Source organism: Ovis canadensis, chromosome 19 (genome assembly GCF_042477335.2).
Source record: "Ovis canadensis isolate MfBH-ARS-UI-01 breed Bighorn chromosome 19, ARS-UI_OviCan_v2, whole genome shotgun sequence".
Lineage (NCBI taxonomy): Eukaryota > Metazoa > Chordata > Mammalia > Artiodactyla > Bovidae > Ovis > Ovis canadensis.
Window position 1 is genome coordinate 13,922,208 of NC_091263.1, and position 70,929 is coordinate 13,993,136.

Sequence of the window (70,929 nt, forward strand, 5' to 3'; positions counted from 1 at the left end):
TCCGGGTGGGCCCACGTGATTTCCGCGTGGGGCCCACGTGATTTCCGGGTTGGGCCCACGTGATTTCCGGGTGGGGCCCACGTGATTTCCGGGTGGGGCCCACGTGATTTCCGGGTGGGGCCCACGTGATTTCCGGGTGGGGCCCACGTGATTTCCGGGTGGGGCCAAGTGATTTCCGGGTGGGGCCCACGTGATTTCCGGGTGGGGCCCACGTGATTTCCCCGTGGCTCCCACGTGATTTCCGGGTGGGGCCCACGTGATTTCCCCGTGGGGCCCACGTGATTTCCGGGTGGGGCCCACGTGATTTCCGGGTGGGGCCCACGTGATTTCCGGGTGGGGCCCACGTGATTTCCGGGTGGGGCCCACGTGATTTCCGGGTGGGGCCCACGTGATTTCCGGGTGGGGCCCACGTGATTTCCGGGTGGGGCCCACGTGATTTCCGGGTGGGGCCCACGTGATTTCCCCGTGGGGCCCACGTGATTTCCGGGTGGGGCCCACGTGATTTCCGGGTGGGGCCCACGTGATTTCCCCGTGGGGCCCACGTGATTTCCGGGTGGGGCCCACGTGATTTCCGGGTGGGGCCCACGTGATTTCCCCGTGGGGCCCACGTGATTTCCGGGTGGGGCCCACGTGATTTCCGGGTGGGGCCCACGTGATTTCCCCGTGGGGCCCACGTGATTTCCGGGTGGGGCCCACGTGATTTCCGGGTGGGGCCCTCGTGATTTCCGGGTGGGGCCCACGTGATTTCTGGGTGGGGCCCACGTGATTTCCGGGTGGGGCCCACGTGATTTCCGGGTGGGGCCCACGTGATTTCCCCGTGGGGCCCCCGTGATTTCCGGTTGGGGCCCACGTGATTTCCGGGTGGGGCCCACGTGATTTCCGGGTGGGGCCCACGTGATTTCCGGGTGGGGCCCACGTGATTTCCCCGTGGGGCCCACGTGATTTCCGGGTGGGGCCCACGTGATTTCCGGGTGGGGCCCACGTGATTTCCGGGTGGGGCCCACGTGATTTCCGGGTGGGGCCCACGTGATTTCCGGGTGGGGCCCAAGTGATTTCCAGGTGGGGCCCACGTGATTTCCGGGTGGGGCCCACGTGATTTCCCCGTGGCTCCCACGTGATTTCCGGGTGGGGCCCACGTGATTTCCGGGTGGGGCCCACGTGATTTCCGGGTGGGCCCCACGTGATTTCCGGGTGGGGCCCACGTGATTTCCGGGTGGGGCCCACGTGATTTCCGGGTGGGGCCCACGTGATTTCCGGGTGGGGCCCACGTGATTTCCGGGTGGGGCCCACGTGATTTCCGGGTGGGGCCCACGTGATTTCCCCGTGGGGCCCACGTGATTTCCGGGTGGGGCCCACGTGATTTCCGGGTGGGGCCCACGTGATTTCCGGGTGAGGCCCACGTGATTTCCGGGTGGGGCCCACGTGATTTCCCCGTGGGGCCCACGTGATTTCCGGGTGGGCCCCACGTGATTTCCGGGTGGGGCCCACGTGATTTCCCCGTGGAGCCCACGTGATTTCCGGGTGGGGCCCACGTGATTTCCGGGTGGGGCCCACTTGATTTCCCCGTGGGGCACACGTGATTTCCGGGTGGGGCCCACGTGATTTCCGGGTGGGGCCCACGTGATTTCCGGGTGTGGCCCACGTGATTTCCGGGTGGGGCCCACGTGATTTCCCCGTGGGGCCCTCATGATTTCCGGGTGGGCCCCACGTGATTTCCGGGTGGGCCCACGTGATTTCCGGGTGGGGCCCACGTGATTTCCGGGTTGGGCCCACGTGATTTCACCGTGGCTCCCACGTGATTTCCGGGTGGGGCCCACGTGATTTCCCCGTGGGGCCCACGTGATTTCCGGGTGGGGCCCACGTGATTTCCGGGTGGGGCCCACGTGATTTCCGGGTGGGGCCCACGTGATTTCCCCGTGGGGCCCACGTGATTTCCGGGTGGGGCCCACGTGATTTCCGGGTGGGGCCCACGTGATTTCCGGGTGGGGCCCACGTGATTTCCCCGTGGGGCCCACGTGATTTCCGGGTGGGGCCCACGTGATTTCCCCGTGGGGCCCACGTGATTTCCGGGTGGGGCCCACGTGATTTCCGGGTGGGGCCCACGTGATTTCCGGGTGGGGCCCACGTGATTTCCGGGTGGGGCCCACGTGATTTCCCCGTGGGGCCCACGTGATTTCCCCGTGGGGCCCACGTGATTTCCGGGTGGGGCCCACGTGATTTCCGGGTGGGGCCCACGTGATTTCGGGGTGGGGCCCACGTGATTTCCGGGTGGGGCCCACGTGATTTCCCCGTGGGGCCCACGTGATTTCCGGGTGGGGCCCACGTGATTTCCGGGTGGGGCCCACGTGATTTCCGGGTGGGGCCCACGTGATTTCCCCGTGGCTCCCACGTGATTTCCGGGTGGGGCCCACGTGATTTCCCCGTGGGGCCCACGTGATTTCCGGGTGGGGCCCACGTGATTTCCGGGTGGGGCCCACGTGATTTCCGGGTGGGGCCCACGAGATTTCCCCGTGGGGCCCACGTGATTTCCCCGTGGGGCCCACGTGATTTCCGGGTCGGGCCCACGTGATTTCCGGGTGGGGCCCACGCGATTTCCGGGTGGGGCCCACGTGATTTCCGGGTGGGGCCCACGCGATTTCCGGGTGGGGCCCACGTGATTTCCGGGTGGGGCCCACGTGATTTCCGGGTGGGGCCCACGTGATTTCCGGGTGGGGCCCACGTGATTTCCGGGTGGGGCCCACGTGATTTCCCCGTGGGGCCCACGTGATTTCCGGGTGGGGCCCACGTGATTTCCGGGTGGGGCCCACGTGATTTCCCCGTGGGGCCCACGTGATTTCCGGGTGGGGCCCACGTGATTTCCGGGTGGGGCCCACGTGATTTCCGGGTGGGGCCCACGTGATTTCCGGGTGGGGCCCACGTGATTTCCGGGTGGGGCCCACGTGATTTCCCCGTGGGGCCCACGTGATTTCCGGGTGGGGCCCACGTGATTTCCGGGTGGGGCCCACGTGATTTCCGGGTGGGGCCCACGTGATTTCCCCGTGGGGCCCCCGTGATTTCCGGGTGGGGCCCACGTGATTTCCCCGTGGGGCCCACGTGATTTCCGGGTGGGGCCCACGTGATTTCCGGGTGGGGCCCACGTGATTTCCGGGTGGGGCCCACGTGATTTCCGGGTGGGGCCCACGTGATTTCCCCGTGGGGCCCACGTGATTTCCCCGTGGGGCCCAGGTGATTTCCGGGTGGGGCCCACGTGATTTCCGGGTGGGGCCCACGTGATTTCCGGGTGAGGCCCACGTGATTTCCGGGTGGGGCCCACGTGATTTCCCCGTGGGGCCCACGTGATTTCCGGGTGGGCCCCACGTGATTTCCGGGTGGGGCCCACGTGATTTCCCCGTGGAGCCCACGTGATTTCCGGGTGGGGCCCACGTGATTTCCGGGTGGGGCCCACTTGATTTCCCCGTGGGGCACACGTGATTTCCGGGTGGGGCCCACGTGATTTCCGGGTGGGGCCCACGTGATTTCCGGGTGTGGCCCACGTGATTTCCGGGTGGGGCCCACGTGATTTCCCCGTGGGACCCTCATGATTTCCGGGTGGGCCCCACGTGATTTCCGGGTGGGCCCACGTGATTTCCGCGTGGGGCCCACGTGATTTCCGGGTTGGGCCCACGTGATTTCCGGGTGGGGCCCACGTGATTTCCGGGTGGGGCCCACGTGATTTCCGGGTGGGGCCCACGTGATTTCCGGGTGGGGCCCACGTGATTTCCGGGTGGGGCCAAGTGATTTCCGGGTGGGGCCCACGTGATTTCCGGGTGGGGCCCACGTGATTTCCCCGTGGCTCCCACGTGATTTCCGGGTGGGGCCCACGTGATTTCCCCGTGGGGCCCACGTGATTTCCGGGTGGGGCCCACGTGATTTCCGGGTGGGGCCCACGTGATTTCCGGGTGGGGCCCACGTGATTTCCGGGTGGGGCCCACGTGATTTCCGGGTGGGGCCCACGTGATTTCCGGGTGGGGCCCACGTGATTTCCGGGTGGGGCCCACGTGATTTCCGGGTGGGGCCCACGTGATTTCCCCGTGGGGCCCACGTGATTTCCGGGTGGGGCCCACGTGATTTCCGGGTGGGGCCCACGTGATTTCCCCGTGGGGCCCACGTGATTTCCGGGTGGGGCCCACGTGATTTCCGGGTGGGGCCCACGTGATTTCCGGGTGGGGCCCACGTGATTTCCGGGTGGGGCCCACGTGATTTCCGGGTGGGGCCCACGTGATTTCCCCGTGGGGCCCACGTGATTTCCGGGTGGGGCCCACGTGATTTCCGGGTGGGGCCCACGTGATTTCCGGGTGGGGCCCACATGATTTCCGGGTGGGGCCCACGTGATTTCCGGGTGGGGCCCACGTGATTTCCGGGTGGGGCCCACGTGATTTCCCCGTGGGGCCCCCGTGATTTCCGGTTGGGGCCCACGTGATTTCCGGGTGGGGCCCACGTGATTTCCGGGTGGGGCCCACGTGATTTCCGGGTGGGGCCCACGTGATTTCCCCGTGGGGCCCACGTGATTTCCGGGTGGGGCCCACGTGATTTCCGGGTGGGGCCCACGTGATTTCCGGGTGGGGCCCACGTGATTTCCGGGTGGGGCCCACGTGATTTCCGGGTGGGGCCCACGTGATTTCCGGGTGGGGCCCACGTGATTTCCCCGTGGGGCCCACGTGATTTCCCTGTGGGGCCCACGTGATTTCAGGGTGGGGCCCACGTGATTTCCGGGTGGGGCCCACGTGATTTCCGGGTGGGGCCCACGTGATTTCCGGGTGGGGCCCACGTGATTTCCCCGTGGGGCCCACGTGATTTCCGGGTGGGGCCCACGTGATTTCCGGGTGGGGCCCACGTGATTTCCGGGTGGGGCCCACGTGATTTCCGGGTGGGGCCCACGTGATTTCCCCGTGGGGCCCACGTGATTTCCGGGTGGGGCCCACGTGATTTCCGGGTGGGGCCCACGTGATTTCCGGGTGGGGCCCACGTGATTTCCGGGTGGGGCCCACGTGATTTCCGGGTGGGGCCCACGTGATTTCCCCGTGGGGCCCACGTGATTTCCGGGTGGGGCCCACGTGATTTCCGGGTGGGGCCCACGTGATTTCCGGGTGGGGCCCACGTGATTTCCGGGTGGGGCCCACGTGATTTCCGGGTGGGGCCCACGTGATTTCCGGGTGGGGCCCACGTGATTTCCGGGTGGGGCCCACGTGATTTCCGGGTGGGGCCCACGTGATTTCCGGGTGGGGCCCACGTGATTTCCGGGTGGGGCCCACGTGATTTCCGGGTGGGGCCCACGTGATTTCCGGGTGGGGCCCCCGTGATTTCCGGTTGGGGCCCACGTGATTTCCGGGTGGGGCCCACGTGATTTCCGGGTGGGGCCCACGTGATTTCCGGGTGGGGCCCACGTGATTTCCCCGTGGGGCCCACGTGATTTCCGGGTGGGGCCCACGTGATTTCCGGGTGGGGCCCACGTGATTTCCGGGTGGGGCCCACGTGATTTCCCCGTGGGGCCTACGTGATTTCCGGGTGGGGCCCACGTGATTTCCGGGTGGGGCCCACGTGATTTCCGGGTGGGGCCCACGTGATTTCCGGGTGGGGCCCACGTGATTTCCGGGTGGGGCCCACGTGATTTCCGGGTGGGGCCCACGTGATTTCCCCGTGGGGCCCACGTGATTTCCGGGTGGGGCCCACGTGATTTCCGGGTGGGGCCCACGTGATTTCCCCGTGGGGCCCACGTGATTTCCGGGTGGGGCCCACGTGATTTCCGGGTGGGGCCCACGTGATTTCCGGATGGGGCCCACGTGATTTCCGGGTGGGGCCCACGTGATTTCCGGGTGGGGCCCACGTGATTTCCGGGTGGCGCCCTCGTGATTTCCGGGTGGGGCCCACGTGATTTCCGGGTGGGGCCCACGTGATTTCCGGGTGGGGCCCACGTGATTTACCCGTGGGGCCCACGTGATTTCCCCGTGGGGCCCACGTGATTTCCGGGTGGGGCCCACGTGATTTCCGGGTGGGGCCCACGTGATTTCCGGGTGGGGCCCACGTGATTTCCGGGTGGGGCCCACGTGATTTCCGGGTGGGGCCCACGTGATTTCCGGGTGGGGCCCACGTGATTTCCGGGTGGGGCCCACGTGATTTCCGGGTGGGGCCCACGTGATTTCCCCGTGGGGCCCACGTGATTTCCGGGTGGGGCCCACGTGATTTCCGGGTGGGGCCCACGTGATTTCCGGGTGGGGCCCACGTGATTTCCGGGTGGGGCCCACGTGATATCCGGGTGGGGCCCACGTGATTTCCGGGTGGGGCCCACGTGATTTCCGGGTGGGGCCCACGTGATTTCCCCGTGGGGCCCACGTGATTTCCGGGTGGGGCCCACGTGATTTCCGGTTGGGGCCCACGTGATTTCCGGGTGGGGCCCACGTGATTTCCGGGTGGGGCCCACGTGATTTCCGGGTGGGGCCCACGTGATTTCCCCGTGGGGCCCACGTGATTTCCGGGTGGGGCCCACGTGATTTCCGGGTGGGGCCCACGTGATTTACCCGTGGGGCCCACGTGATTTCCCCGTGGGGCCCACGTGATTTCCGGGTGGGGCCCACGTGATTTCCGGGTGGGGCCCACGTGATTTCCGGGTGGGGCCCACGTGATTTCCGGGTGGGGCCCACGTGATTTCCGGGTGGGGCCCACGTGATTTCCGGGTGGGGCCCACGTGATTTCCGGGTGGGGCCCACGTGATTTCCGGGAGGGGCCCACGTGATTTCCGGGTGGGGCCCACGTGATTTCCCCGTGGGGCCCACGTGATTTTCGGGTGGGGCCCACGTGATTTCCGGGTGGGGCCCACGTGATTTCCGGGTGGGGCCCACGTGATTTCCGGGTGGGGCCCACGTGATATCCGGGTGGGGCCCACGTGATTTCCGGGTGGGGCCCACGTGATTTCCGGGTGGGGCCCACGTGATTTCCCCGTGGGGCCCACGTGATTTCCGGGTGGGGCCCACGTGATTTCCGGGTGGGGCCCACGTGATTTCCCCGTGGGGCCCACGTGATTTCCGGGTGGGGCCCACGTGATTTCTGGGTGGGGCCCACGTGATTTCGCCGTGGGGCCCACGTGATTTCCGGTTGGGGCCCACGTGATTTCCGGGTGGGGCCCACGTGATTTCCGGGTGGGGCCCACGTGATTTCCGGGTGGGGCCCACGTGATTTCCCCGTGGGGCCCACGTGATTTCCGGGTGGGGCCCACGTGATTTCCGGGTGGGGCCAACGTGATTTCCGGGTGGGGCCCACGTGATTTCCGGGTGGGGCCCACGTGATTTCCGGGTGGGGCCCACGTGATTTCCCCGTGGGGCCCACGTGATTTCCGGGTGGGGCCCACGTGATTTCCGGGTGGGGCCCACGTGATTTCCGGGTGGCGCCCACGTGATTTCCGGGTGGGGCCCACGTGATTTCCGGGTGGGGCCCACGTGATTTCCGGGTGGGGCCCACGTGATTTACCCGTGGGGCCCACGTGATTTCCGGGTGGGGCCCACGTGATTTCCCCGTGGGGCCCACGTGATTTCCGGGTGGGGCCCACGTGATTTCCGGGTGGGGCCCACGTGATTTCCCCGTGGGGCCCACGTGATTTCCGGGTGGGGCCCACGTGATTTCCGGGTGGGGCCCACGTGATTTCCCCGTGGGGCCCACGTGATTTCCCCGTGGGGCCCACGTCATTTCCGGGTGGGGCCCACGTGATTTCCGGGTGGGGCCCACGTGATTTCCCCGTGGGGCCCACGTGATTTCCGGGTGGGGCCCACGTGATTTCCCGGTGGGGCCCACGTGATTTCCCCGTGGGGCCCACGTGATTTCCCCGTGGGGCCCACGTGATTTCCCCGTGGGGCCCACGTGATTTCCCCGTGGGGCCCACGTGATTTCCGGGTGAGGCCAACGTGATTTCCGGGTGGGGCCCACGTGCTTTCCGGGTGGGGCCCACGTGATTTCCGGGTGGGGCCCACGTGATTTCCGGGTGGGGCCCACGTGATTTCCGGGTGGGGCCCACGTGATTTCCGGGTGGGGCCCACGTGATTTCCCCGTGGGGCCCACGTGATTTCCGGTTGGGGCCCACGTGATTTCCGGGTGGGGCCCACGTGATTTCCGGGTGGGGCCCACGTGATTTCCGGGTGGGGCCCACGTGATTTCCCCGTGGGGCCCACGTGATTTCCGGGTGGGGCCCACGTGATTTCCGGGTGGGGCCCACGTGATTTCCGGGTGGGGCCCACGTGATTTCCGGGTGGGGCCCACGTGATTTCCCCGTGGGGCCCACGTGATTTCCGGGTGGGGCCCACGTGATTTCCGGGTGGGGCCCACGTGATTTCCGGGTGGGGCCCACGTGATTTCCGGGTGGGGCCCACGTGATTTCCGGGTGGGGCCCACGTGATTTCCGGGTGGGGCCCACGTGATTTCCGGGTGGCGCCCACGTGATTTCTGGGTGGCGCCCACGTGATTTCCGGGTGGGGCCCACGTGATTTCCGGGTGGGGCCCACGTGATTTCCGGGTGGGGCCCACGTGATTTCCGGGTGGGGCCCACGTGATTTCCGGGTGGGGCCCACGTGATTTCTGGGTGGCGCCCACGTGATTTCCGGGTGGGGCCCACGTGATTTCCGGGTGGGGCCCACGTGATTTCCGGGTGGGGCCCACGTGATTTCCCCGTGGGGCCCACGTGATTTCCCCGTGGGGCCCACGTGATTTCCGGGTGGGGCCCACGTGATTTCCGGGTGGGGCCCACGTGATTTCCGGGTGGGGCCCACGTGATTTCCGGGTGGGGCCCACGTGATTTCCGGGTGGGGCCCACGTGATTTCCGGGTGGGGCCCACGTGATTTCCGGGTGGGGCCCACGTGATTTCCCCGTGGGGCCCACGTGATTTCCGGGTGGGGCCCACGTGATTTCCGGGTGGGGCCCACGTGATTTCCGGGTGGGGCCCACGTGATTTCCGGGTGGGGCCCACGTGATTTCCCCGTGGGGCCCACGTGATTTCCGGGTGGGGCCCACGTGATTTCCCCGTGGGGCCCACGTGATTTCCGGGTGGGGCCCACGTGATTTCCAGGTGGGGCCCACGTGATTTCCGGGTGGGGCCCACGTGATTTCCGGGTGGGGCCCACGTGATTTCCTGGTGGGGCCCACGTGATTTCCCCGTGGGGCCCACGTGATTTCCGGGTGGGGCCCACGTGATTTCCGGGTGGGGCCCACGTGATTTCCGGGTGGGGCCCACGTGATTTCCCCGTGGGGCCCACGTGATTTCCGGGTGGGGCCCACGTGATTTCCGGGTGGGGCCCACGTGATTTCCGGGTGGGGCCCACGTGATTTCCGGGTGGGGCCCACGTGATTTCCGGGTGGGGCCCACGTGATTTCCGGGTGGGGCCCACGTGATTTCCGGGTGGGGCCCAGGAGATTTCCCCGTGGGGCCCACGTGATTTCCCCGTGGGGCCCACGTGATTTCCGGGTGGGGCCCACGTGATTTCCGGGTGGGGCCCACGTGATTTCCGGGTGGGGCCCACGTGATTTCCGGGTGGGGCCCACGTGATTTCCCCGTGGCTCCCACGTGATTTCCGGGTGGGGCCCACGTGATTTCCCCGTGGGGCCCACGTGATTTCCGGGTGGGGCCCACGTGATTTCCGGGTGGGGCCCACGTGATTTCCGGGTGGGGCCCACGTGATTTCCGGGTGGGGCCCACGTGATTTCCGGGTGGGGCCCACGTGATTTCCCCATGGGGCCCACGTGATTTCCGGGTGGGGCCCACGTGATTTCCGGGTGGGGCCCACGTGATTTCCGGGTGGGGCCCACGTGATTTCCGGGTGGGGCCCACGTGATTTCCGGGTGGGGCCCACGTGATTTCCGGGTGGGGCCCACGTGATTTCCCCGTGGGGCCCACGTGATTTCCGGGTGGGGCCCACGTGATTTCCGGGTGGGGCCCACGTGATTTCCGGGTGGGGCCCACGTGATTTCCCCGTGGGGCCCACGTGATTTCCGGGTGGGGCCCACGTGATTTCCGGGTGGGGCCCACGTGATTTCCGGGTGGGGCCCACGTGATTTCCGGGTGGGGCCCACGTGATTTCCGGGTGGGGCCCACGTGATTTCCGGGTGGGGCCCACGTGATTTCCGGGTGGGGCCCACGAGATTTCCCCGTGGGGCCCACGTGATTTCCCCGTGGGGCCCACGTGATTTCCGGGTGGGGCCCACGTGATTTCCGGGTGGGGCCCACGTGATTTCTGGGTGGGGCCCACGTGATTTCCCCGTGGGGCCCACGTGATTTCCCCGTGGCTCCCACGTGATTTCCGGGTGGGGCCCACGTGATTTCCCCGTGGGGCCCACGTGATTTCCGGGTGGGGCCCACGTGATTTCCGGGTGGGGCCCACGTGATTTCCCCGTGGAGCCCACGTGATTTCCGGGTGGGGCCCACGTGATTTCCGGGTGGGGCCCACGTGATTTCCGGGTGGGGCCCACGTGATTTCCCCGTGGGGCCCACGTGATTTCCGGGTGGGGCCCACGTGATTTCCGGGTGGGGCCCACGTGATTTCCGGGTGGGGCCCACGTGATTTCCGGGTGGGGCCCACGTGATTTCCGGGTGGGGCCCACGTGATTTCCGGGTGGGGCCCACGTGATTTCCGGGTGGGGCCCACGTGATTTCCGGGTGGGGCCCACGTGATTTCCGGGTGGGGCCCACGTGATTTCCGGGTGGGGCCCACGTGATTTCCGGGTGGGGCCCACGTGATTTCCGGGTGGGGCCCACGTGATTTCCCCGTGGCTCCCACGTGATTTCCGGGTGGGGCCCACGTGATTTCCCCGTGGGGCCCACGTGATTTCCGGGTGGGGACCACGTGATTTCCGGGTGGGGCCCACGTGATTTCCGGGTGGGGCCCACGTGATTTCCGGGTGGGGCCCACGTGATTTCCGGGTGGGGCCCACGTGATTTCCGGGTGGGGCCCACGTGATTTCCCCGTGGGGCCCACGTGATTTCCGGGTGGGGCCCACGTGATTTCCCCGTGGGGCCCACGTGATTTCCGGGTGGGGCCCACGTGATTTCCGGGTGGGGCCCACGTGATTTCCGGGTGAGGCCCACGTGATTTCCGGGTGGGGCCCACGTGATTTCCCCGTGGGGCCCACGTGATTTCCGGGTGGGCCCCACGTGATTTCCGGGTGGGGCCCACGTGATTTCCCCGTGGAGCCCACGTGATTTCCGGGTGGGGCCCACGTGATTTCCGGGTGGGGCCCACTTGATTTCCCCGTGGGGCACACGTGATTTCCGGGTGGGGCCCACGTGATTTCCGGGTGGGGCCCACGTGATTTCCGGGTGTGGCCCACGTGATTTCCAGGTGGGGCCCACGTGATTTCCCCGTGGGGCCCTCATGATTTCCGGGTGGGCCCCACGTGATTTCCGGGTGGGCCCACGTGATTTCCGCGTGGGGCCCACGTGATTTCCGGGTGGGGCCCACGTGATTTCCGGGTGGGGCCCACGTGATTTCCGGGTGGGGCCCACGTGATTTCCGGGTGGGGCCCACGTGATTTCCGGGTGGTGCCCACGTGATTTCCGGGTGGGGCGCAAGTGATTTCCGGGTGGGGCCCACGTGATTTCCGGGTGGGGCCCACGTGATTTCCCCGTGGCTCCCACGTGATTTCCGGGTGGGGCCCACGTGATTTCCCCGTGGGGCCCACGTGATTTCCGGGTGGGGCCCACGTGATTTCCGGGTGGGGCCCACGTGATTTCCGGGTGGGGCCCACGTGATTTCCGGGTGGGGCCCACGTGATTTCCCCGTGGGGCCCACGTGATTTCCGGGTCGGGCCCACGTGATTTCCGGGTGGGGCCCACGTGATTTCCGGGTGGGGCCCACGTGATTTCCGGGTGGGGCCCACGTGATTTCCCCGTGGGGCCCACGTGATTTCCCCGTGGGGCCCACGTGATTTCCGGGTGGGGCCCACGTGATTTCCGGGTGGGGCCCACGTGATTTCCGGGTGGGGCCCACGTGATTTCCGGGTGGGGCCCACGTGATTTCCCCGTGGGGCCCACGTGATTTCCCCTTGGGGCCCACGTGATTTCTGGGTGGGGCCCACGTGATTTCCGGGTGGGGCCCACGTGATTTCCGGGTGGGGCCCACGTGATTTCCGGGTGGGGCCCACGTGATTTCCCCGTGGTGCCCACGTGATTTCCGGGTGGGGCCCACGTCATTTCCGGGTGGGGCCCACGTGATTTCCGGGTGGGGCCGACGTGATTTCCGGGTGGGGCCCACGTGATTTCCCCGTGGGGCCCACGTGATTTCCCCGTGGGGCCCACGTGATTTCCCCGTGGGGTCCACGTGATTTCCGGGTGGGGCCCACGTGATTTCCGGGTGGGGTCCACGTGATTTCCGGGTGGGGCCCACGTGATTTCCGGGTGGGGCCCACGTGATTTCCGGGTGGGGCCCACGTGATTTCCGGGTGGGGCCCACGTGATTTCCGGGTGGGGCCCACGTGATTTCCGGGTGGGGCCCACGTGATTTCCGGGTGGGGCCCACGTGATTTCCCCGTGGGGCCCACGTGATTTCCGGTTGGGGCCCACGTGATTTCCGGTTGGGGCCCACGTGATTTCCGGGTGGGGCCCACGTGATTTCCGGGTGGGGCCCACGTGATTTCCGGGTGGGGCCCACGTGATTTCCGGGTGGGGCCCACGTGATTTCCGGGTGGGGCCCACGTGATTTCCGGGTGGGGCCCACGTGATTTCCGGGTGGGGCCCACGTGATTTCCGGGTGGGGCCCACGTGATTTCCGGGTGGGGCCCACGTGATTTCCCCGTGGGGCCCACGTGATTTCCGGGTGGGGCCCACGTGATTTCCGGGTGGGGCCCACGTGATTTCCCCGTGGGGCCCACGTGATTTCCGGGTGGGGCCCACGTGATTTCCGGGTGGGGCCCACGTGATTTCCGGGTGGGGCCCACGTGATTTCCGGGTGGGGCCCACGTGATTTCCGGGTGGGGCCCAGGAGATTTCCCCGTGGGGCCCACGTGATTTCCCCGTGGGGCCCACGTGATTTCCGGGTGGGGCCCACGTGATTTCCGGGTGGGGCCCACGTGATTTCCGGGTGGGGCCCACGTGATTTCCGGGTGGGGCCCACGTGATTTCCCCGTGGCTCCCACGTGATTTCCGGGTGGGGCCCACGTGATTTCCCCGTGGGGCCCACGTGATTTCCGGGTGGGGCCCACGTGATTTCCGGGTGGGGCCCACGTGATTTCCGGGTGGGGCCCACGTGATTTCCGGGTGGGGCCCACGTGATTTCCGGGTGGGGCCCACGTGATTTCCGGGTGGGGCCCACGTGATTTCCGGGTGGGGCCCACGAGATTTCCCCGTGGGGCCCACGTGATTTCCCCGTGGGGCCCACGTGATTTCCGGGTGGGGCCCACGTGATTTCCGGGTGGGGCCCACGTGATTTCTGGGTGGGGCCCACGTGATTTCCCCGTGGGGCCCACGTGATTTCCCCGTGGCTCCCACGTGATTTCCGGGTGGGGCCCACGTGATTTCCCCGTGGGGCCCACGTGATTTCCGGTTGGGGCCCACGTGATTTCCGGGTGGGGCCCACGTGATTTCCGGGTGGGGCCCACGTGATTTCCGGGTGGGGCCCACGTGATTTCCGGGTGGGGCACACGTGATTTCCCCGTGGGGCCCACGTGATTTCCGGGTGGGGCCCACGTGATTTCCGGGTGGGGCCCACGTGATTTCCGGGTGGGGCCCACGTGATTTCCGGGTGGGGCCCACGTGATTTCCCCGTGGGGCCCACGTGATTTCCGGGTGGGGCCCACGTGATTTCCGGGTGGGGCCCACGTGATTTCCCCGTGGAGCCCACGTGATTTCCGGGTGGGGCCCACGTGATTTCCGGGTGGGGCCCACTTGATTTCCCCGTGGGGCACACGTGATTTCCGGGTGGGGCCCACGTGATTTCCGGGTGGGGCCCACGTGATTTCCCCGTGGGGCCCACGTGATTTCCGGGTGGGGCCCACGTGATTTCCGGGTGGGGCCCACGTGATTTCCCCGTGGAGCCCACGTGATTTCCGGGTGGGGCCCACGTGATTTCCGGGTGGGGCCCACTTGATTTCCCCGTGGGGCCCACGTGATTTCCGGGTGGGGCCCACGTGATTTCCGGGTGGGGCCCACGTGATTTCCCCGTGGGGCCCACGTGATTTCCGGGTGGGGCCCACGTGATTTCCGGGTGAGGCCCACGTGATTTCCGGGTGGGGCCCACGTGATTTCCCCGTGGGGCCCACGTGATTTCCGGGTGGGCCCCACGTGATTTCCGGGTGGGGCCCACGTGATTTCCCCGTGGAGCCCACGTGATTTCCGGGTGGGGCCCACGTGATTTCCGGGTGGGGCCCACTTGATTTCCCCGTGGGGCACACGTGATTTCCGGGTGGGGCCCACGTGATTTCCGGGTGGGGCCCACGTGATTTCCGGGTGTGGCCCACGTGATTTCCGGGTGGGGCCCACGTGATTTCCCCGTGGGGCCCTCATGATTTCCGGGTGGGCCCCACGTGATTTCCGGGTGGGCCCACGTGATTTCCGCGTGGGGCCCACGTGATTTCCGGGTTGGGCCCACGTGATTTCCGGGTGGGGCCCACGTGATTTCCGGGTGGGGCCCACGTGATTTCCGGGTGGGGCCCACGTGATTTCCGGGTGGGGCCCACGTGATTTCCGGGTGGGGCCCAAGTGATTTCCGGGTGGGGCCCACGTGATTTCCGGGTGGGGCCCACGTGATTTCCGGGTGGGGCCCACGTGATTTCCCCGTGGGGCCCACGTGATTTCCCCGTGGGGACCACGTGATTTCCGGGTGGGGCCCACGTGATTTCCGGGTGGGGCCCACGTGATTTCCGGGTGGGGCCCACGTGATTTCCCCGTGGGGCCCACGTGATTTCCGGGTGGGGCCCACGTGATTTCCGGGTGGGGCCCACGTGATTTCCGGGTGGGGCCCACGTGATTTCCCCGGGGGGCCCACGTGATTTCCGGGTGGGGCCCACGTGATTTCCGGGTGGGGCCCACGTGATTTCCGGGTGGGGCCCACGTGATTTCCCCGTGGGGCCCACGTGATTTCCGGGTGGGGCCCACGTGATTTCCGGGTGGGGCCCACGTGATTTCCGGGTGGGGCCCACGTGATTTCCGGGTGGGGCCCACGTGATTTCCGGGTGAGGCCCACGTGATTTCCGGGTGGGGCCCACGTGATTTCCGGGTGGGGCCCACGTGATTTCCCCGTGGGGCCCGCGTGATTTCCCCGTGGGGCCCACGTGATTTCCGGGTGGGGCCCACGTGATTTCCGGGTGGGGCCCACGTGATTTCCGGGTGGGGCCCAAGTGATTTCCACGTGGGGCCCACGTGATTTCCGGGTGGGGCCCACGTGATTTCCCCGTGGCTCCCACGTGATTTCCGGGTGGGGCCCACGTGATTTCCCCGTGGGGCCCACGTGATTTCCGGGTGGGGCCCACGTGATTTCCGGGTGGGGCCCACGTGATTTCCGGGTGGGGCCCACGTGATTTCCGGGTGGGGGCCACGTGATTTCCGGGTGGGGCCCACGTGATTTCCGGGTGGGGCCCACGTGATTTCCCCGTGGGGCCCACGTGATTTCCGGGTGGGGCCCACGTGATTTCCGGGTGGGGCCCACGTGATTTCCGGGTGAGGCCCACGTGATTTCCGGGTGGGGCCCACGTGATTTCCCCGTGGGGCCCACGTGATTTCCGGGTGGGCCCCACGTGATTTCCGGGTGGGGCCCACGTGATTTCCCCGTGGAGCCCACGTGATTTCCGGGTGGGGCCCACGTGATTTCCGGGTGGGGCCCACTTGATTTCCCCGTGGGGCACACGTGATTTCCGGGTGGGGCCCACGTGATTTCCGGGTGGGGCCCACGTGATTTCCGGGTGTGGCCCACGTGATTTCCGGGTGGGGCCCACGTGATTTCCCCGTGGGGCCCTCATGATTTCCGGGTGGGCCCCACGTGATTTCCGGGTGGGCCCACGTGATTTCCGGATGGGGCCCACGTGATTTCCGGGTTGGGCCCACGTGATTTCCGGGTGGGGCCCACGTGATTTCCGGGTTGGGCCCACGTGATTTCCGGGTGGGGCCCACGTGATTTCCCCGTGGCTCCCACGTGATTTCCGGGTGGGGCCCACGTGATTTCCCCGTGGGGCCCACGTGATTTCCGGGTGGGGCCCACGTGATTTCCGGGTGGGGCCCACGTGATTTCCGGGTGGGGCCCACGTGATTTCCGGGTGGGGCCCACGTGATTTCCGGGTGGGGCCCACGTGATTTCCGGGTGGGGCCCACGTGATTTCCGGGTGTGGCCCACGTGATTTCCGGGTGGGGCCCACGTGATTTCACCGTGGGGCCCACGTGATTTTCGGGTGGGGCCCACGTGATTTCCGGGTGGGGCCCACGTGATTTCCGGGTGGGGCCCACGTGATTTCCCCGTGGAGCCCACGTGATTTCCGGGTGGGGCCCACGTGATTTCCGGGTGGGGCCCACGTGATTTCCGGGTGGGGCCCACGTGATTTCCGGGTGGGGCCCACGTGATTTCCGGGTGGGGCCCACGTGATTTCCGGGTGGGGCCCACGTGATTTCCCCGTGGGGCCCACGTGATTTCCGGGTGGGGCCCACGTGATTTCCGGGTGGGGCCCACGTGATTTCCGGGTGGGGCCCACGTGATTTCCCCGTGGGGCCCACGTGATTTCCGGGTGGGGCCCACGTGATTTCCCCGTGGGGCCCACGTGATTTCCGGGTGGGGCCCACGTGATTTCCGGGTGGGGCCCACGTGATTTCCGGGTGGGGCCCACGTGATTTCCGGGTGGGGCCCACGTGATTTCCCCGTGGGGCCCACGTGATTTCCCCGTGGGGCCCACGTGATTTCCGGGTGGGGCCCACGTGATTTCCGGGTGGGGCCCACGTGATTTCCGGGTGGGGCCCACGTGATTTCCGGGTGGGGCCCACGTGATTTCCCCGTGGGGCCCACGTGATTTCCGGGTGGGCCCCACGTGATTTCCGGGTGGGGCCCACGTGATTTCCGGGTGGGGCCCACGTGATTTCCGGGTGGGGCCCACGTGATTTCCGGGTGGGGCCCACGTGATTTCCCCGTGGGGCCCACGTGATTTCCCCGTGGGGCCCACGTGATTTCCGGGTGGGGCCCACGTGATTTCCGGGTGGGGCCCACGTGATTTCCCCGTGGGGCCCACGTGATTTCCCCGTGGGGCCCACGTGATTTCCGGGTGGGGCCCACGTGATTTCCCCGTGGCTCCCACGTGATTTCCGGGTGGGGCCCACGTGATTTCCCCGTGGGGCCCACGTGATTTCCGGGTGGGGCCCACGTGATTTCCGGGTGGGGCCCACGTGATTTCCGGGTGGGGCCCACGTGATTTCCGGGTGGGGCCCACGTGATTTCCGGGTGGGGCCCACGTGATTTCCGGGTGGGGCCCAAGTGATTTCCGGGTGGGGCCCACGTGATTTCCGGGTGGGGCCCACGTGATTTCCCCGTGGCTCCCACGTGATTTCCGGGTGGGGCCCACGTGATTTCCCCGTGGGGCCCACGTGATTTCCGCGTGGGGCCCACGTGATTTCCGGGTGGGGCCCACGTGATTTCCGGGTGGGGCCCACGTGATTTCCGGGTGGGGCCCACGTGATTTCCCCGTGGGGCCCACGTGATTTCCGGGTCGGGCCCACGTGATTTCCGGGTGGGGCCCACGTGATTTCCGGGTGGGGCCCACGTGATTTCCCCGTGGGGCCCACGTGATTTCCGGGTGGGGCCCACGTGATTTCCGGGTGGGGCCCACGTGATTTCCGGGTGGGGCCCACGTGATTTCCCCGTGGGGCCCACGTGATTTCCGGGTGGGGCCCACGTGATTTCCGGGTGGGGCCCACGTGATTTCCCCGTGGGGCCCACGTGATTTCCGGGTGGGGCCCACGTGATTTCCGGGTGGGGCCCACGTGATTTCCGGGTGGGGCCCACGTGATTTCCGGGTGGGGCCCACGTGATTTCCGGGTGGGGCCCACGTGATTTCCGGGTGGGGCCCACGTGATTTCCGGGTGGGGCCCACGTGATTTCCCCGTGGGGCCCACGTGATTTCCGGGTGGGGCCCACGTGATTTCCGGGTGGGGCCCACGTGATTTCCGGGTGGGGCCCAAGTGATTTCCAGGTGGGGCCCACGTGATTTCCGGGTGGGGCCCACGTGATTTCCCCGTGGCTCCCACGTGATTTCCGGGTGGGGCCCACGTGATTTCCCCGTGGGGCCCACGTGATTTCCGGGTGGGGCCCACGTGATTTCCGGGTGGGGCCCACGTGATTTCCCCGTGGGGCCCACGTGATTTCCGGGTGGGCCCCACGTGATTTCCCCGTGGCTCCCACGTGATTTCCGGGTGGGGCCCACGTGATTTCCCCGTGGGGCCCACGTGATTTCCCCGTGGAGCCCACGTGATTTCCGGGTGGGGCCCACGTGATTTCCGGGTGGGGCCCACTTGATTTCCCCGTGGGGCACACGTGATTTCCGGGTGGGGCCCACGTGATTTCCGGGTGGGGCCCACGTGATTTCCGGGTGTGGCCCACGTGATTTCCGGGTGGGGCCCACGTGATTTCCCCGTGGGGCCCTCATGATTTCCGGGTGGGCCGCACGTGATTTCCGGGTGGGCCCACGTGATTTCCGGGTGGGGCCCACGTGATTTCCGGGTTGGGCCCACGTGATTTCCGGGTGGGGCCCACGTGATTTCCGGGTTGGGCCCACGTGATTTCCGGGTGGGGCCCACGTGATTTCCCCGTGGCTCCCACGTGATTTCCGGGTGGGGCCCACGTGATTTCCCCGTGGGGCCCACGTGATTTCCGGGTGGGGCCCACGTGATTTCCGGGTGGGGCCCACGTGATTTCCGGGTGGGGCCCACGTGATTTCCGGGTGGGGCCCACGTGATTTCCCCGTGGGGCCCAGGTGATTTCCTGGTCGGGCCCACGTGATTTCCGGGTGGGGCCCACGTGATTTCCGGGTGGGGCCCACGTGATTTCACCGTGGGGCCCACGTGATTTCCGGGTGGGGCCCACGTGATTTCCGGGTGGGGCCCACGTGATTTCCGGGTGGGGCCCACGTGATTTCCGGGTGGGGCCCACGTGATTTCCGGGTGGGGCCCACGTGATTTCCGGGTGGGGCCCACGTGATTTCCGGATGGGGCCCACGTGATTTCCGGGTGGGGCCCACGTGATTTCCCCGTGGGGCCCACGTGATTTCCGGGTGGGGCCCACGTGATTTCCGGGTGGGGCCCACGTGATTTCCGGGTGGGGCCCACGTGATTTCCGGGTGGGGCCCACGTGATTTCCGGGTGGGGCCCACGTGATTTCCCCGTGGGGCCCACGTGATTTCCGGGTGGGGCCCACGTGATTTCCGGGTGGGGCCCACGTGATTTCCGGGTGGGGCCCACGTGATTTCCGGGTGGGGCCCACGTGATTTCCCCGTGGGGCCCACGTGATTTCCCCGTGGGGCCCACGTGATTTCCGGATGGGGCCCACGTGATTTCCGGGTGGGGCCCACGTGATTTCCGGGTGGGGCCCACGTGATTTCCGGGTGGGGCCCACGTGATTTCCCCGTGGGGCCCACGTGATTTCCGGGTGGGGCCCACGTGATTTCCGGGTGGGGCCCACGTGATTTCCGGGTGGGGCCCACGTGATTTCCGGGTGGGGCCCACGTGATTTCCGGGTGGGGCCCACGTGATTTCCCCATGGGGCCCACGTGATTTCCCCGTGGGGCCCACGTGATTTCCCCGTGGGGCCCACGTGATTTCCGGGTGGGGCCCACGTGATTTCCGGGTGGGGCCCACGTGATTTCCCCGTGGGGCCCACGTGATTTCCCCGTGGGGCCCACGTGATTTCCGGGTGGGGCCCACGTGATTTCCGGGTGGGGCCCACGTGATTTCCGGGTGGGGCCCACGTGATTTCCGGGTGGGGCCCAAGTGATTTCCGGGTGGGGCCCACGTGATTTCCGGGTGGGGCCCACGTGATTTCCCCGTGGCTCCCACGTGATTTCCGGGTGGGGCCCACGTGATTTCCCCGTGGGGCCCACGTGATTTCCGGGTGGGGCCCACGTGATTTCCGGGTGGGGCCCACGTGATTTCCGGGTGGGGCCCACGTGATTTCCCCGTGGGGCCCACGTGATTTCCCCGTGGGGCCCACGTGATTTCCGGGTGGGGCCCACGTGATTTCCGGGTGGGGCCCACGTGATTTCCGGGTGGGGCCCAAGTGATTTCCGGGTGGGGCCCACGTGATTTCCGGGTGGGGCCCACGTGATTTCCCCGTGGCTCCCACGTGATTTCCGGGTGGGGCCCACGTGATTTCCCCGTGGGGCCCACGTGATTTCCGGGTGGGGCCCACGTGATTTCCGGGTGGGGCCCACGTGATTTCCGGGTGGGGCCCACGTGATTTCCGGGTGGGGCCCACGTGATTTCCCCGTGGGGCCCACGTGATTTCCGGGTCGGGCCCACGTGATTTCCGGGTGGGGCCCACGTGATTTCCGGGTGGGGCCCACGTGATTTCCCCGTGGGGCCCACGTGATTTCCGGGTGGGGCCCACGTGATTTCCGGGTGGGGCCCACGTGATTTCCGGGTGGGGCCCACGTGATTTCCGGGTGGGGCCCACGTGATTTCCGGGTGGGGCCCACGTGATTTCCGGGTGGGGCCCACGTGATTTCCCCGTGGGGCCCACGTGATTTCCCCGTGGAGCCCACGTGATTTCCCCGTGGAGCCCACGTGATTTTCGGGTGGGGCCCACGTGATTTCCGGGTGGGGCCCACTTGATTTCCCCGTGGGGCACACGTGATTTCCGGGTGGGGCCCACGTGATTTCCCCGTGGGGCCCACGTGATTTCCGGGTGGGGCCCACGTGATTTCCGGGTGGGGCCCACGTGATTTCCGGGTGGGGCCCACGTGATTTCCCCGTGGGGCCCCCGTGATTTCCGGGTGGGGCCCACGTGATTTCCCCGTGGGGCCCACGTGATTTCCGGGTGGGGCCCACGTGATTTCCGGGTGGGGCCCACGTGATTTCCGGGTGGGGCCCACGTGATTTCCGGGTGGGGCCCACGTGATTTCCCCGTGGGGCCCACGTGATTTCCCCGTGGGGCCCAGGTGATTTCCGGGTGGGGCCCACGTGATTTCCGGGTGGGGCCCACGTGATTTCCGGGTGAGGCCCACGTGATTTCCGGGTGGGGCCCACGTGATTTCCCCGTGGGGCCCACGTGATTTCCGGGTGGGCCCCACGTGATTTCCGGGTGGGGCCCACGTGATTTCCCCGTGGAGCCCACGTGATTTCCCCGTGGAGCCCACGTGATTTTCGGGTGGGGCCCACGTGATTTCCGGGTGGGGCCCACTTGATTTCCCCGTGGGGCACACGTGATTTCCGGGTGGGGCCCACGTGATTTCCGGGTGGGGCCCACGTGATTTCCGGGTGTGGCCCACGTGATTTCCGGGTGGGGCCCACGTGATTTCCCCGTGGGACCCTCATGATTTCCGGGTGGGCCCCACGTGATTTCCGGGTGGGCCCACGTGATTTCCGCGTGGGGCCCACGTGATTTCCGGGTTGGGCCCACGTGATTTCCGGGTGGGGCCCACGTGATTTCCGGGTGGGGCCCACGTGATTTCCGGGTGGGGCCCACGTGATTTCCGGGTGGGGCCCACGTGATTTCCGGGTGGGGCCAAGTGATTTCCGGGTGGGGCCCACGTGATTTCCGGGTGGGGCCCACGTGATTTCCCCGTGGCTCCCACGTGATTTCCGGGTGGGGCCCACGTGATTTCCCCGTGGGGCCCACGTGATTTCCGGGTGGGGCCCACGTGATTTCCGGGTGGGGCCCACGTGATTTCCGGGTCGGGCCCACGTGATTTCCGGGTGGGGCCCACGTGATTTCCGGGTGGGGCCCACGTGATTTCCGGGTGGGGCCCACGTGATTTCCGGGTGGGGCCCACGTGATTTCCGGGTGGGGCCCACGTGATTTCCGGGTGGGGCCCACGTGATTTCCGGGTGGGGCCCACGTGATTTCCGGGTGGGGCCCACGTGATTTCCGGGTGGGGCCCACGTGATTTCCGGGTGGGGCCCACGTGATTTCCGGGTGGGGCCCAAGTGATTTCCGGGTGGGGCCCACGTGATTTCCGGGTGGGGCCCACGTGATTTCCCCGTGGCTCCCACGTGATTTCCGGGTGGAGCCCACGTGATTTCCCCGTGGGGCCCACGTGATTTCCGGGTGGTGCCCACGTGATTTCCGGGTGGGGCCCACGTGATTTCCGGGTGGGGCCCACGTGATTTCCGGGTGGGGCCCACGTGATTTCCGGGTGGGGCCCACGTGATTTCCGGGTGGGGCCCACGTGATTTCCGGGTGGGGCCCACGTGATTTCCGGGTGGGGCCCACGTGATTTCCCCGTGGGGCCCACGTGATTTCCCCGTGGGGCCCACGTGATTTCCGGGTGGGGCCCACGTGATTTCCGGGGGGGCCCACGTGATTTCCGGGTGGGGCCCACGTGATTTCCGGGTGGGGCCCCCGTGATTTCCGGGTGGGGCCCACGTGATTTCCGGGTGGGGCCCACGTGATTTCCGGGTGGGGCCCACGTGATTTCCGGGTGGGGCCCACGTGATTTCCGGGTGGGGCCCACGTGATTTCCGGGTGGGGCCCACGTGATTTCCCCGTGGGGCCCACGTGATTTCCGGGTGGGGCCCACGTGAATTCCGGGTGGGGCCCACGTGATTTCCCCGTGGGGCCCACGTGATTTCCGGGTGGGGCCCACGTGATTTCCCCGTGGGGCCCACGTGATTTCCGGGTGGGGCCCACGTGATTTCCGGGTGGGGCCCACGTGATTTCCGGGTGGGGCCCACGTGATTTCCCCGTGGGGCCCACGTGATTTCCGGGTGGGGCCCACGTGATTTCCGGGTGGGGCCCACGTGATTTCCGGGTGGGGCCCACGTGATTTCCCCGTGGGGCCCACGTGATTTCCGGGTGTGGCCCACGTGATTTCCCCGTGGGGCCCACGTGATTTCCGGGTGGGGCCCACGTGATTTCCGGGTGGGGCCCACGTGATTTCCGGGTGGGGCCCACGTGATTTCCGGGTGGGGCCCACGTGATTTCCGGGTGGGGCCCACGTGATTTCCGGGTGGGGCCCACGTGATTTCCCCGTGGGGCCCACGTGATTTCCGGGTGGGGCCCACGTGATTTCCGGGTGGGGCCCACGTGATTTCCCCGTGGGGCCCACGTGATTTCCGGGTGGGGCCCACGTGATTTCCGGGTGGGGCCCACGTGATTTCCGGGTGGGGCCCACGTGATTTCCGGGTGGGGCCCACGTGATTTCCGGGTGGGGCCCACGTGATTTCCGGGTGGCGCCCATGTGATTTCCGAGTGGGGCCCACGTGATTTCCGGGTGGGGCCCACGTGATTTCCGGGTGGGGCCCACGTGATTTACCCGTGGGGCCCACGTGATTTCCCCGTGGGGCCCACGTGATTTCCGGGTGGGGCCCACGTGATTTCCGGGTGGGGCCCACGTGATTTCCGGGTGGGGCCCACGTGATTTCCGGGTGGGGCCCACGTGATTTCCGGGTGGGGCCCACGTGATTTCCGGGTGGGGCCCACGTGATTTCCGGGTGGGGCCCACGTGATTTCCCCGTGGGGCCCACGTGATTTCCGGGTGGGGCCCACGTGATTTCCGGGTGGGGCCCACGTGATTTCCGGGTGGGGCCCACGTGATTTCCGGGTGGGGCCCACGTGATATCCGGGTGGGGCCCACGTGATTTCCGGGTGGGGCCCACGTGATTTCCGGGTGGGGCCCACGTGATTTCCCCGTGGGGCCCACGTGATTTCCGGGTGGGGCCCACGTGATTTCCGGGTGGGGCCCACGTGATTTCCCCGTGGGGCCCACGTGATTTCCGGGTGGGGCCCACGTGATTTCCGGGTGGGGCCCACGTGATTTCCGGGTGGGGCCCACGTGATTTCCGGGTGGGGCCCACGTGATTTCCGGGTGGGGCCCACGTGATTTCCCCGTGGGGCCCACGTGATTTCCGGGTGGGGCCCACGTGATTTCCGGGTGGGGCCCACGTGATTCCCGGGTGGGGCCCACGTGATTTCCCCGTGGGGCCCACGTGATTTCCGGGTGGGGCCCACGTGATTTCCGGGTGGGGCCCACGTGATTTCCCCGTGGGGCCCACGTGATTTCCGGGTGGGGCCCACGTGATTTCCGGGTGGGGCCCACGTGATTTCCCCGTGGGGCCCATGTGATTTCCGGGTGGGGCCCACGTGATTTCCGGGTGGGGCCCACGTGATTTCCGGGTGGGGCCCACGTGATTTCCGGGTGGGGCCCACGTGATTTCCGGGTGGGGCCCACGTGATTTCCCCGTGGGGCCCACGTGATTTCCGGGTGGGGCCCACGTGATTTACCCGTGGGGCCCACGTGATTTACCCGTGGGGCCCACGTGATTTCCGGGTGGGGCCCACGTGATTTCCGGGTGGGGCCCACGTGATTTCCGGGTGGGGCCCACGTGATTTCCGGGTGGGGCCCACGTGATTTCCGGGTGGGACCCACGTGATTTCCGGGTGGGGCCCACGTGATTTCCCCGTGGGGCCCACGTGATTTCCCCGTGGGGCCCACGTGATTTCCGGGTGGGGCCCACGTGATTTCCGGGTGGGGCCCACGTGATTTCCGGGTGGGGCCCACGTGATTTCCGGGTGGGGCCCACGTGATTTCCGGGTGGGGCCCACGTGATTTCCGGGTGGGGCCCACGTGATTTCCGGGTGGGGCCCACGTGATTTCCGGGTGGGGCCCACGTGATTTCCGGGTGGGGCCCACGTGATTTCCGGGTGGGGCCCACGTGATTTCCGGGTGGGGCCCACGTGATTTCCCCGTGGGGCCCACGTGATTTCCGGGTGGGGCCCACGTGATTTCCGGGTGGGGCCCACGTGATTTCCGGGTGGGGCCCACGTGATTTCCGGGTGGGGCCCACGTGATTTCCGGGTGGGGCCCACGTGATTTCCGGGTGGGGCCCACGTGATTTCCGGGTGGGGCCCACGTGATTTCCGGGTGGGGCCCACGTGATTTCCGGGTGGGGCCCACGTGATTTCCGGGTGGGGCCCACGTGATTTCCGGGTGGGGCCCACGTGATTTCCGGGTGGGGCCCACGTGATTTCCGGGTGGGGCCCACGTGATTTCCGGGTGGGGCCCACGTGATTTCCGGGTGGGGCCCACGTGATTTCCGGGTGGGGCCCACGTGATTTCCGGGTGGGGCCCACGTGATTTCCCCGTGGGGCCCACGTGATTTCCCCGTGGGGCCCACGTGATTTCCGGGTGGGGCCCACGTGATTTCCGGGTGGGGCCCACGTGATTTCCCCGTGGGGCCCACGTGATTTCCGGGTGGGGCCCACGTGATTTCCGGGTGGGGCCCACGTGATTTCCGGGTGGGGCCCACGTGATTTCCGGGTGGGACCCACGTGATTTCCGGGTGGGGCCCACGTGATTTCCGGGTGGGGCCCACGTGATTTCCGGGTGGGGCCCACGTGATTTCCGGGTGGCGCCCACGTGATTTCCGGGTGGGGCTCACGTGATTTCCGGGTGGGGCCCACGTGATTTCCGGGTGGGGCCCACGTGATTTACCCGTGGGGCCCACGTGATTTCCCCGTGGGGCCCACGTGATTTCCGGGTGGGGCCCACGTGATTTCCGGGTGGGGCCCCCGTGATTTCCGGGTGGGGCCCACGTGATTTCCGGGTGGGGCCCACGTGATTTCCGGGTGGGGCCCACGTGATTTCCGGGTGGGGCCCACGTGATTTCCGGGTGGGGCCCACGTGATTTCCCCGTGGGGCCCACGTGATTTCCGGGTGGGGCCCACGTGATTTCCCCGTGGGGCCCACGTGATTTCCCCGTGGGGCCCACGTGATTTCCGGGTGGGGCCCACGTGATTTCCGGGTGGGGCCCACGTGATTTCCGGGTGGGGCCCACGTGATTTCCGGGTGGGGCCCACGTGATTTCCGGGTGGCGCCCACGTGATTTCCGGGTGGGGCCCACGTGATTTCCGGGTGGGGCCCACGTGATTTCCGGGTGGGGCCCACGTGATTTCCGGGTGGGGCCCACGTGATTTCCGGGTGGGGCCCACGTGATTTCCGGGTGGGGCCCACGTGATTTCCGGGTGGGGCCCACGTGATTTCCGGGTGGGGCCCACGTGATTTCCGGGTGGGGCCCACGTGAAATCCGGGTGGGGCCCACGTGATTTCCCCGTGGGGCCCACGTGATTTCCGGGTGGGGCCCACGTGATTTCCGGGTGGGGCCCACGTGATTTCCGGGTGGCGCCCACGTGATTTCCGGGTGGGGCTCACGTGATTTCCGGGTGGGGCCCACGTGATTTCCGGGTGGGGCCCACGTGATTTACCCGTGGGGCCCACGTGATTTCCCCGTGGGGCCCACGTGATTTCCGGGTGGGGCCCACGTGATTTCCGGTTATGGCCCACGTGATTTCCGGGTGGGGCCCACGTGATTTCCGGGTGGGGCCCACGTGATTTCCGGGTGGGGCCCACGTGATTTCCCCGTGGGGCCCACGTGATTTCCCCGTGGGGCCCACGTGATTTCCGGGTGGGGCCCACGTGATTTCCGGGTGGGGCCCACGTGATTTCCGGGTGGGGCCCACGTGATTTCCGGGTGGGGCCCACGTGATTTCCGGGTGGGGCCCACGTGATTTCCGGGTGGGGCCCACGTGATTTCCCCGTGGGGCCCACGTGATTTCCGGGTGGGGCCCACGTGATTTCCGGGTGGGGCCCACGTGATTTCCGGGTGGGGCCCACGTGATTTCCGGGTGGGGCCCACGTGATTTCCGGGTGGGGCCCACGTGATTTCCGGGTGGGGCCCACGTGATTTCCCCGTGGGGCCCACGTGATTTCCGGGTGGGGCCCACGTGATTTCCGGGTGGGGCCCACGTGATTTCCGGGTGGGGCCCACGTGATTTCCGGGTGGGGCCCACGTGATTTCCCCGTGGGGCCCACGTGATTTCCCCGTGGGGCCCACGTGATTTCCGGGTGGGGCCCACGTGATTTCCGGGTGGGGCCCACGTGATTTCCGGGTGGGGCCCACGTGATTTCCCCGTGGGGCCCACGTGATTTCCGGGTGGGGCCCACGTGATTTCCGGGTGGGGCCCACGTGATTTCCGGGTGGGGCCCACGTGATTTCCGGGTGGGGCCCACGTGATTTCCGGGTGGGGCCCACGTGATTTCCGGGTGGGGCCCACGTGATTTCCCCGTGGGGCCCACGTGATTTCCGGGTGGGGCCCACGTGATTTCCGGGTGGGGCCCACGTGATTTCCGGGTGGGGCCCACGTGATTTCCGGGTGGGGCCCACGTGATTTCCCCGTGGGGCCCACGTGATTTCCCCGTGGGGCCCACGTGATTTCCGGGTGGGGCCCACGTGATTTCCGGGTGGGGCCCACGTGATTTCCGGGTGGGGCCCACGTGATTTCCGGGTGGGGCCCACGTGATTTCCGGGTGGGGCCCACGTGATTTCCGGGTGGGGCCCACGTGATTTCCCCGTGGGGCCCACGTGATTTCCGGGTGGGGCCCACGTGATTTCCGGGTGGGGCCCACGTGATTTCCGGGTGGGGCCCACGTGATTTCCGGGTGGGGTCCACGTGATTTCCGGGTGGGGCCCACGTGATTTCCGGGTGGGGCCCACGTGATTTCCGGGTGGGGCCCACGTGATTTCCGGGTGGGACCCACGTGATTTCCGGGTGGGGCCCACGTGATTTCCCCGTGGGGCCCACGTGATTTCCGGGTGGGGCCCACGTGATTTCCCGGGTGGGGCCCACGTGATTTCCGGGTGGGGCCCACGTGATTTCCGGGTGGGGCCCACGTGATTTCCGGGTGGGGCCCACGTGATTTCCGGGTGGGTCCCACGTGATTTCCGGGTGTGGCCCACGTGATTTCCGGGTGGGGCCCACGTGATTTCCCCGTGGGGCCCTCATGATTTCCGGGTGGGCCCCACGTGATTTCCGGGTGGGCCCACGTGATTTCCGCGTGGGGCCCACGTGATTTCCCCGTGGGGCCCACGTGATTTCCGGGTGGGGCCCACGTGATTTCCGGGTGGGGCCCACGTGATTTCCGGGTGGGGCCCACGTGATTTCCGGGTGGGGCCCACGTGATATCCGGGTGGGGCCCACGTGATTTCCCCGTGGGGCCCACGTGATTTCCCCGTGGGGCCCACGTGATTTCCCCGTGGGGCCCACGTGATTTCCGGGTGGGGCCCACGTGATTTCCCCGTGGGGCCCACGTGATTTCCGGGTGGGGCCCACGTGATTTCCGGGTGGGGCCCACGTGATTTCCGGGTGGGGCCCACGTGATTTCCGGGTGGGGCCCACGTGATTTCCGGGTGGGGCCCACGTGATTTCCGGGTGGGGCCCACGTGATTTCCCCGTGGGGCCCACGTGATTTCCGGGTGGGGCCCACGTGATTTCCGGGTGGGGCCCACGTGATTTCCGGGTGGGGCCCACGTGATTTCCCCGTGGGGCCCACGTGATTTCCGGGTGGGGCCCACGTGATTTCCGGGTGGGGCCCACGTGATTTCCGGGTGGGGCCCACGTGATTTCCCCGTGGGGCCCACGTGATTTCCGGGTGGGGCCCACGTGATTTCCGGGTGGAGCCCACGTGATTTCCGGGTGGGGCCCACGTGATTTCCGGGTGGGGCCCACGTGATTTCCGGGTGGGGCCCACGTGATTTCCGGGTGGGGCCCACGTGATTTCCGGGTGGGGCCCACGTGATTTCCCCGTGGGGCCCACGTGATTTCCGGGTGGGGCCCACGTGATTTCCGGGTGGGGCCCACGTGATTTCCGGGTGAGGCCCACGTGATTTCCGGGTGGGGCCCACGTGATTTCCCCGTGGGGCCCACGTGATTTCCGGGTGGGGCCCACGTGATTTCCGGGTGGGGCCCACGTGATTTCCGGGTGGGGCCCACGTGATTTCCGGGTGGGGCGCAAGTGATTTCCGGGTGGGGCCCACGTGATTTCCGGGTGGGGCCCACGTGATTTCCCCGTGGCTCCCACGTGATTTCCGGGTGGGGCCCACGTGATTTCCCCGTGGTGCCCACGTGATTTCCGGGTGGGGCCCACGTGATTTCCGGGTGGGGCCCACGTGATTTCCGGGTGGGGCCCACGTGATTTCCGGGTGGGGCCCACGTGATTTCCCCGTGGGGCCCACGTGATTTCCGGGTCGGGCCCACGTGATTTCCGGGTGGGGCCCACGTGATTTCCGGGTGGGGCCCACGTGATTTCCGGGTGGGGCCCACGTGATTTCCCCGTGGAGCCCACGTGATTTCCCCGTGGGGCCCACGTGATTTCCGGGTGGGGCCCACGTGATTTCCGGGTGGGGCCCACGTGATTTCCGGGTGGGGCCCACGTGATTTCCGGGTGGGGCCCACGTGATTTCCCCGTGGGGCCCACGTGATTTCCCCTTGGGGCCCACGTGATTTCCGGGTGGGGCCCACGTGATTTCCGGGTGGGGCCCACGTGATTTCCGGGTGGGGCCCACGTGATTTCCGGGTGGGGCCCACGTGATTTCCCCGTGGGGCCCACGTGATTTCCGGGTGGGGCCCACGTGATTTCCGGGTGGGGCCCACGTGATTTCCGGGTGGGGCCGACGTGATTTCCGGGTGGGGCCCACGTGATTTCCCCGTGGGGCCCACGTGATTTCCCCGTGGGGCCCACGTGATTTCCGGGTGGGGCCCACGTGATTTCCGGGTGGGGCCCACGTGATTTCCGGGTGGGGCCCACGTGATTTCCGGGTGGGGCCCACGTGATTTCCGGGTGGGGCCCACGTGATTTCCGGGTGGGGCCCACGTGATTTCCGGGTGGGGCCCACGTGATTTCCGGGTGGGGCCCACGTGATTTCCGGGTGGGGCCCACGTGATTTCCCCGTGGGGCCCACGTGATTTCCGGTTGGGGCCCACGTGATTTCCGGTTGGGGCCCACGTGATTTCCGGGTGGGGCCCACGTGATTTCCGGGTGGGGCCCACGTGATTTCCGGGTGGGGCCCACGTGATTTCCGGGTGGGGCCCACGTGATTTCCGGGTGGGGCCCACGTGATTTCCGGGTGGGGCCCACGTGATTTCCGGGTGGGGCCCACGTGATTTCCGGGTGGGGCCCACGTGATTTCCGGGTGGGGCCCACGTGATTTCCCCGTGGGGCCCACGTGATTTCCGGGTGGGGCCCACGTGATTTCCGGGTGGGGCCCACGTGATTTCCCCGTGGGGCCCACGTGATTTCCGGGTGGGGCCCACGTGATTTCCGGGTGGGGCCCACGTGATTTCCGGGTGGGGCCCACGTGATTTCCGGGTGGGGCCCACGTGATTTCCGGGTGGGGCCCACGTGATTTCCGGGTGGGGCCCACGTGATTTCCGGGTGGGGCCCACGTGATTTCTGGGTGGCGCCCACGTGATTTCCGGGTGGGGCCCACGTGATTTCCGGGTGGGGCCCACGTGATTTCCGGGTGGGGCCCACGTGATTTCCGGGTGGGGCCCACGTGATTTCCGGGTGGGGCCCACGTGATTTCCGGGTGGGGCCCACGTGATTTCTGGGTGGCGCCCACGTGATTTCCGGGTGGGGCCCACGTGATTTCCGGGTGGGGCCCACGTGATTTCCCCGTGGGGCCCACGTGATTTCCCCGTGGGGCCCACGTGATTTCCCCGTGGGGCCCACGTGATTTCCGGGTGGGGCCCACGTGATTTCCGGGTGGGGCCCACGTGATTTCCGGGTGGGGCCCACGTGATTTCCGGGTGGGGCCCACGTGATTTCCGGGTGGGGCCCACGTGATTTCCGGGTGGGGCCCACGTGATTTCCCCGTGGGGCCCACGTGATTTCCGGGTGGGGCCCACGTGATTTCCGGGTGGGGCCCACGTGATTTCCCCGTGGGGCCCACGTGATTTCCGGGTGGGGCCCACGTGATTTCCGGGTGGGGCCCACGTGATTTCCGGGTGGGGCCCACGTGATTTCCGGGTGGGGCCCACGTGATTTCCCCGTGGGGCCCACGTGATTTCCGGGTGGGGCCCACGTGATTTCCCCGTGGGGCCCACGTGATTTCCGGGTGGGGCCCACGTGATTTCCGGGTGGGGCCCACGTGATTTCCGGGTGGGGCCCACGTGATTTCCGGGTGGGGCCCACGTGATTTCCTGGTGGGGCCCACGTGATTTCCCCGTGGGGCCCACGTGATTTCCGGGTGGGGCCCACGTGATTTCCGGGTGGGGCCCACGTGATTTCCGGGTGGGGCCCACGTGATTTCCCCGTGGGGCCCACGTGATTTCCGGGTGGGGCCCACGTGATTTCCGGGTTGGGCCCACGTGATTTCCGGGTGGGGCCCACGTGATTTCCGGGTGGGGCCCACGTGATTTCCGGGTGGGGCCCACGTGATTTCCGGGTGGGGCCCACGTGATTTCCGGGTGGGGCCCAGGAGATTTCCCCGTGGGGCCCACGTGATTTCCGGGTGGGGCCCACGTGATTTCCGGGTGGGGCCCACGTGATTTCCGGGTGGGGCCCACGTGATTTCCGGGTGGGGCCCACGTGATTTCCGGGTGGGGCCCACGTGATTTCCGGGTGGGGCCCACGTGATTTCCCCGTGGGGCCCACATGATTTCCGGGTGGGGCCCACGTGATTTCCGGGTGGGGCCCACGTGATTTCCGGGTGGGGCCCACGTGATTTCCCCGTGGGGCCCACGTGATTTCCGGGTGGGGCCCACGTGATTTCCGGGTGGGGCCCACGTGATTTCCGGGTGGGGCCCACGTGATTTCCGGGTGGGGCCCACGTGATTTCCGGGTGGGGCCCACGTGATTTCCGGGTGGGGCCCACGTGATTTCCGGGTGGGGCCCACGTGATTTCCGGGTGGGGCCCACGAGATTTCCCCGTGGGGCCCACGTGATTTCCCCGTGGGGCCCACGTGATTTCCGGGTGGGGCCCACGTGATTTCCGGGTGGGGCCCACGTGATTTCTGGGTGGGGCCCACGTGATTTCCCCGTGGGGCCCACGTGATTTCCCCGTGGCTCCCACGTGATTTCCGGGTGGGGCCCACGTGATTTCCCCGTGGGGCCCACGTGATTTCCGGGTGGGGCCCACGTGATTTCCGGGTGGGGCCCACGTGATTTCCGGGTGGGGCCCACGTGATTTCCGGGTGGGGCCCACGTGATTTCCGGGTGGGGCACACGTGATTTCCCCGTGGGGCCCACGTGATTTCCGGGTGGGGCCCACGTGATTTCCGGGTGGGGCCCACGTGATTTCCGGGTGGGGCCCACGTGATTTCCGGGTGGGGCCCACGTGATTTCCGGGTGGGGCCCACGTGATTTCCGGGTGGGGCCCACGTGATTTCCCCGTGGGGCCCACGTGATTTCCGGGTGGGGCCCACGTGATTTCCGGGTGGGGCCCACGTGATTTCCGGGTGGGGCCCACGTGATTTCCCCGTGGGGCCCACGTGATTTCCGGGTGGGGCCCACGTGATTTCCGGGTGGGGCCCACGTGATTTCCCCGTGGAGCCCACGTGATTTCCGGGTGGGGCCCACGTGATTTCCGGGTGGGGCCCACTTGATTTCCCCGTGGGGCACACGTGATTTCCGGGTGGGGCCCACGTGATTTCCGGGTGGGGCCCACGTGATTTCCCCGTGGGGCCCACGTGATTTCCGGGTGGGGCCCACGTGATTTCCGGGTGGGGCCCACGTGATTTCCCCGTGGAGCCCACGTGATTTCCGGGTGGGGCCCACGTGATTTCCGGGTGAGGCCCACGTGATTTCCGGGTGGGGCCCACGTGATTTCCCCGTGGGGCCCACGTGATTTCCGGGTGGGCCCCACGTGATTTCCGGGTGGGGCCCACGTGATTTCCCCGTGGAGCCCACGTGATTTCCGGGTGGGGCCCACGTGATTTCCGGGTGGGGCCCACTTGATTTCCCCGTGGGGCACACGTGATTTCCGGGTGGGGCCCACGTGATTTCCGGGTGGGGCCCACGTGATTTCCGGGTGTGGCCCACGTGATTTCCGGGTGGGGCCCACGTGATTTCCCCGTGGGGCCCTCATGATTTCCGGGTGGGCCCCACGTGATTTCCGGGTGGGCCCACGTGATTTCCGCGTGGGGCCCACGTGATTTCCGGGTTGGGCCCACGTGATTTCCGGGTGGGGCCCACGTGATTTCCGGGTGGGGCCCACGTGATTTCCGGGTGGGGCCCACGTGATTTCCGGGTGGGGCCCACGTGATTTCCGGGTGGGGCCCACGTGATTTCCGGGTGGGGCCCACGTGATTTCCGGGTGGGGCCCACGTGATTTCCCCGTGGGGCCCACGTGATTTCCCCGTGGGGACCACGTGATTTCCGGGTGGGGCCCACGTGATTTCCGGGTGGGGCCCACGTGATTTCCGGGTGGGGCCCACGTGATTTCCCCGTGGGGCCCACGTGATTTCCGGGTGGGGCCCACGTGATTTCCGGGTGGGGCCCACGTGATTTCCGGGTGGGGCCCACGTGATTTCCCCGTGGGGCCCACGTGATTTCCGGGTGGGGCCCACGTGATTTCCGGGTGGGGCCCACGTGATTTCCGGGTGGGGCCCACGTGATTTCCCCGTGGGGCCCACGTGATTTCCGGGTGGGGCCCACGTGATTTCCGGGTGGGGCCCACGTGATTTCCGGGTGGGGCCCACGTGATTTCCGGGTGGGGCCCACGTGATTTCCGGGTGGGGCCCACGTGATTTCCGGGTGGGGCCCACGTGATTTCCGGGTGGGGCCCACGTGATTTCCCCGTGGGGCCCACGTGATTTCCGGGTGGGGCCCACGTGATTTCCCCGTGGGGCCCACGTGATTTCCGGGTGGGGCCCACGTGATTTCCGGGTGGGGCCCACGTGATTTCCGGGTGGGGCCCAAGTGATTTCCAGGTGGGGCCCACGTGATTTCCGGGTGGGGCCCACGTGATTTCCCCGTGGCTCCCACGTGATTTCCGGGTGGGGCCCACGTGATTTCCCCGTGGGGCCCACGTGATTTCCGGGTGGGGCCCACGTGATTTCCGGGTGGGGCCCACGTGATTTCCGGGTGGGGCCCACGTGATTTCCGGGTGGGGCCCACGTGATTTCCGGGTGGGGCCCAAGTGATTTCCAGGTGGGGCCCACGTGATTTCCGGGTGGGGCCCACGTGATATCCCCGTGGCTCCCACGTGATTTCCGGGTGGGGCCCACGTGATTTCCCCGTGGGGCCCACGTGATTTCCGGGTGGGGCCCACGTGATTTCCGGGTGGGGCCCACGTGATTTCCGGGTGGGGCCCACGTGATTTCCGGGTGGGGCCCACGTGATTTCCGGGTGGGGCCCACGTGATTTCCGGGTGGGGCCCACGTGATTTCCGGGTGGGGCCCACGTGATTTCCCCGTGGGGCCCACGTGATTTCCGGGTGGGGCCCACGTGATTTCCGGGTGGGGCCCACGTGATTTCCGGGTGAGACCCACGTGATTTCCGGGTGGGGCCCACGTTATTTCCCCGTGGGGCCCACGTGATTTCCGGGTGGGCCCCACGTGATTTCCCCGTGGGGCCCACGTGATTTCCGGGTGGGGCCCACGTGATTTCCGGGTGGGGCCCACGTGATTTCCGGGTGGGGCCCACGTGATTTCCGGGTGGGGCCCACGTGATTTCCTGGTGGGGCCCACGTGATTTCCCCGTGGGGCCCACGTGATTTCCGGGTGGGGCCCACGTGATTTCCGGGTGGGGCCCACGTGATTTCCGGGTGGGGCCCACGTGATTTCCCCGTGGGGCCCACGTGATTTCCGGGTGGGGCCCACGTGATTTCCGGGTTGGGCCCACGTGATTTCCGGGTGGGGCCCACGTGATTTCCGGGTGGGGCCCACGTGATTTCCGGGTGGGGCCCACGTGATTTCCGGGTGGGGCCCACGTGATTTCCGGGTGGGGCCCAGGAGATTTCCCCGTGGGGCCCACGTGATTTCCCCGTGGGGCCCACGTGATTTCCGGGTGGGGCCCACGTGATTTCCGGGTGGGGCCCACGTGATTTCCGGGTGGGGCCCACGTGATTTCCGGGTGGGGCCCACGTGATTTCCCCGTGGCTCCCACGTGATTTCCGGGTGGGGCCCACGTGATTTCCCCGTGGGGCCCACGTGATTTCCGGGTGGGGCCCACGTGATTTCCGGGTGGGGCCCACGTGATTTCCGGGTGGGGCCCACGTGATTTCCGGGTGGGGCCCACGTGATTTCCCCGTGGGGCCCACGTGATTTCCGGGTGGGGCCCACGTGATTTCCGGGTGGGGCCCACGTGATTTCCGGGTGGGGCCCACGTGATTTCCGGGTGGGGCCCACGTCATTTCCGGGTGGGGCCCACGTGATTTCCGGGTGGGGCCCACGTGATTTCCCCGTGGGGCCCACATGATTTCCGGGTGGGGCCCACGTGATTTCCGGGTGGGGCCCACGTGATTTCCGGGTGGGGCCCACGTGATTTCCCCGTGGGGCCCACGTGATTTCCGGGTGGGGCCCACGTGATTTCCGGGTGGGGCCCACGTGATTTCCGGGTGGGGCCCACGTGATTTCCGGGTGGGGCCCACGTGATTTCCGGGTGGGGCCCACGTGATTTCCGGGTGGGGCCCACGTGATTTCCGGGTGGGGCCCACGTGATTTCCGGGTGGGGCCCACGAGATTTCCCCGTGGGGCCCACGTGATTTCCCCGTGGGGCCCACGTGATTTCCGGGTGGGGCCCACGTGATTTCCGGGTGGGGCCCACGTGATTTCTGGGAGGGGCCCACGTGATTTCCCCGTGGGGCCCACGTGATTTCCCCGTGGCTCCCACGTGATTTCCGGGTGGGGCCCACGTGATTTCCCTGTGGGGCCCACGTGATTTCCGGGTGGGGCCCACGTGATTTCCGGGTGGGGCCCACGTGATTTCCGGGTGGGGCCCACATGATTTCCGGGTGGGGCCCACGTGATTTCCGGGTGGGGCACACGTGATTTCCCCGTGGGGCCCACGTGATTTCCGGGTGGGGCCCACGTGATTTCCGGGTGGGGCCCACGTGATTTCCGGGTGGGGCCCACGTGATTTCCGGGTGGGGCCCACGTGATTTCTGGGTGGGGCCCACGTGATTTCCGGGTGGGGCCCACGTGATTTCCCCGTGGGGCCCACGTGATTTCCGGGTGGGGCCCACGTGATTTCCGGGTGGGGCCCACGTGATTTCCGGGTGGGGCCCACGTGATTTCCCCGTGGGGCCCACGTGATTTCCGGGTGGGGCCCACGTGATTTCCGGGTGGGGCCCACGTGATTTCCCCGTGGAGCCCACGTGATTTCCGGGTGGGGCCCACGTGATTTCCGGGTGGGGCCCACTTGATTTCCCCGTGGGGCACACGTGATTTCCGGGTGGGGCCCACGTGATTTCCGGGTGGGGCCCACGTGATTTCCCCGTGGGGCCCACGTGATTTCCGGGTGGGGCCCACGTGATTTCCGGGTGGGGCCCACGTGATTTCCCCGTGGAGCCCACGTGATTTCCGGGTGGGGCCCACGTGATTTCCGGGTGAGGCCCACGTGATTTCCGGGTGGGGCCCACGTGATTTCCCCGTGGGGCCCACGTGATTTCCGGGTGGGCCCCACGTGATTTCCGGGTGGGGCCCACGTGATTTCCCCGTGGAGCCCACGTGATTTCCGGGTGGGGCCCACGTGATTTCCGGGTGGGGCCCACTTGATTTCCCCGTGGGGCACACGTGATTTCCGGGTGGGGCCCACGTGATTTCCGGGTGGGGCCCACGTGATTTCCGGGTGTGGCCCACGTGATTTCCGGGTGGGGCCCACGTGATTTCCCCGTGGGGCCCTCATGATTTCCGGGTGGGCCCCACGTGATTTCCGGGTGGGCCCACGTGATTTCCGCGTGGGGCCCACGTGATTTCCGGGTTGGGCCCACGTGATTTCCGGGTGGGGCCCACGTGATTTCCGGGTGGGGCCCACGTGATTTCCGGGTGGGGCCCACGTGATTTCCGGGTGGGGCCCACGTGATTTCTGGGTGGGGCCCACGTGATTTCCGGGTGGGGCCCACGTGATTTCCGGGTGGGGCCCACGTGATTTCCCCGTGGGGCCCACGTGATTTCCCCGTGGGGACCACGTGATTTCCGGGTGGGGCCCACGTGATTTCCGGGTGGGGCCCACGTGATTTCCGGGTGGGGCCCACGTGATTTCCCCGTGGGGCCCACGTGATTTCCGGGTGGGGCCCACGTGATTTCCGGGTGGGGCCCACGTGATTTCCGGGTGGGGCCCACGTGATTTCCCCGTGGGGCCCACGTGATTTCCGTGTGGGGCCCACGTGATTTCCGGGTGCGGCCCACGTGATTTCCGGGTGGGGCCCACGTGATTTCCCCGTGGGGCCCACGTGATTTCCGGGTGGGGCCCACGTGATTTCCGGGTGGGGCCCACGTGATTTCCGGGTGGGGCCCACGTGATTTCCGGGTGGGGCCCACGTGATTTCCGGGTGGGGCCCACGTGATTTCCGGGTGGGGCCCACGTGATTTCCGGGTGGGGCCCACGTGATTTCCCCGTGGGGCCCACGTGATTTCCCCGTGGGGCCCACGTGATTTCCGGGTGGGGCCCACGTGATTTCCGGGTGGGGCCCACGTGATTTCCGGGTGGGGCCCAAGTGATTTCCAGGTGGGGCCCACGTGATTTCCGGGTGGGGCCCACGTGATTTCCCCGTGGCTCCCACGTGATTTCCGGGTGGGGCCCACGTGATTTCCCCGTGGGGCCCACGTGATTTCCGGGTGGGGCCCACGTGATTTCCGGGTGGGGCCCACGTGATTTCCGGGTGGGGCCCACGTGATTTCCGGGTGGGGCCCACGTGATTTCCGGGTGGGGCCCACGTGATTTCCGGGTGGGGCCCACGTGATTTCCGGGTGGGGCCCACGTGATTTCCCCGTGGGGCCCACGTGATTTCCGGGTGGGGCCCACGTGATTTCCGGGTGGGGCCCACGTGATTTCCGGGTGAGGCCCACGTGATTTCCGGGTGGGGCCCACGTGATTTCCCCGTGGGGCCCACGTGATTTCCGGGTGGGCCCCACGTGATTTCCGGGTGGGGCCCACGTGATTTCCCCGTGGAGCCCACGTGATTTCCGGGTGGGGCCCACGTGATTTCCGGGTGGGGCCCACTTGATTTCCCCGTGGGGCACACGTGATTTCCGGGTGGGGCCCACGTGATTTCCGGGTGGGGCCCACGTGATTTCCGGGTGTGGCCCACGTGATTTCCGGGTGGGGCCCACGTGATTTCCCCGTGGGGCCCTCATGATTTCCGGGTGGGCCCCACGTGATTTCCGGGTGGGCCCACGTGATTTCCGGGTGGGGCCCACGTGATTTCCGGGTTGGGCCCACGTGATTTCCGGGTGGGGCCCACGTGATTTCCGGGTTGGGCCCACGTGATTTCCGGGTGGGGCCCACGTGATTTCCCCGTGGCTCCCACGTGATTTCCGGGTGGGGCCCACGTGATTTCCCCGTGGGGCCCACGTGATTTCCGGGTGGGGCCCACGTGATTTCCGGGTGGGGCCCACGTGATTTCCGGGTGGGGCCCACGTGATTTCCGGGTGGGGCCCACGTGATTTCCGGGTGGGGCCCACGTGATTTCCGGGTGGGGCCCACGTGATTTCCGGGTGTGGCCCACGTGATTTCCGGGTGGGGCCCACGTGATTTCACCGTGGGGCCCACGTGATTTCCGGGTGGGGCCCACGTGATTTCCGGGTGGGGCCCACGTGATTTCCGGGTGGGGCCCACGTGATTTCCCCGTGGAGCCCACGTGATTTCCGGGTGGGGCCCACGTGATTTCCGGGTGGGGCCCACGTGATTTCCCCGTGGGGCCCACGTGATTTCCGGGTGGGGCCCACGTGATTTCCGGGTGGGGCCCACGTGATTTCCGGGTGGGGCCCACGTGATTTCCCCGTGGGGCCCACGTGATTTCCGGGTGGGGCCCACGTGATTTCCGGGTGGGGCCCACGTGATTTCCGGGTGGGGCCCACGTGATTTCCCCGTGGGGCCCACGTGATTTCCGGGTGGGGCCCACGTGATTTCCCCGTGGGGCCCACGTGATTTCCGGGTGGGGCCCACGTGATTTCCGGGTGGGGCCCACGTGATTTCCGGGTGGGGCCCACGTGATTTCCGGGTGGGGCCCACGTGATTTCCCCGTGGGGCCCACGTGATTTCCCCGTGGGGCCCACGTGATTTCCGGGTGGGGCCCACGTGATTTCCGGGTGGGGCCCACGTGATTTCCGGGTGGGGCCCACGTGATTTCCGGGTGGGGCCCACGTGATTTCCCCGTGGGGCCCACGTGATTTCCGGGTGGGCCCCACGTGATTTCCGGGTGGGGCCCACGTGATTTCCGGGTGGGGCCCACGTGATTTCCGGGTGGGGCCCACGTGATTTCCGGGTGGGGCCCACGTGATTTCCCCGTGGGGCCCACGTGATTTCCCCGTGGGGCCCACGTGATTTCCCCGTGGGGCCCACGTGTTTTCCGGGTGGGGCCCACGTGATTTCCGGGTGGGGCCCACGTGATTTCCCCGTGGGGCCCACGTGATTTCCCCGTGGGGCCCACGTGATTTCCGGGTGGGGCCCACGTGATTTCCCCGGGGCTCCCACGTGATTTCCGGGTGGGGCCCACGTGATTTCCGGGTGGGGCCCACGTGATTTCCGGGTGGGGCCCACGTGATTTCCGGGTGGGGCCCACGTGATTTCCGGGTGGGGCCCACGTGATTTCCGGGTGGGGCCCACGTGATTTCCGGGTGGGGCCCACGTGATTTCCGGGTGGGGCCCAAGTGATTTCCGGGTGGGGCCCACGTGATTTCCGGGTGGGGCCCACGTGATTTCCCCGTGGCTCCCACGTGATTTCCGGGTGGGGCCCACGTGATTTCCCCGTGGGGCCCACGTGATTTCCGGGTGGGGCCCACGTGATTTCCGGGTGGGGCCCACGTGATTTCCGGGTGGGGCCCACGTGATTTCCGGGTGGGGCCCACGTGATTTCCCCGTGGGGCCCACGTGATTTCCGGGTCGGGCCCACGTGATTTCCGGGTGGGGCCCACGTGATTTCCGGGTGGGGCCCACGTGATTTCCGGGTGGGGCCCACGTGATTTCCGGGTGGGGCCCACGTGATTTCCGGGTGGGGCCCACGTGATTTCCGGGTGGGGCCCACGTGATTTCCGGGTGGGGCCCACGTGATTTCCGGGTGGGGCCCACGTGATTTCCGGGTGGGGCCCACGAGATTTCCGGGTGGGGCCCACGTGATTTCCCCGTGGGGCCCACGTGATTTCCGGGTGGGGCCCACGTGATTTCCGGGTGGGGCCCACGTGATTTCCGGGTGGGGCCCACGTGATTTCCGGGTGGGGCCCACGTGATTTCCGGGTGGGGCCCACGTGATTTCCGGGTGGGGCCCACGTGATTTCCGGGTGGGGCCCACGTGATTTCCGGGTGGGGCCCACGTGATTTCCGGGTGGGGCCCACGTGATTTCCGGGTGGGGCCCACGTGATTTCCCGGTGGGGCCCACGTGATTTCCCCGTGGGGCCCACGTGATTTCCGGGTGGGGCCCACGTGATTTCCGGGTGGGGCCCACGTGATTTCCGGGTGGGGCCCAAGTGATTTCCAGGTGGGGCCCACGTGATTTCCGGGTGGGGCCCACGTGATTTCCCCGTGGCTCCCACGTGATTTCCGGGTGGGGCCCACGTGATTTCCGGGTGGGGCCCACGTGATTTCCGGGTGGGGCCCACGTGATTTCCGGGTGGGGCCCACGTGATTTCCGGGTGGGGCCCACGTGATTTCCGGGTGGGGCCCACGTGATTTCCGGGTGGGGCCCACGTGATTTCCGGGTGGGGCCCACGTGATTTCCGGGTGGGGCCCACGTGATTTCCCCGTGGGGCCCACGTGATTTCCGGGTGGGGCCCACGTGATTTCCGGGTGGGGCCCACGTGATTTCCGGGTGAGGCCCACGTGATTTCCGGGTGGGGCCCACGTGATTTCCCCGTGGGGCCCACGTGATTTCCGGGTGGGCCCCACGTGATTTCCGGGTGGGGCCCACGTGATTTCCCCGTGGAGCCCACGTGATTTCCGGGTGGGGCCCACGTGATTTCCGGGTGGGGCCCACTTGATTTCCCCGTGGGGCACACGTGATTTCCGGGTGGGGCCCACGTGATTTCCGGGTGGGGCCCACGTGATTTCCGGGTGTGGCCCACGTGATTTCCGGGTGGGGCCCACGTGATTTCCCCGTGGGGCCCTCATGATTTCCGGGTGGGCCCCACGTGATTTCCGGGTGGGCCCACGTGATTTCCGGGTGGGGCCCACGTGATTTCCGGGTTGGGCCCACGTGATTTCCGGGTGGGGCCCACGTGATTTCCGGGTTGGGCCCACGTGATTTCCGGGTGGGGCCCACGTGATTTCACCGTGGCTCCCACGTGATTTCCGGGTGGGGCCCACGTGATTTCCCCGTGGGGCCCACGTGATTTCCGGGTGGGGCCCACGTGATTTCCGGGTGGGGCCCACGTGATTTCCGGGTGGGGCCCACGTGATTTCCCCGTGGGGCCCACGTGATTTCCGGGTGGGGCCCACGTGATTTCCGGGTGGGGCCCACGTGATTTCCGGGTGGGGCCCACGTGATTTCCGGGTGGGGCCCACGTGATTTCCCCGTGGGGCCCACGTGATTTCCCCGTGGGGCCCACGTGATTTCCGGGTGGGGCCCACGTGATTTCCGGGTGGGGCCCACGTGATTTCCGGGTGGGGCCCACGTGATTTCCGGGTGGGGCCCACGTGATTTCCCCGTGGGGCCCACGTGATTTCCGGGTGGGGCCCACGTGATTTCCGGGTGGGGCCCACGTGATTTCCGGGTGGGGCCCACGTGATTTCCCCGTGGCTCCCACGTGATTTCCGGGTGGGGCCCACGTGATTTCCCCGTGGGGCCCACGTGATTTCCGGGTGGGGCCCACGCGATTTCCGGGTGGGGCCCACGTGATTTCCGGGTGGGGCCCACGTGATTTCCGGGTGGGGCCCACGTGATTTCCCCGTGGGGCCCACGTGATTTCCGGGTCGGGCCCACGTGATTTCCGGGTGGGGCCCACGTGATTTCCGGGTGGGGCCCACGTGATTTCCCCGTGGGGCCCACGTGATTTCCGGGTGGGGCCCACGTGATTTCCGGGTGGGGCCCACGTGATTTCCCCGTGGGGCCCACGTGATTTCCGGGTGGGGCCCACGTGATTTCCGGGTGGGGCCCACGTGATTTCCGGGTGGGGCCCACGTGATTTCCGGGTGGGGCCCACGTGATTTCCGGGTGGGGCCCACGTGATTTCCCCGTGGGGCCCACGTGATTTCCGGGTGGGGCCCACGTGATTTCCGGGTGGGGCCCACGTGATTTCCGGGTGGGGCCCACGTGATTTCCCCGTGGGGCCCCCGTGATTTCCGGGTGGGGCCCACGTGATTTCCCCGTGGGGCCCACGTGATTTCCGGGTGGGGCCCACGTGATTTCCGGGTGGGGCCCACGTGATTTCCGGGTGGGGCCCACGTGATTTCCGGGTGGGGCCCACGTGATTTCCCCGTGGGGCCCACGTGATTTCCCCGTGGGGCCCAGGTGATTTCCGGGTGGGGCCCACGTGATTTCCGGGTGGGGCCCACGTGATTTCCGGGTGAGGCCCACGTGATTTCCGGGTGGGGCCCACGTGATTTCCCCGTGGGGCCCACGTGATTTCCGGGTGGGCCCCACGTGATTTCCGGGTGGGGCCCACGTGATTTCCCCGTGGAGCCCACGTGATTTCCGGGTGGGGCCCACGTGATTTCCCGGTGGGGCCCACTTGATTTCCCCGTGGGGCACACGTGATTTCCGGGTGGGGCCCACGTGATTTCCGGGTGGGGCCCACGTGATTTCCGGGTGTGGCCCACGTGATTTCCGGGTGGGGCCCACGTGATTTCCCCGTGGGACCCTCATGATTTCCGGGTGGGCCCCACGTGATTTCCGGGTGGGCCCACGTGATTTCCGCGTGGGGCCCACGTGATTTCCGGGTTGGGCCCACGTGATTTCCGGGTGGGGCCCACGTGATTTCCGGGTGGGGCCCACGTGATTTCCGGGTGGGGCCCACGTGATTTCCGGGTGGGGCCCACGTGATTTCCGGGTGGGGCCAAGTGATTTCCGGGTGGGGCCCACGTGATTTCCGGGTGGGGCCCACGTGATTTCCCCGTGGCTCCCACGTGATTTCCGGGTGGGGCCCACGTGATTTCCCCGTGGGGCCCACGTGATTTCCGGGTGGGGCCCACGTGATTTCCGGGTGGGGCCCACGTGATTTCCGGGTGGGGCCCACGTGATTTCCGGGTGGGGCCCACGTGATTTCCGGGTGGGGCCCACGTGATTTCCGGGTGGGGCCCACGTGATTTCCGGGTGGGGCCCACGTGATTTCCGGGTGGGGCCCACGTGATTTCCCCGTGGGGCCCACGTGATTTCCGGGTGGGGCCCACGTGATTTCCGGGTGGGGCCCACGTGATTTCCCCGTGGGGCCCACGTGATTTCCGGGTGGGGCCCACGTGATTTCCGGGTGGGGCCCACGTGATTTCCGGGTGGGGCCCACGTGATTTCCGGGTGGGGCCCACGTGATTGCCGGGTGGGGCCCACGTGATTTCCCCGTGGAGCCCACGTGATTTCCGGGTGGGGCCCACGTGATTTCCGGGTGGGGCCCAAGTGATTTCCAGGTGGGGCCCACGTGATTTCCGGGTGGGGCCCACGTGATTTCCCCGTGGCTCCCACGTGATTTCCGGGTGGGGCCCACGTGATTTCCGGGTGGGGCCCACGTGATTTCCGGGTGGGGCCCACGTGATTTCCGGGTGGGGCCCACGTGATTTCCGGGTGGGGCCCACGTGATTTCCGGGTGGGCCCCACGTGATTTCCGGGTGGGGCCCACGTGATTTCCCCGTGGAGCCCACGTGATTTCCGGGTGGGGCCCACGTGATTTCCGGGTGGGGCCCACTTGATTTCCCCGTGGGGCACACGTGATTTCCGGGTGGGGCCCACGTGATTTCCGGGTGGGGCCCACGTGATTTCCGGGTGTGGCCCACGTGATTTCCGGGTGGGGCCCACGTGATTTCCCCGTGGGACCCTCATGATTTCCGGGTGGGCCCCACGTGATTTCCGGGTGGGCCCACGTGATTTCCGCGTGGGGCCCACGTGATTTCCGGGTTGGGCCCACGTGATTTCCGGGTGGGGCCCACGTGATTTCCGGGTGGGGCCCACGTGATTTCCGGGTGGGGCCCACGTGATTTCCGGGTGGGGCCCACGTGATTTCCGGGTGGGGCCAAGTGATTTCCGGGTGGGGCCCACGTGATTTCCGGGTGGGGCCCACGTGATTTCCCCGTGGCTCCCACGTGATTTCCGGGTGGGGCCCACGTGATTTCCCCGTGGGGCCCACGTGATTTCCGGGTGGGGCCCACGTGATTTCCGGGTGGGGCCCACGTGATTTCCGGGTGGGGCCCACGTGATTTCCGGGTGGGGCCCACGTGATTTCCGGGTGGGGCCCACGTGATTTCCGGGTGGGGCCCACGTGATTTCCGGGTGGGGCCCACGTGATTTCCGGGTGGGGCCCACGTGATTTCCCCGTGGGGCCCACGTGATTTCCGGGTGGGGCCCACGTGATTTCCGGGTGGGGCCCACGTGATTTCCCCGTGGGGCCCACGTGATTTCCGGGTGGGGCCCACGTGATTTCCGGGTGGGGCCCACGTGATTTCCCCGTGGGGCCCACGTGATTTCCGGGTGGGGCCCACGTGATTTCCGGGTGGGGCCCACGTGATTTCCCCGTGGGGCCCACGTGATTTCCGGGTGGGGCCCACGTGATTTCCGGGTGGGGCCCACGTGATTTCCGGGTGGGGCCCACGTGATTTCCGGGTGGGGCCCACGTGATTTCCCCGTGGGGCCCCCGTGATTTCCGGTTGGGGCCCACGTGATTTCCGGGTGGGGCCCACGTGATTTCCCGGTGGGGCCCACGTGATTTCCGGGTGGGGCCCACGTGATTTCCCCGTTGGGCCGACGTGATTTCCGGGTTGGGCCCACGTGATTTCCGGGTGGGGCCCACGTGATTTCCTGGTGGGGCCCACGTGATTTCCGGGTGGGGCCCACGTGATTTCCGGGTGGGGCCCAAGTGATTTCCAGGTGGGGCCCACGTGATTTCCGGGTGGGGCCCACGTGATTTCCCCGTGGCTCCCACGTGATTTCCGGGTGGGGCCCACGTGATTTCCGGGTGGGGCCCACGTGATTTCCGGGTGGGGCCCACGTGATTTCCGGGTGGGGCCCACGTGATTTCCGGGTGGGGCCCACGTGATTTCCGGGTGGGGCCCACGTGATTTCCGGGTGGGGCCCACGTGATTTCCGGGTGGGGCCCACGTGATTTCCCCGTGGGGCCGACGTGATTTCCGGGTGGGGCCCACGTGATTTCCGGGTGGGGCCCACGTGATTTCCGGGTGAGGCCCACGTGATTTCCGGGTGGGGCCCACGTGATTTCCCCGTGGGGCCCACGTGATTTCCGGGTGGGCCCCACGTGATTTCCGGGTGGGGCCCACGTGATTTCCCCGTGGAGCCCACGTGATTTCCGGGTGGGGCCCACGTGATTTCCGGGTGGGGCCCACTTGATTTCCCCGTGGGGCACACGTGATTTCCGGGTGGGGCCCACGTGATTTCCGGGTGGGGCCCACGTGATTTCCGGGTGTGGCCCACGTGATTTCCGGGTGGGGCCCACGTGATTTCCCCGTGGGGCCCTCATGATTTCCGGGTGGGCCCCACGTGATTTCCGGGTGGGCCCACGTGATTTCCGGGTGGGGCCCACGTGATTTCCGGGTTGGGCCCACGTGATTTCCGGGTGGGGCCCACGTGATTTCCGGGTTGGGCCCACGTGATTTCCGGGTGGGGCCCACGTGATTTCACCGTGGCTCCCACGTGATTTCCGGGTGGGGCCCACGTGATTTCCCCGTGGGGCCCACGTGATTTCCGGGTGGGGCCCACGTGATTTCCGGGTGGGGCCCACGTGATTTCCGGGTGGGGCCCACGTGATTTCCCCGTGGGGCCCACGTGATTTCCGGGTGGGGCCCACGTGATTTCCGGGTGGGGCCCACGTGATTTCCGGGTGGGGCCCACGTGATTTCCCCGTGGGGCCCACGTGATTTCCGGGTGGGGCCCACGTGATTTCCCCGTGGGGCCCACGTGATTTCCGGGTGGGGCCCACGTGATTTCCGGGTGGGGCCCACGTGATTTCCGGGTGGGGCCCACGTGATTTCCGGGTGGGGCCCACGTGATTTCCCCGTGGGGCCCACGTGATTTCCCCGTGGGGCCCACGTGATTTCCGGGTGGGGCCCACGTGATTTCCGGGTGGGGCCCACGTGATTTCCGGGTGGGGCCCACGTGATTTCCGGGTGGGGCCCACGTGATTTCCCCGTGGGGCCCACGTGATTTCCGGGTGGGGCCCACGTGATTTCCGGGTGGGGCCCACGTGATTTCCGGGTGGGGCCCACGTGATTTCCCCGTGGCTCCCACGTGATTTCCGGGTGGGGCCCACGTGATTTCCCCGTGGGGCCCACGTGATTTCCGGGTGGGGCCCACGTGATTTCCGGGTGGGGCCCACGTGATTTCCGGGTGGGGCCCACGTGATTTCCGGGTGGGGCCCACGTGATTTCCCCGTGGGGCCCACGTGATTTCCGGGTGGGGCCCACGTGATTTCCGGGTGGGGCCCACGTGATTTCCGGGTGGGGCCCACGTGATTTCCGGGTGTGGCCCACGTGATTTCCGGGTGGGGCCCACGTGATTTCCCCGTGGGACCCTCATGATTTCCGGGTGGGCCCCACGTGATTTCCGGGTGGGCCCACGTGATTTCCGCGTGGGGCCCACGTGATTTCCGGGTTGGGCCCACGTGATTTCCGGGTGGGGCCCACGTGATTTCCGGGTGGGGCCCACGTGATTTCCGGGTGGGGCCCACGTGATTTCCGGGTGGGGCCCACGTGATTTCCGGGTGGGGCCAAGTGATTTCCGGGTGGGGCCCACGTGATTTCCGGGTGGGGCCCACGTGATTTCCCCGTGGCTCCCACGTGATTTCCGGGTGGGGCCCACGTGATTTCCCCGTGGGGCCCACGTGATTTCCGGGTGGGGCCCACGTGATTTCCGGGTGGGGCCCACGTGATTTCCGGGTGGGGCCCACGTGATTTCCGGGTGGGGCCCACGTGATTTCCGGGTGGGGCCCACGTGATTTCCGGGTGGGGCCCACGTGATTTCCGGGTGGGGCCCACGTGATTTCCGGGTGGGGCCCACGTGATTTCCCCGTGGGGCCCACGTGATTTCCGGGTGGGGCCCACGTGATTTCCCCGTGGGGCCCACGTGATTTCCCCGTGGGGCCCACGTGATTTCCGGGTGGGGCCCACGTGATTTCCGGGTGGGGCCCACGTGATTTCCCCGTGGGGCCCACGTGATTTCCGGGTGGGGTCCACGTGATTTCCGGGTGGGGCCCACGTGCTTTCCGGGTGGGGCCCACGTGATTTCCGGGTGGGGCCCACGTGATTTCCGGGTGGGGCCCACGTGATTTCCGGGTGGGGCCCACGTGATTTCCGGGTGGGGCCCACGTGATTTCCGGGTGGGGCCCACGTGATTTCCGGGTGGGGCCCACGTGATTTCCGGGTGGGGCCCACGTGATTTCCCCGTGGGGCCCACGTGATTTCCGGTTGGGGCCCACGTGATTTCCGGTTGGGGCCCACGTGATTTCCGGGTGGGGCCCACGTGATTTCCGGGTGGGGCCCACGTGATTTCCGGGTGGGGCCCACGTGATTTCCGGGTGGGGCCCACGTGATTTCCGGGTGGGGCCCACGTGATTTCCCCGTGGGGCCCACGTGATTTCCGGGTGGGGCCCACGTGATTTCAGGGTGGGGCCCACGTGATTTCCGGGTGGGGCCCACGTGATTTCCGGGTGGGGCCCACGTGATTTCCGGGTGGGGCCCACGTGATTTCCCCGTGGGGCCCACGTGATTTCCGGGTGGGGCCCACGTGATTTCCGGGTGGGGCCCACGTCATTTCCGGGTGGGGCCCACGTGATTTCCGGGTGGGGCCCACGTGATTTCCCCGTGGGGCCCCCGTGATTTCCGGGTGGGGCCCACGTGATTTCCGGGTGGGGCCCACGTGATTTCCGGGTGGGGCCCACGTGATTTCCGGGTGGGGCCCACGTGATTTCCGGGTGGGGCCCACGTGATTTCCGGGTGGGGCCCACGTGATTTCCCCGTGGGGCCCACGTGATTTCCCCGTGGGGCCCCCGTGATTTCCGGGTGGGGCCCACGTGATTTCCGGGTGGGGCCCACGTGATTTCCGGGTGGGGCCCACGTGATTTCCGGGTGGGGCCCACGTGATTTCCCCGTGGGGCCCACGTGATTTCCGGGTGGGGCCCACGTGATTTCCGGGTGGGGCCCACGTGATTTCCGGGTGGGGCCCACGTGATTTCCCCGTGGGGCCCACGTGATTTCCGGGTGGGGCCCACGTGATTTCCGGGTGGGGCCCACGTGATTTCCGGGTGGGGCCCACGTGATTTCCGGGTGGGGCCCACGTGATTTCCGGGTGGGGCCCACGTGATTTCCGGGTGGGGCCCACGTGATTTCCCCGTGGGGCCCACGTGATTTCCGGGTGGGGCCCACGTGATTTCCGGGTGGGGCCCACGTGATTTCCCCGTGGGGCCCACGTGATTTCCGGGTGGGGCCCACGTGATTTCCGGGTGGGGCCCACGTGATTTCCGGATGGGGCCCACGTGATTTCCGGGTGGGGCCCACGTGATTTCCGGGTGGGGCCCACGTGATTTCCGGGTGGCGCCCTCGTGATTTCCGGGTGGGGCCCACGTGATTTCCGGGTGGGGCCCACGTGATTTCCGGGTGGGGCCCACGTGATTTACCCGTGGGGCCCACGTGATTTCCCCGTGGGGCCCACGTGATTTCCGGGTGGGGCCCACGTGATTTCCGGGTGGGGCCCACGTGATTTCCGGGTGGGGCCCACGTGATTTCCGGGTGGGGCCCACGTGATTTCCGGGTGGGGCCCACGTGATTTCCGGGTGGGGCCCACGTGATTTCCGGGTGGGGCCCACGTGATTTCCGGGTGGGGCCCACGTGATTTCCCCGTGGGGCCCACGTGATTTCCGGGTGGGGCCCACGTGATTTCCGGGTGGGGCCCACGTGATTTCCGGGTGGGGCCCACGTGATTTCCGGGTGGGGCCCACGTGATATCCGGGTGGGGCCCACGTGATTTCCGGGTGGGGCCCACGTGATTTCCGGGTGGGGCCCACGTGATTTCCCCGTGGGGCCCACGTGATTTCCGGGTGGGGCCCACGTGATTTCCGGTTGGGGCCCACGTGATTTCCGGGTGGGGCCCACGTGATTTCCGGGTGGGGCCCACGTGATTTCCGGGTGGGGCCCACGTGATTTCCCCGTGGGGCCCACGTGATTTCCGGGTGGGGCCCACGTGATTTCCGGGTGGGGCCCACGTGATTTACCCGTGGGGCCCACGTGATTTCCCCGTGGGGCCCACGTGATTTCCGGGTGGGGCCCACGTGATTTCCGGGTGGGGCCCACGTGATTTCCGGGTGGGGCCCACGTGATTTCCGGGTGGGGCCCACGTGATTTCCGGGTGGGGCCCACGTGATTTCCGGGTGGGGCCCACGTGATTTCCGGGTGGGGCCCACGTGATTTCCGGGAGGGGCCCACGTGATTTCCGGGTGGGGCCCACGTGATTTCCCCGTGGGGCCCACGTGATTTTCGGGTGGGGCCCACGTGATTTCCGGGTGGGGCCCACGTGATTTCCGGGTGGGGCCCACGTGATTTCCGGGTGGGGCCCACGTGATATCCGGGTGGGGCCCACGTGATTTCCGGGTGGGGCCCACGTGATTTCCGGGTGGGGCCCACGTGATTTCCCCGTGGGGCCCACGTGATTTCCGGGTGGGGCCCACGTGATTTCCGGGTGGGGCCCACGTGATTTCCCCGTGGGGCCCACGTGATTTCCGGGTGGGGCCCACGTGATTTCTGGGTGGGGCCCACGTGATTTCGCCGTGGGGCCCACGTGATTTCCGGTTGGGGCCCACGTGATTTCCGGGTGGGGCCCACGTGATTTCCGGGTGGGGCCCACGTGATTTCCGGGTGGGGCCCACGTGATTTCCCCGTGGGGCCCACGTGATTTCCGGGTGGGGCCCACGTGATTTCCGGGTGGGGCCAACGTGATTTCCGGGTGGGGCCCACGTGATTTCCGGGTGGGGCCCACGTGATTTCCGGGTGGGGCCCACGTGATTTCCGGGTGGGGCCCACGTGATTTCCGGGTGGGGCCCACGTGATTTCCGGGTGGGGCCCACGTGATTTCCGGGTGGCGCCCACGTGATTTCCGGGTGGGGCCCACGTGATTTCCGGGTGGGGCCCACGTGATTTCCGGGTGGGGCCCACGTGATTTACCCGTGGGGCCCACGTGATTTCCGGGTGGGGCCCACGTGATTTCCCCGTGGGGCCCACGTGATTTCCGGGTGGGGCCCACGTGATTTCCGGGTGGGGCCCACGTGATTTCCCCGTGGGGCCCACGTGATTTCCGGGTGGGGCCCACGTGATTTCCGGGTGGGGCCCACGTGATTTCCCCGTGGGGCCCACGTGATTTCCCCGTGGGGCCCACGTCATTTCCGGGTGGGGCCCACGTGATTTCCGGGTGGGGCCCACGTGATTTCCCCGTGGGGCCCACGTGATTTCCGGGTGGGGCCCACGTGATTTCCCGGTGGGGCCCACGTGATTTCCCCGTGGGGCCCACGTGATTTCCCCGTGGGGCCCACGTGATTTCCCCGTGGGGCCCACGTGATTTCCCCGTGGGGCCCACGTGATTTCCGGGTGAGGCCCACGTGATTTCCGGGTGGGGCCCACGTGCTTTCCGGGTGGGGCCCACGTGATTTCCGGGTGGGGCCCACGTGATTTCCGGGTGGGGCCCACGTGATTTCCGGGTGGGGCCCACGTGATTTCCGGGTGGGGCCCACGTGATTTCCCCGTGGGGCCCACGTGATTTCCGGTTGGGGCCCACGTGATTTCCGGGTGGGGCCCACGTGATTTCCGGGTGGGGCCCACGTGATTTCCGGGTGGGGCCCACGTGATTTCCCCGTGGGGCCCACGTGATTTCCGGGTGGGGCCCACGTGATTTCCGGGTGGGGCCCACGTGATTTCCGGGTGGGGCCCACGTGATTTCCGGGTGGGGCCCACGTGATTTCCCCGTGGGGCCCACGTGATTTCCGGGTGGGGCCCACGTGATTTCCGGGTGGGGCCCACGTGATTTCCGGGTGGGGCCCACGTGATTTCCGGGTGGGGCCCACGTGATTTCCGGGTGGGGCCCACGTGATTTCCGGGTGGGGCCCACGTGATTTCCCCGTGGGGCCCACGTGATTTCCGGGTGGGGCCCACGTGATTTCCGGGTGGGGCCCACGTGATTTCCCCGTGGGGCCCACGTGATTTCCGGGTGGGGCCCACGTGATTTCCGGGTGGGGCCCACGTGATTTCCGGGTGGGGCCCACGTGATTTACCCGTGGGGCCCACGTGATTTCCCCGTGGGGCCCACGTGATTTCCGGGTGGGTCCCACGTGATTTCCGGGTGGGGCCCACGTGATTTCCGGGTGGGGCCCACGTGATTTCCGGGTGGGGCCCACGTGATTTCCGGGTGGGGCCCACGTGATTTCCGGGTGGGGCCCACGTGATTTCCGGGTGGGGCCCACGTGATTTCCGGGTGGGGCCCACGTGATTTCCCCGTGGGGCCCACGTGATTTCCGGGTGGGGCCCACGTGATTTCCGGGTGGGGCCCACGTGATTTCCGGGTGGGGCCCACGTGATATCCGGGTGGGGCCCACGTGATTTCCGGGTGAGGCCCACGTGATTTCCGGGTGGGGCCCACGTGATTTCCCCGTGGGGCCCAGGTGATTTCCGGGTGGGGCCCACGTGATTTCCGGGTGGGGCCCACGTGATATCCCCGTGGGGCCCACGTGATTTCCGGGTGGGGCCCACGTGATTTCCGGGTGGGGCCCACGTGATTTCCGGGTGGGGCCCACGTGATTTCCGGGTGGGGCCCACGTGATTTCCCCGTGGGGCCCACGTGATTTCCGGGTGGGGCCCACGTGATTTCCGGGTGGGGCCCACGTGATTCCCGGGTGGGGCCCACGTGATTTCCCCGTGGGGCCCACGTGATTTCCGGGTGGGGCCCACGTGATTTCCGGGTGGGGCCCACGTGATTTCCCCGTGGGGCCCACGTGATTTCCGGGTGGGGCCCACGTGATTTCCGGGTGGGGTCCACGTGATTTCCCCGTGGGGCCCACGTGATTTCCGGGTGGGGCCCACGTGATTTCCGGGTGGGGCCCACGTGATTTCCGGGTGGGGCCCACGTGATTTCCGGGTGGGGCCCACGTGATTTCCGGGTGGCGCCCACGTGATTTCCGGGTGGGGCCCACGTGATTTCCGGGTGGGGCCCACGTGATTTCCGGGTGGGGCCCACGTGATTTCGGGTGGGGCCCACGTGATTTCCGGGTGGGGCCCACGTGATTTCCGGGTGGGGCCCACGTGATTTCCCCGTGGGGCCCACGTGATTTCCGGGTGGGGCCCACGTGATTTCCCCGTGGGGCCCACGTGATTTCCGGGTGGGGCCCACATGATTTCCGGGTGGGGCCCACGTGATTTCCCCGTGGGGCCCACGTGATTTCCGGGTGGGGCCCACGTGATTTCCGGGTGGGGCCCACGTGATTTCCGGGTGGGGCCCACGTGATTTCCGGGTGGGGCCCACGTGATTTCCGGGTGGGGCCCACGTGATTTCCCCGTGGGGCCCACGTGATTTCCGGGTGGGGCCCACGTGATTTACCCGTGGGGCCCACGTTATTTCCCCGTGGGGCCCACGTGATTTCCGGGTGGGGCCCACGTGATTTCCGGGTGGGGCCCACGTGATTTCCGGGTGGGGCCCACGTGATTTCCGGGTGGGGCCCACGTGATTTCCGGGTGGGACCCACGTGATTTCCGGGTGGGGCCCACGTGATTTCCCCGTGGGGCCCACGTGATTTCCCCGTGGGGCCCACGTGATTTCCGGGTGGGGCCCACGTGATTTCCGGGTGGGGCCCACGTGATTTCCGGGTGGGGCCCACGTGATTTCCCCGTGGGGCCCACGTGATTTCCGGGTGGGGCCCACGTGATTTCCGGGTGGGGCCCACGTGATTTCCGGGTGGGGCCCACGTGATTTCCGGGTGGGGCCCACGTGATTTCCGGGTGGGGCCCACGTGATTTCCGGGTGGGGCCCACGTGATTTCCGGGTGGGGCCCACGTGATTTCCGGGTGGGGCCCACGTGATTTCCCCGTGGGGCCCACGTGATTTCCGGGTGGGGCCCACGTGATTTCCGGGTGGGGCCCACGTGATTTCCGGGTGGGGCCCACGTGATTTCCGGGTGGGGCCCACGTGATTTCCGGGTGGGGCCCACGTGATTTCCGGGTGGGGCCCACGTGATTTCCGGGTGGGGCCCACGTGATTTCCCCGTGGGGCCCACGTGATTTCCGGTTGGGGCCCACGTGATTTCCGGGTGGGGCCCACGTGATTTCCGGGTGGGGCCCACGTGATTTCCGGGTGGGGCCCACGTGATTTCCGGGTGGGGCCCACGTGATTTCCGGGTGGGGCCCACGTGATTTCCGGGTGGGGCCCACGTGATTTCCGGGTGGGGCCCACGTGATTTCCGGGTGGGGCCCACGTGATTTCCCCGTGGGGCCCACGTGATTTCCGGGTGGGGCCCACGTGATTTCCGGGTGGGGCCCACGTGATTTCCGGGTGGGGCCCACGTGATTTCCCCGTGGGGCCCACGTGATTTCCGGGTGGGGCCCACGTGATTTCCGGGTGGGGCCCACGTGATTTCCGGGTGGGGCCCACGTGATTTCCGGGTGGGGCCCACGTGATTTCCGGGTGGGGCCCACGTGATTTCCGGGTGGGGCCCACGTGATTTCCGGGTGGGGCCCACGTGATTTCCGGGTGGGGCCCACGTGATTTCCGGGTGGGGCCCACGTGATTTCCGGGTGGGGCCCACGTGATTTCCCCGTGGGGCCCACGTGATTTCCCCGTGGGGCCCACGTGATTTCCGGGTGGGGCCCACGTGATTTCCGGGTGGGGCCCACGTGATTTCCGGGTGGGGCCCACGTGATTTCCGGGTGGGGCCCACGCGATTTACCCGTGGGGCCCACGTGATTTCCGGGTGGGGCCCACGTGATTTCCGGGTGGGGCCCACGTGATTTCCCCGTGGGGCCCACGTGATTTCCGGGTGGCGCCCACGTGATTTCCGGGTGGGGCCCACGTGATTTCCGGGTGGGGCCCACGTGATTTCCGGGTGGGGCCCACGTGATTTCCGGGTGGGGCCCACGTGATTTCCCCGTGGGGCCCACGTGATTTCCCGGTGGGGCCCACGTGATTTCCGGGTGGGGCCCACGTGATTTCCCCGTGGGGCCCACGTGATTTCCGGGTGGGGCCCACGTGATTTACCCGTGGGGCCCACGTGATTTCCCCGTGGGGCCCACGTGATTTCCGGGTGGGGCCCACGTGATTTCCGGGTGGGGCCCACGTGATTTCCGGGTGGGGCCCACGTGATTTCCGGGTGGGGCCCACGTGATTTCCGGGTGGGACCCACGTGATTTCCGGGTGGGGCCCACGTGATTTCCCCGTGGGGCCCACGTGATTTCCCCGTGGGGCCCACGTGATTTCCGGGTGGGGCCCACGTGATTTCCGGGTGGGGCCCACGTGATTTCCGGGTGGGGCCCACGTGATTTCCCCGTGGGGCCCACGTGATTTCCGGGTGGGGCCCACGTGATTTCCGGGTGGGGCCCACGTGATTTCCGGGTGGGGCCCACGTGATTTCCGGGTGGGGCCCACGTGATTTCCGGGTGGGGCCCACGTGATTTCCGGGTGGGGCCCACGTGATTTCCGGGTGGGGCCCACGTGATTTCCGGGTGGGGCCAACGTGATTTCCCCGTGGGGCCCACGTGATTTCCGGGTGGGGCCCACGTGATTTCCGGGTGGGGCCCACGTGATTTCCGGGTGGGGCCCACGTGATTTCCGGGTGGGGCCCACGTGATTTCCGGGTGGGGCCCACGTGATTTCCGGGTGGGGCCCACGTGATTTCCGGGTGGGGCCCACGTGATTTCCCCGTGGGGCCCACGTGATTTCCGGTTGGGGCCCACGTGATTTCCGGGTGGGGCCCACGTGATTTCCGGGTGGGGCCCACGTGATTTCCGGGTGGGGCCCACGTGATTTCCGGGTGGGGCCCACGTGATTTCCGGGTGGGGCCCACGTGATTTCCGGGTGGGGCCCACGTGATTTCCGGGTGGGGCCCACGTGATTTCCGGGTGGGGCCCACGTGATTTCCCCGTGGGGCCCACGTGATTTCCGGGTGGGGCCCACGTGATTTCCGGGTGGGGCCCACGTGATTTCCGGGTGGGGCCCACGTGATTTCCCCGTGGGGCCCACGTGATTTCCGGGTGGGGCCCACGTGATTTCCGGGTGGGGCCCACGTGATTTCCCCGTGGGGCCCACGTGATTTCCGGGTGGGGCCCACGTGATTTCCGGGTGGGGCCCACGTGATTTCCGGGTGGGGCCCACGTGATTTCCGGGTGGGGCCCACGTGATTTCCGGGTGGGGCCCACGTGATTTCCGGGTGGGGCCCACGTGATTTCCGGGTGGGGCCCACGTGATTTCCCCGTGGGGCCCACGCGATTTACCCGTGGGGCCCACGTGATTTCCGGGTGGGGCCCACGTGATTTCCGGGTGGGGCCCACGTGATTTCCCCGTGGGGCCCACGTGATTTCCGGGTGGGGCCCACGTGATTTCCGGGTGGGGCCCACGTGATTTCCGGGTGGGGCCCACGTGATTTCCGGGTGGGGCCCACGTGATTTCCGGGTGGGGCCCACGTGATTTCCCCGTGGGGCCCACGTGATTTCCCGGTGGGGCCCACGTGATTTCCGGGTGGGGCCCACGTGATTTCCCCGTGGGGCCCACGTGATTTCCGGGTGGGGCCCACGTGATTTCCGGGTGGGGCCCACGTGATTTCCCCGTGGGGCCCACGTGATTTCCGGGTGGGGCCCACGTGATTTCCCCGTGGGGCCCACGTGATTTCCGGGTGGGGCCCACGTGATTTCCGGGTGGGGCCCACGTGATTTACCCGTGGGGCCCACGTGATTTCCCCGTGGGGCCCACGTGATTTCCCCGTGGGGCCCACGTGATTTCCGGGTGGGGCCCACGTGATTTCCGGGTGGGGCCCACGTGATTTCCGGGTGGGGCCCACGTGATTTCCGGGTGGGGCCCACGTGATTTCCGGGTGGGGCCCACGTGATTTCCGGGTGGGGCCCACGTGATTTCCGGGTGGGGCCCACGTGATTTCCGGGTGGGGCCCACGTGATTTCCGGGTGGGGCCCCCGTGATTTCCGGTTGGGGCCCCCGTGATTTCCGGGTGGGGCCCACGTGATTTCCGGGTGGGGCCCACGTGATTTCCGGGTGGGGCCCACGTGATTTCCGGGTGGGGCCCACGTGATTTCCGGGTGGGGCCCACGTGATTTCCGGGTGGGGCCCACGTGATTTCCGGGTGGGGCCCACGTGATTTCCGGGTGGGGCCCACGTGATTTCCCCGTGGGGCCCACGTGATTTCCGGGTGGGGCCCACGTGATTTCCGGGTGGGGCCCACGTGATTTCCCCGTGGGGCCCACGTGATTTCAGGGTGGGGCCCACGTGATTTCCGGGTGGGGCCCACGTGATTTCCGGGTGGGGCCCACGTGATTTCCGGGTGGCGCCCTCGTGATTTCCGGGTGGGGCCCACGTGATTTCCGGGTGGGGCCCACGTGATTTCCGGGTGGGGCCCACGTGATTTACCCGTGGGGCCCACGTGATTTCCCCGTGGGGCCCACGTGATTTCCGGGTGGGGCCCACGTGATTTCCGGGTGGGGCCCACGTGATTTCCGGGTGGGGCCCACGTGATTTCCGGGTGGGGCCCACGTGATTTCCGGGTGGGGCCCACGTGATTTCCGGGTGGGGCCCACGTGATTTCCGGGTGGGGCCCACGTGATTTCCGGGTGGGGCCCACGTGATTTCCGGGTGGGGCCCACGTGATATCCGGGTGGGGCCCACGTGATTTCCGGGTGGGGCCCACGTGATTTCCGGGTGGGGCCCACGTGATTTCCCCGTGGGGCCCACGTGATTTCCGGGTGGGGCCCACGTGATTTCCGGGTGGGGCCCACGTGATTTCCCGGTGGGGCCCACGTGATTTCCGGGTGGGGCCCACGTGATTTCCGGGTGGGGCCCACGTGATTTCCGGGTGGGGCCCACGTGATTTCCGGGTGGGGCCCACGTGATTTCCCCGTGGGGCCCACGTGATTTCCGGGTGGGGCCCACGTGATTTCCGGTTGGGGCCCACGTGATTTCCCCGTGGGGCCCACGTGATTTCCGGGTGGGGCCCACCTGATTTCCCCGTGGGGCCCACGTGATTTCCGGGTGGGGCCCACGTGATTTCCGGGTGGGGCCCACGTGATTTCCGGGTGGGGCCCACGTGATTTCCGGGTGGGGCCCACGTGATTTCCGGGTGGGGCCCACGTGATTTCCGGGTGGCGCCCACGTGATTTCCGGGTGGGGCCCACGTGATTTCCGGGTGGGGCCCACGTGATTTCCGGGTGGGGCCCACGTGATTTCCGGGTGGGGCCCACGTGATTTCCGGGTGGGGCCCACGTGATTTCCGGGTGGGGCCCACGTGATTTCCGGGTGGGGCCCACGTGATTTCCCCGTGGGGCCCACGTGATTTCCGGGTGGGGCCCACGTGATTTCCGGGTGGGGCCCACGTGATTTCCGGGTGGGGCCCACGTGATTTCCGGGTGGGGCCCACGTGATTTCCCCGTGGGGCCCACGTGATTTCCCCGTGGGGCCCACGTGATTTCCGGGTGGGGCCCACGTGATTTCCGGGTGGGGCCCACGTGATTTCCGGGTGGGGCCCACGCGATTTCCCCGTGGGGCCCACGTGATTTCCGGGTGGGGCCCACGTGATTTCCGGGTGGGGCCCACGTGATTTCCCCGTGGGGCCCACGTGATTTCCGGGTGGGGCCCACGTGATTTCCGGGTGGGGCCCACGTGATTTCCGGGTGGGGCCCACGTGATTTCCAGGTGGGGCCCACGTGATTTCCGGGTGGGGCCCACGTGATTTCCCCGTGGGGCCCACGTGATTTCCGGGTGGGGCCCACGTGATTTCCGGGTGGGGCCCACGTGATTTCCCCGTGGGGCCCACGTGATTTCCGGGTGGGGCCCACGTGATTTCCGGGTGGGGCCCACGTGATTTCCCCGTGGGGCCCACGTGATTTCAGGGTGGGGCCCACGTGATTTCCGGGTGGGGCCCACGTGATTTCCGGGTGGGGCCCACGTGATTTCCGGGTGGCGCCCTCGTGATTTCCGGGTGGGGCCCACGTGATTTCCGGGTGGGGCCCACGTGATTTCCGGGTGGGGCCCACGTGATTTACCCGTGGGGCCCACGTGATTTCCCCGTGGGGCCCACGTGATTTCCGGGTGGGGCCCACGTGATTTCCGGGTGGGGCCCACGTGATTTCCGGGTGGGGCCCACGTGATTTCCGGGTGGGGCCCACGTGATTTCCGGGTGGGGCCCACGTGATTTCCGGGTGGGGCCCACGTGATTTCCGGGTGGGGCCCACGTGATTTCCGGGTGGGGCCCACGTGATTTCCGGGTGGGGCCCACGTGATTTCCGGGTGGGGCCCACGTGATTTCCGGGTGGGGCCCACGTGATATCCGGGTGGGGCCCACGTGATTTCCGGGTGGGGCCCACGTGATTTCCGGGTGGGGCCCACGTGATTTCCGGGTGGGGCCCACGTGATTTCCGGGTGGGGCCCACGTGATTTCCGGGTGGGGCCCACGTGATTTCCCGGTGGGGCCCACGTGATTTCCCGGTGGGGCCCACGTGATTTCCGGGTGGGGCCCACGTGATTTCCGGGTGGGGCCCACGTGATTTCCGGGTGGGGCCCACGTGATTTCCCCGTGGGGCCCACGTGATTTCCCCGTGGGGCCCACGTGATTTCCGGGTGGGGCCCACGTGATTTCCCCGTGGGGCCCACGTGATTTCCCCGTGGGGCCCACGTGATTTCCGGGTGGGGCCCACGTGATTTCCGGGTGGGGCCCACGTGATTTCCGGGTGGGGCCCACGTGATTTCCGGGTGGGGCCCACGTGATTTCCGGGTGGGGCCCACGTGATTTCCGGGTGGGGCCCACGTGATTTCCGGGTGGGGCCCACGTGATTTCCGGGTGGCGCCCACGTGATTTCCGGGTGGGGCCCACGTGATTTCCGGGTGGGGCCCACGTGATTTCCGGGTGGGGCCCACGTGATTTCCGGGTGGGGCCCACGTGATTTCCCCGTGGGGCCCACGTGATTTCCGGGTGGGGCCCACGTGATTTCCGGGTGGGGCCCACGTGATTTCCGGGTGGGGCCCACGTGATTTCCGGGTGGGGCCCACGTGATTTCCGGGTGGGGCCCACGTGATTTCCGGGTGGGGCCCACGTGATTTCCGGGTGGGGCCCACGTGATTTCCCCGTGGGGCCCACGTGATTTCCGGGTGGGGCCCACGCGATTTCCGGGTGGGGCCCACGTGATTTCCGGGTGGGGCCCACGTGATTTCCCCGTGGGGCCCACGCGATTTCCGGGTGGGGCCCACGTGATTTCCGGGTGGGGCCCACGTGATTTCCGGGTGGGGCCCACGTGATTTCCCCGTGGGGCCCACGTGATTTCCGGGTGGGGCCCACGTGATTTCCCCGTGGGGCCCACGTGATTTCCCCGTGGGGCCCACGTGATTTACGGGTGGGGCCCACGTGATTTCCCCGTGGGGCCCACGTGATTTCCGGGTGGGGCCCACGTGATTTCCGGGTGGGGCCCACGTGATTTACGGGTGGGGCCCACGTGATTTCCCCGTGGGGCCCACGTGATTTCCGGGTGGGGCCCACGTGATTTCCGGGTGGGGCCCACGTGATTTCCCCGTGGGGCCCACGTGATTTCCGGGTGGGGCCCACGTGATTTCCCCGTGGGGCCCACGTGATTTCCGGGTGGGGCCCACGTGATTTCCGGGTGGGGCCCACGTGATTTACCCGTGGGGCCCACGTGATTTCCCCATGGGGCCCACGTGATTTCCCCGTGGGGCCCACGTGATTTCCCCGTGGGGCCCACGTGATTTCCGGGTGGGGCCCACGTGATTTCCGGGTGGGGCCCACGTGATTTCCGGGTGGGGCCCACGTGATTTCCGGGTGGGGCCCACGTGATTTCCGGGTGGGGCCCACGTGATTTCCGGGTGGGGCCCACGTGATTTCCGGGTGGGGCCCACGTGATTTCCGGGTGGGGCCCACGTGATTTCCGGGTGGGGCCCACGTGATTTCCCCGTGGGGCCCACGTGATTTCCGGGTGGGGCCCACGTGATTTCCGGGTGGGGCCCACGTGATTTCCGGGTGGGGCCCACGTGATTTCCGGGTGGGGCCCACGTGATTTCCGGGTGGGGCCCACGTGATTTCCGGGTGGGGCCCACGTGATTTCCGGGTGGGGCCCACGTGATTTCCCCGTGGGGCCCACGTGATTTCCGGGTGGGGCCCACGCGATTTCCGGGTGGGGCCCACGTGATTTCCGGGTGGGGCCCACGTGATTTCCCCGTGGGGCCCACGCGATTTCCGGGTGGGGCCCACGTGATTTCCGGGTGGGGCCCACGTGATTTCCGGGTGGGGCCCACGTGATTTCCCCGTGGGGCCCACGTGATTTCCGGGTGGGGCCCACGTGATTTCCCCGTGGGGCCCACGTGATTTCCGGGTGGGGCCCACGTGATTTACGGGTGGGGCCCACGTGATTTCCCCGTGGGGCCCACGTGATTTCCGGGTGGGGCCCACGTGATTTCCGGGTGGGGCCCACGTGATTTACGGGTGGGGCCCACGTGATTTCCCCGTGGGGCCCACGTGATTTCCGCGTGGGGCCCACGTGATTTCCCCGTGGGGCCCACGTGATTTCCCCGTGGGGCCCACGTGATTTCCGGGTGGGGCCCACGTGATTTCCCCGTGGGGCCCACGTGATTTCCGGGTGGGGCCCACGTGATTTCCGGGTGGGGCCCACGTGATTTACCCGTGGGGCCCACGTGATTTCCCCATGGGGCCCACGTGATTTCCCCGTGGGGCCCACGTGATTTCCCCGTGGGGCCCACGTGATTTCCGGGTGGGGCCCACGTGATTTCCGGGTGGGGCCCACGTGATTTCCGGGTGGGGCCCACGTGATTTCCGGGTGGGGCCCACGTGATTTCCGGGTGGGGCCCACGTGATTTCCGGGTGGGGCCCACGTGATTTCCCCGTGGGGCCCACGTGATTTCCGGGTGGGGCCCACGTGATTTCCGGGTGGGGCCCACGTGATTTCCGGGTGGGGCCCACGTGATTTCCCCGTGGGGCCCACGTGATTTCCGGGTGGGGCCCACGTGATTTCCGGGTGGGGCCCACGTGATTTCCGGGTGGGGCCCACGTGATTTCCGGGTGGGGCCCACGTGATTTCCGGGTGGGGCCCACGTGATTTCCCCGTGGGGCCCACGTGATTTCCGGGTGGGGCCCACGTGATTTCCGGGTGGGCCCACGTGATTTCCGGGTGGGGCCCACGTGATTTCCTGGTGGGGCCCACGTGATTTCCGGGTGGGGCCCACGTGATTTCCGGGTGGGGCCCACGTGATTTCCGGGTGGGGCCCACGTGATTTCCGGGTGGGGCCCACGTGATTTCCGGGTGGGGCCCACGTGATTTCCGGGTGGGTCCCACGTGATTTCCGGGTGGGGCCCACGTGATTTCCGCGTGGGGCCCACGTGATTTCCCCGTGGGGCCCACGTGATTTCCCCGTGGGGCCCACGTGATTTCCCCGTGGGGCCCACGTGATTTCCCCGTGGGGCCCACGTGATTTCCGGGTGGGGCCCACGTGATTTCCGGGTGGGGCCCACGTGATTTCCGGGTGGGGCCCACGTGATTTCCCCGTGGGGCCCACGTGATTTCCGGGTGGGGCCCACGTGATTTCCGGGTGGGGCCCACGTGATTTCCGGGTGGGGCCCACGTGATTTCCGGGTGGGGCCCACGTGATTTCCCCGTGGGGCCCACGTGATTTCCGGGTGGGGCCCACGTGTTTTCCGGGTGGGGCCCACGTGATTTCCCCGTGGGGCCCACGTGATTTCCGGGTGGGGCCCACGTGATTTCCGGGTGGGGCCCACGTGATTTCCCCGTGGGGCCCACGTGATTTCCCCGTGGGGCCCACGTGATTTCCGGGTGGGGCCCACGTGATTTCCGGGTGGGGCCCACGTGATTTCCCCGTGGGGCCCACGTGATTTCCGGGTGGGGCCCACGTGATTTCCGGGTGGGGCCCACGTGATTTCCGGGTGGGGCCCACGTGATTTCCGGGTGGGGCCCACGTGATTTCCGGGTGGGGCCCACGTGATTTCCGGGTGGGGCCCACGTGATTTCCCCGTGGGGCCCCCGTGATTTCCGGTTGGGGCCCACGTGATTTCCGGGTGGGGCCCACGTGATTTCCGGGTGGGGCCCACGTGATTTCCGGGTGGGGCCCACGTGATTTCCCCGTGGGGCCCACGTGATTTCCGGGTGGGGCCCACGTGATTTCCGGGTGGGGCCCACGTGATTTCCGGGTGGGGCCCACGTGATTTCCGGGTGGGGCCCACGTGATTTCCCCGTGGGGCCCACGTGATTTCCCCGTGGGGCCCACGTGATTTCCGGGTGGGGCCCACGTGATTTCCGGGTGGGGCCCACGTGATTTCCGGGTGGGGCCCACGTGATTTCCGGGTGGGGCCCACGTGATTTCCGGGTGGGGCCCACGTGATTTCCCCGTGGGGCCCACGTGATTTCCGGGTGGGGCCCACGTGATTTCCGGGTGGGGTCCACGTGATTTCCGGGTGGGGCCCACGTGATTTCCGGGTGGGGCCCACGTGATTTCCGGGTGGGGCCCACGTGATTTCCCCGTGGGGCCCACGTGATTTCCGGGTGGGGCCCACGTGATTTCCGGGTGGGGCCCACGTGATTTCCGGGTGGGGCCCACGTGATTTCCGGGTGGGGCCCACGTGATTTCCGGGTGGGGCCCACGTGATTTCCGGGTGGGGCCCACGTGATTTCCCCGTGGGGCCCACGTGATTTCCGGGTGGGGCCCACGTGATTTCCGGGTGGGGCCCACGTGATTTCCGGGTGGGGCCCACGTGATTTCCGGGTGGGGCCCACGTGATTTCCGGGTGGGGCCCACGTGATTTCCCCGTGGGGCCCCCGTGATTTCCGGTTGGGGCCCACGTGATTTCCGGGTGGGGCCCACGTGATTTCCGGGTGGGGCCCACGTGATTTCCGGGTGGGGCCCACGTGATTTCCCCGTGGGGCCCACGTGATTTCCGGGTGGGGCCCACGTGATTTCCGGGTGGGGCCCACGTGATTTCCGGGTGGGGCCCACGTGATTTCCGGGTGGGGCCCACGTGATTTCCGGGTGGGGCCCACGTGATTTCCGGGTGGGGCCCACGTGATTTCCGGGTGGGGCCCACGTGATTTCCGGGTGGGGCCCACGTGATTTCCGGGTGGGGCCCACGTGATTTCCGGGTGGGGCCCACGTGATTTCCGGGTGGGGCCCACGTGATTTCCCCGTGGGGCCCACGTGATTTCCGGGTGGGGCCCACGTGATTTCCGGGTGGGGCCCACGTGATTTCCGGGTGGGGCCCACGTGATTTCCGGGTGGGGCCCACGTGATTTCCGGGTGGGGCCCACGTGATTTCCCCGTGGGGCCCACGTGATTTCCGGGTGGGGCCCACGTGATTTCCGGGTGGGGCCCACGTGATTTCCCCGTGGGGCCCACGTGATTTCCGGGTGGGGCCCACGTGATTTCCGGGTGGGGCCCACGTGATTTCCGGGTGGGGCCCACGTGATTTACCCGTGGGGCCCACGTGATTTCCCCGTGGGGCCCACGTGATTTCCGGGTGGGTCCCACGTGATTTCCGGGTGGGGCCCACGTGATTTCCGGGTGGGGCCCACGTGATTTCCGGGTGGGGCCCACGTGATTTCCGGGTGGGGCCCACGTGATTTCCGGGTGGGGCCCACGTGATTTCCGGGTGGGGCCCACGTGATTTCCGGGTGGGGCCCACGTGATTTCCCCGTGGGGCCCACGTGATTTCCGGGTGGGGCCCACGTGATTTCCGGGTGGGGCCCACGTGATTTCCGGGTGGGGCCCACGTGATATCCGGGTGGGGCCCACGTGATTTCCGGGTGGGGCCCACGTGATTTCCGGGTGGGGCCCACGTGATTTCCCCGTGGGGCCCAGGTGATTTCCGGGTGGGGCCCACGTGATTTCCGGGTGGGGCCCACGTGATATCCCCGTGGGGCCCACGTGATTTCCGGGTGGGGCCCACGTGATTTCCGGGTGGGGCCCACGTGATTTCCGGGTGGGGCCCACGTGATTTCCGGGTGGGGCCCACGTGATTTCCGGGTGGGGCCCACGTGATTTCCCCGTGGGGCCCACGTGATTTCCGGGTGGGGCCCACGTGATTTCCGGGTGGGGCCCACGTGATTCCCGGGTGGGGCCCACGTGATTTCCCCGTGGGGCCCACGTGATTTCCGGGTGGGGCCCACGTGATTTCCGGGTGGGGCCCACGTGATTTCCCCGTGGGGCCCACGTGATTTCCGGGTGGGGCCCACGTGATTTCCGGGTGGGGTCCACGTGATTTCCCCGTGGGGCCCACGTGACTTCCGGGTGGGGCCCACGTGATTTCCGGGTGGGGCCCACGTGATTTCCGGGTGGGGCCCACGTGATTTCCGGGTGGGGCCCACGTGATTTCCGGGTGGCGCCCACGTGATTTCCGGGTGGGGCCCACGTGATTTCCGGGTGGGGCCCACGTGATTTCCGGGTGGGGCCCACGTGATTTCCGGGTGGGGCCCACGTGATTTCGGGTGGGGCCCACGTGATTTCCGGGTGGGGCCCACGTGATTTCCGGGTGGGGCCCACGTGATTTCCCCGTGGGGCCCACGTGATTTCCGGGTGGGGCCCACGTGATTTCCCCGTGGGGCCCACGTGATTTCCGGGTGGGGCCCACATGATTTCCGGGTGGGGCCCACGTGATTTCCCCGTGGGGCCCACGTGATTTCCGGGTGGGGCCCACGTGATTTCCGGGTGGGGCCCACGTGATTTCCGGGTGGGGCCCACGTGATTTCCGGGTGGGGCCCACGTGATTTCCGGGTGGGGCCCACGTGATTTCCCCGTGGGGCCCACGTGATTTCCGGGTGGGGCCCACGTGATTTACCCGTGGGGCCCACGTGATTTCCCCGTGGGGCCCACGTGATTTCCGGGTGGGGCCCACGTGATTTCCGGGTGGGGCCCACGTGATTTCCGGGTGGGGCCCACGTGATTTCCGGGTGGGGCCCACGTGATTTCCGGGTGGGACCCACGTGATTTCCGGGTGGGGCCCACGTGATTTCCCCGTGGGGCCCACGTGATTTCCCCGTGGGGCCCACGTGATTTCCGGGTGGGGCCCACGTGATTTCCGGGTCGGGCCCACGTGATTTCCCCGTGGGGCCCACGTGATTTCCGGGTGGGGCCCACGTGATTTCCGGGTGGGGCCCACGTGATTTCCAGGTGGGGCCCACGTGATTTCCGGGTGGGGCCCACGTGATTTCCGGGTGGGGCCCACGTGATTTCCGGGTGGGGCCCACGTGATTTCCGGGTGGGGCCCACGTGATTTCCGGGTGGGGCCAACGTGATTTCCCCGTGGGGCCCACGTGATTTCCGGGTGGGGCCCACGTGATTTCCGGGTGGGGCCCACGTGATTTCCGGGTGGGGCCCACGTGATTTCCGGGTGGGGCCCACGTGATTTCCGGGTGGGGCCCACGTGATTTCCGGGTGGGGCCCACGTGATTTCCGGGTGGGGCCCACGTGATTTCCGGGTGGGGCCCACGTGATTTCCCCGTGGGGCCCACGTGATTTCCGGTTGGGGCCCACGTGATTTCCGGGTGGGGCCCACGTGATTTCCGGGTGGGGCCCACGTGATTTCCGGGTGGGGCCCACGTGATTTCCGGGTGGGGCCCACGTGATTTCCGGGTGGGGCCCACGTGATTTCCGGGTGGGGCCCACGTGATTTCCGGGTGGGGCCCACGTGATTTCCGGGTGGGGCCCACGTGATTTCCCCGTGGGGCCCACGTGATTTCCGGGTGGGGCCCACGTGATTTCCGGGTGGGGCCCACGTGATTTCCGGGTGGGGCCCACGTGATTTCCCCGTGGGGCCCACGTGATTTCCGGGTGGGGCCCACGTGATTTCCGGGTGGGGCCCACGTGATTTCCCCGTGGGGCCCACGTGATTTCCGGGTGGGGCCCACGTGATTTCCGGGTGGGGCCCACGTGATTTCCGGGTGGGGCCCACGTGATTTCCGGGTGGGGCCCACGTGATTTCCGGGTGGGGCCCACGTGATTTCCGGGTGGGGCCCACGTGATTTCCCCGTGGGGCCCACGTGATTTCCCCGTGGGGCCCACGTGATTTCCGGGTGGGGCCCACGTGATTTCCGGGTGGGGCCCACGTGATTTCCGGGTGGGGCCCACGTGATTTCCGGGTGGGGCCCACGCGATTTACCCGTGGGGCCCACGTGATTTCCGGGTGGGGCCCACGTGATTTCCGGGTGGGGCCCACGTGATTTCCCCGTGGGGCCCACGTGATTTCCGGGTGGGGCCCACGTGATTTCCGGGTGGGGCCCACGTGATTTCCGGGTGGGGCCCACGTGATTTCCGGGTGGGGCCCACGTGATTTCCGGGTGGGGCCCACGTGATTTCCCCGTGGGGCCCACGTGATTTCCCGGTGGGGCCCACGTGATTTCCGGGTGGGGCCCACGTGATTTCCCCGTGGGGCCCACGTGATTTCCGGATGGGGCCCACGTGATTTCCGGGTGGGGCCCACGTGATTTCCCCGTGGGGCCCACGTGATTTCCGGGTGGGGCCCACGTGATTTCCCCGTGGGGCCCACGTGATTTCCGGGTGGGGCCCACGTGATTTCCGGGTGGGGCCCACGTGATTTACCCGTGGGGCCCACGTGATTTCCGGGTGGGGCCCACGTGATTTCCGGGTGGGGCCCACGTGATTTCCGGGTGGGGCCCACGTGATTTCCGGGTGGGGCCCACGTGATTTCCGGGTGGGGCCCACGTGATTTCCGGGTGGGGCCCACGTGATTTCCGGGTGGGGCCCACGTGATTTCCGGGTGGGGCCCACGTGATTTCCGGGTGGGGCCCACGTGATTTCCGGGTGGGGCCCACGTGATTTCCGGGTGGGGCCCCCGTGATTTCCGGTTGGGGCCCCCGTGATTTCCGGGTGGGGCCCACGTGATTTCCGGGTGGGGCCCACGTGATTTCCGGGTGGGGCCCACGTGATTTCCGGGTGGGGCCCACGTGATTTCCGGGTGGGGCCCACGTGATTTCCGGGTGGGGCCCACGTGATTTCCGGGTGGGGCCCACGTGATTTCCGGGTGGGGCCCACGTGATTTCCCCGTGGGGCCCACGTGATTTCCGGGTGGGGCCCACGTGATTTCCGGGTGGGGCCCACGTGATTTCCCCGTGGGGCCCACGTGATTTCAGGGTGGGGCCCACGTGATTTCCGGGTGGGGCCCACGTGATTTCCGGGTGGGGCCCACGTGATTTCCGGGTGGCGCCCTCGTGATTTCCGGGTGGGGCCCACGTGATTTCCGGGTGGGGCCCACGTGATTTCCGGGTGGGGCCCACGTGATTTACCCGTGGGGCCCACGTGATTTCCCCGTGGGGCCCACGTGATTTCCGGGTGGGGCCCACGTGATTTCCGGGTGGGGCCCACGTGATTTCCGGGTGGGGCCCACGTGATTTCCGGGTGGGGCCCACGTGATTTCCGGGTGGGGCCCACGTGATTTCCGGGTGGGGCCCACGTGATTTCCGGGTGGGGCCCACGTGATTTCCGGGTGGGGCCCACGTGATTTCCGGGTGGGGCCCACGTGATATCCGGGTGGGGCCCACGTGATTTCCGGGTGGGGCCCACGTGATTTCCGGGTGGGGCCCACGTGATTTCCCCGTGGGGCCCACGTGATTTCCGGGTGGGGCCCACGTGATTTCCGGGTGGGGCCCACGTGATTTCCCGGTGGGGCCCACGTGATTTCCGGGTGGGGCCCACGTGATTTCCGGGTGGGGCCCACGTGATTTCCGGGTGGGGCCCACGTGATTTCCGGGTGGGGCCCACGTGATTTCCCCGTGGGGCCCACGTGATTTCCGGGTGGGGCCCACGTGATTTCCGGTTGGGGCCCACGTGATTTCCCCGTGGGGCCCACGTGATTTCCGGGTGGGGCCCACGTGATTTCCCCGTGGGGCCCACGTGATTTCCGGGTGGGGCCCACGTGATTTCCGGGTGGGGCCCACGTGATTTCCGGGTGGGGCCCACGTGATTTCCGGGTGGGGCCCACGTGATTTCCGGGTGGGGCCCACGTGATTTCCGGGTGGCGCCCACGTGATTTCCGGGTGGGGCCCACGTGATTTCCGGGTGGGGCCCACGTGATTTCCGGGTGGGGCCCACGTGATTTCCGGGTGGGGCCCACGTGATTTCCGGGTGGGGCCCACGTGATTTCCGGGTGGGGCCCACGTGATTTCCGGGTGGGGCCCACGTGATTTCCCCGTTTGGCCCACGTGATTTCCGGGTGGGGCCCACGTGATTTCCGGGTGGGGCCCACGTGATTTCCGGGTGGGGCCCACGTGATTTCCGGGTGGGGCCCACGTGATTTCCCCGTGGGGCCCACGTGATTTCCGGGTGGGGCCCACGTGATTTCCGGGTGGGGCCCACGTGATTTCCGGGTGGGGCCCACGTGATTTCCGGGTGGGGCCCACGCGATTTCCCCGTGGGGCCCACGTGATTTCCGGGTGGGGCCCACGTGATTTCCGGGTGGGGCCCACGTGATTTCCCCGTGGGGCCCACGTGATTTCCGGGTGGGGCCCACGTGATTTCCGGGTGGGGCCCACGTGATTTCCGGGTGGGGCCCACGTGATTTCCAGGTGGGGCCCACGTGATTTCCGGGTGGGGCCCACGTGATTTCCCCGTGGGGCCCACGTGATTTCCGGGTGGGGCCCACGTGATTTCCGGGTGGGGCCCACGTGATTTCCCCGTGGGGCCCACGTGATTTCCGGGTGGGGCCCACGTGATTTCCGGGTGGGGCCCACGTGATTTCCCCGTGGGGCCCACGTGATTTCAGGGTGGGGCCCACGTGATTTCCGGGTGGGGCCCACGTGATTTCCGGGTGGGGCCCACGTGATTTCCGGGTGGCGCCCTCGTGATTTCCGGGTGGGGCCCACGTGATTTCCGGGTGGGGCCCACGTGATTTCCGGGTGGGGCCCACGTGATTTACCCGTGGGGCCCACGTGATTTCCCCGTGGGGCCCACGTGATTTCCGGGTGGGGCCCACGTGATTTCCGGGTGGGGCCCACGTGATTTCCGGGTGGGGCCCACGTGATTTCCGGGTGGGGCCCACGTGATTTCCGGGTGGGGCCCACGTGATTTCCGGGTGGGGCCCACGTGATTTCCGGGTGGGGCCCACGTGATTTCCGGGTGGGGCCCACGTGATTTCCGGGTGGGGCCCACGTGATTTCCGGGTGGGGCCCACGTGATTTCCGGGTGGGGCCCACGTGATTTCCGGGTGGGGCCCACGTGATTTCCGGGTGGGGCCCACGTGATTTCCCGGTGGGGCCCACGTGATTTCCCGGTGGGGCCCACGTGATTTCCGGGTGGGGCCCACGTGATTTCCGGGTGGGGCCCACGTGATTTCCGGGTGGGGCCCACGTGATTTCCCCGTGGGGCCCACGTGATTTCCCCGTGGGGCCCACGTGATTTCCGGGTGGGGCCCACGTGATTTCCCCGTGGGGCCCACGTGATTTCCCCGTGGGGCCCACGTGATTTCCGGGTGGGGCCCACGTGATTTCCGGGTGGGGCCCACGTGATTTCCGGGTGGGGCCCACGTGATTTCCGGGTGGGGCCCACGTGATTTCCGGGTGGGGCCCACGTGATTTCCGGGTGGGGCCCACGTGATTTCCGGGTGGGGCCCACGTGATTTCCGGGTGGCGCCCACGTGATTTCCGGGTGGGGCCCACGTGATTTCCGGGTGGGGCCCACGTGATTTCCGGGTGGGGCCCACGTGATTTCCGGGTGGGGCCCACGTGATTTCCCCGTGGGGCCCACGTGATTTCCGGGTGGGGCCCACGTGATTTCCGGGTGGGGCCCACGTGATTTCCGGGTGGGGCCCACGTGATTTCCGGGTGGGGCCCACGTGATTTCCGGGTGGGGCCCACGTGATTTCCGGGTGGGGCCCACGTGATTTCCGGGTGGGGCCCACGTGATTTCCCCGTGGGGCCCACGTGATTTCCGGGTGGGGCCCACGCGATTTCCGGGTGGGGCCCACGTGATTTCCGGGTGGGGCCCACGTGATTTCCCCGTGGGGCCCACGCGATTTCCGGGTGGGGCCCACGTGATTTCCGGGTGGGGCCCACGTGATTTCCGGGTGGGGCCCACGTGATTTCCCCGTGGGGCCCACGTGATTTCCGGGTGGGGCCCACGTGATTTCCCCGTGGGGCCCACGTGATTTCTGGGTGGGGCCCACGTGATTTACGGGTGGGGCCCACGTGATTTCCCCGTGGGGCCCACGTGATTTCCGGGTGGGGCCCACGTGATTTCCGGGTGGGGCCCACGTGATTTACGGGTGGGGCCCACGTGATTTCCCCGTGGGGCCCACGTGATTTCCGGGTGGGGCCCACGTGATTTCCGGGTGGGGCCCACGTGATTTCCCCGTGGGGCCCACGTGATTTCCGGGTGGGGCCCACGTGATTTCCCCGTGGGGCCCACGTGATTTCCGGGTGGGGCCCACGTGATTTCCGG